This window comes from Nilaparvata lugens, chromosome 4 (genome assembly GCF_014356525.2).
Source record: "Nilaparvata lugens isolate BPH chromosome 4, ASM1435652v1, whole genome shotgun sequence".
Lineage (NCBI taxonomy): Eukaryota > Metazoa > Arthropoda > Insecta > Hemiptera > Delphacidae > Nilaparvata > Nilaparvata lugens.
In genome coordinates, this window is record NC_052507.1 from 61,750,657 (window position 1) to 61,822,745 (window position 72,089).

At 33.6% G+C, this 72,089-nt stretch overlaps 1 protein-coding gene across 2 annotated transcripts; it reads left to right on the top strand.

The window, feature by feature from the left end:
• Nucleotides 1-11,518: 11,518 nt before the first annotated feature.
• Nucleotides 11,519-34,504, top strand: LOC120350895. 2 transcript variants are annotated; one of them, XM_039426113.1, is made up of 5 exons: nt 11,519-11,656; nt 28,229-28,358; nt 30,211-30,382; nt 32,663-32,762; nt 34,410-34,504. In XM_039426113.1, the coding sequence occupies exons 3-5, from the start codon at nt 30,220-30,222 to the stop codon at nt 34,471-34,473; spliced, it is 327 nt and encodes a 108-aa protein (XP_039282047.1). In that variant the 5' UTR covers nt 11,519-11,656; nt 28,229-28,358; nt 30,211-30,219; the 3' UTR covers nt 34,474-34,504. The 2 variants fall into 2 exon arrangements, with proteins under 2 accessions (XP_039282047.1, XP_039282046.1); XM_039426112.1 differs by lacking the exon at nt 11,519-11,656 and adding an exon at nt 24,595-24,778.
• Nucleotides 34,505-72,089: the final 37,585 nt, after the last annotated feature.

Genomic DNA, 72,089 nt, shown 5'->3' on the forward strand with positions numbered 1-72,089 from the left:
TGGTCTCACATCAATGGACCAGAAAACCCCGCTGATTGTCTTTCTCGCGGCTTATTACCAAAAAATATAATTGAAAATCAACTTTGGCTCAATGGTCCTGAATGGTTGAATGGAGATTATGATCGTTGGTCGAAAAATCCTATTGACTTGACAATTGGAAACGCAGTAGAACAACATAGTCTAGTTGTGACTAAGGAAACAATCTACCTGCTAAGAGAATTGATAGAGCAATGCTCCTTGTATAATAAAATATTGAGAAGTACAGTTTATATTTTGAGATTCATAAAGAAACTTCCACTCAATTCGCTGATACAAGCTTCCGATTTATCTGCCGCCGAGTTGTTTCTAGTTGGAGAAGTACGAAGAGAAAACTTCACTCCCGAAATGTCATCACTTAATAAAAATAAGAGCTGTCATACGGAAGTTCAAATGCTCAATCCATTTTTAGATGGAAAATTGATACGTGTGAGAGGGAGATTAATTCATTCAGAAATATCTTATGAGAGAAAACATTCATTACTATTACCAAAGAGAGATAATTTTACTAATCGCTTAATAGTACATTATCATGAAAGAAATCTACATACTGGACCTTCACTTGTCCTAGCGCTAATAAGACAACGATTTTGGATATTGGGAGGTGGGAATGTTGTGCAAAATGTGATAAGATCCTGTAATATTTGCTTCAAATGCAATCCAAAACCAACATTCCCGATGATGGGAAATCCTCCAGCAGGAAAAGTAAATCAATGTCGAGCATTTTATCACATGGGAGTAGATTATGCAGGCCCATTTTGGGTGTCTTGGTCTAGACAAAGGGGAGTCCGACCACAGAAGGCTTACCTGTGTCTGTTTGTTTGTCTAACTATCAAAGCCGTACATCCAGAATTAGCATCCAACTTATCAACTAAATCATTCCTATCCGCATTCAAAATGTTCTTATCTTGTTGTGGACCCTGTAAATATGTATATTTAGATTGCAGTACCAATTTTTTTGGAGCAAAAACTGAATTGAAAGAAGTATATCAACTAATACAATCGAACGATTATGTACAAACATTTGGCTCAGAATTGGCTAGTAATGAAATAGAATGGAAATTCAATCCGCCCTCTGCTCCACATTTTTGTGGTTTGTGGGAGGCTAATGTGAAATCGGTAAAATCACATCTTTATAGAGTAATTGGATCACAGATTCTAAGCTATGAAGAATTGTCTACAGTGCTGAGTCAAATTGATGCAATATTGAACTCACACCCGTTGTACTGTTTGAGTTCTGATCCGAGTGAACCCTCAGCTTTCACACCCGCGCATTTCATGATCCAACAACCGCTGCATGGATTCCCAGCAAGTGGTGTTTTGAACAGAGAAGCCAATCATCTGGGTAGATAACAATTACTTGATCGTTTGATTCAAGAGTTTTGGAGAAGGTGGAACATAGAATATCTCCATAATATGCAAAAGAGACAAAAATGGATGACTCCCACTAATCCAATAGAAGTTGGATCTATTGTTATAATAAGAACTGAGTGCAGACGGCATGATTCGTGTAGTGAAAATACGCACAAAAACTGGAGTATTCACCAGGCCAGTGACAAAAATTTGTAAATTACAATCACAATGAATTATTAATCTTTGAAAGAAGCTTGCGTATTATTCTTTATTATATATTCATCCATATCATTTGCATTGCTTATGGTTTATAAGCCAGTTATAGCCTATTATTCTACAATCGAGAATATGAGTTTATTTTTTTATTATTCTATTTTTATTTATTATCTTATTTTGCGTTTAGCCATTATTATTTGCAGTTTCCATTACCTTTATCACAATTTCCCTCCTTTAAATCTTTCTCTTCTGCGGGCCTCTTTCCCCTAAAGCCTTCAGTAAAAGCCTCAACTGAAGTAAAGATCTTTCCTCTTCCTGTCTTAGTTTTTTCTCGCGTTTTTCGCTTAATCTTCCTGTTTTTTCAAATGTGGTTCAGAAACTGTCGTTTTAGGGCGGGGGAGTATGTAGAGGCCAGCAATCAAGTATTATCAGACAGGCAGGCAAGATAAGATAGCGACTGGTCGGCTACAAGGCCAATATTCACTTTTCCCCTTTTTTAGTTAGTTGTGGAATTGCTTCCCTCAGTGGAACAGCTCAGCGCTAAATTTGTTCTTCGCCATTAATACTACAATGCTTGATACTTTATTCACATATTACTGGAAACCTGCAGGTAGTACAGTATCTCCTTATTTTGATCAACCAACAGGTGAGTCATTTATGTTTCTTAATTAATATTCGCAATATACAGTCCACTTATTTCAATGCTATTACCGCCCCACCAGAGAGATTGATTGATTGATTGATTGAGTACTTTACTTATGTAGATTACAATATATACTGTCTTATACACTTATATACAATAGCTTACAATAGAGCAAAATTATAGATGAATTTACATTATATAGACCAAGAAAATAATTATTGAACTGTATATGGTATGAAAAAGCAATTTGTAATAGAATGACTATAGATAATAATTATATTGTAATGCATCTACATAAATTGGCAGAGCTTTGGACATATCAATGTCCATCCTCCAGAAAGAATATTAGAAATATCCTCCCCACTAACTCTCTACCAAAACGTTAATTTCATCATTTAAACTAAGGATTTATTTATTAATGGAAATATTGTGAAAGTTTTAATCAATATGAATATTTAAGAGAAGAAAACAGAAAATTGGTAAAGTATAATAATCATATAGGTAGATAAGATCAAATAATTGATTAATAAAATGAAGTAGGCTGAAAGTAGATCAGGGTAATCAACTTTCAGTAATATACAGCAGTATGCAGTGGATAATTGAAATAACATGAGTCTATATAATATATATATATATATATATAATATATATATATATATATATATACAATTCATTCTATAACAGGTTTAAAGGTTTGTATTTGTGGGATGGTTGTCATGTGATCATTCTAGGGCCGGACAGTTTCAGTCATTTGTTCCAAAAGATGTTTTTTTAAAGTTAGGATGAAGCTCGCTTGGCTCTCAATGGACCTGATAGAAACAGGAAGTGCATTCCATGCACAACAGGCACTGACTAAGAAGGATTTTGTGAAAATAGTAGTTCGATGATTGGGTATCCTTAGAGTACTTTCTCCGGTTCTAGTATGTGAAGCATCTATCCTCCTACCTTCAGAGACAAATTTGAAATCATCTTTGAAATAGTTTGGATTACCGTATTTCAAGATATCTCTAACAAGCTTGACTTTTCGAAAAAGCCTTTGATTGGGAAGCTTTAATGTTGAACTAGCAATGTGGGCTGGGGTGATATGATAATGGCGTTGGAGAGAGTAGACGAAACGTAGACAATAATTTTGGCAACACTGTAGTTTATCATTCAAAGTGACTTGCATATTGTTAAGAACAGAATTACAATACTAAGAAGGATTTTGTGAAAATAGTAGTTTGATGATTGGGTATCCTTAAAGTACTTTCTCCGGTTCTAGTATGTGAAGCATCTATCCTCCTACCTTCAGAGAGAGAGAGAGAGAGAGATAGGGAATTTCTCAATTCACTCTAATCTGTCAGTAAAGCATTAGATTATTAAGCAATAGATGTAGAGAGAGAGAGAGAGTGAGGGAATTTTTCCCTCTAAGGGAAATTATTTCATCCCTCATCCAATAGTCGATGGTCGATAATCAATATCCACCCTCCTCATCGATACTGGGGAAGGAGAAGGGAAAATCTATTCGAGAGAGAGATATATCTCTCTCTCTCCTTCTTCATCCCCCTCGTCCTCACTGGGAGAGGGGGAGAGAGAGAGAGGGAGATTAGATTAGATTAGATTAGATTGGAGAGAGAGAGAGATAGGGAGAGAGGGTGAGAGAGGTGGGGGAAGGGAAGAATCTATTTTAGAACACCCCCTCCCTTCCTGGGAGGGGGGAGGGGCCTGGGGGAGGTGGGATGGGTTGGGGGGGTGATGGGGGAGGGGATTTCGAGCGAAAAAACGTCTTTGAACTGTCAGATTACACCTACTTAAAATGTTTAGCCCACTTATAAAAAAACCCCTTTCATTATGAGCATTGTCTCTATTCATCCATGAAATTTCATCTGTATGATGAATAATTTTATAGTAGGAAATGAATCAAGGGATTCTAAAAATTCAAAATTGATAAGAATCAAACTGGCCAGAAGTATGATATTCTGAACAATACCATACCTATGGACTATATCACAGCAAGCCACAATCTTGTCCTGAGAAAATCAGTGCTCTATTCAACTATTTCTTGAGAAGTCGACAAGTTAAATTCCAATGTCATACTGAACAGTAAGTTATCTTGTAGTTGAATTGTTCATTGAACCAACTGAAAATTACATATTGACATTGATCCAATTATCAGCATGTATTGAAGTTCAGTCAATTGATTGGCGCATTGTATTCATATTATACAGTATAGGTAGGGTACCGTAGTTGAATAATAACTCCTACTATAAGTCATGAAAGTTCAAGTAACAACTATGGAGCTTTAAACACTCTAAGCTTTAAAGGATGGTTTGTCTTATAAATAAAACTTTATGGAAATGCCTTATCCAGTTATCAAGAGTTGTTTACTACAGATAAATCATTTTAATCACGGAATAAAAATATAAGATCATATATTATGTACTGTAATTATATATAGTTTCACTAAATTTTTCTTCAAGTATTTCATGTAGAAAATTCATGCTAATCGTTCAGAGTGCATTAACATGCACTAACATCATTAACATCAGACGTGCATTAACGTGCATTAACATCAGACATTTTGTATCTTGTTTCATCAATTTGTCATAAGTGCTATTTGAGCTTTGCCTGTTTCACTCACCTAAGTCATAATTATGAATAGATTACCATATTGGTTTTTCAAATACCTATATACCAGCGGGATGTAGCTGTGTTCGGAAGAATGAAAGGCTTTATTACACAATAGCCTATAGGTCAACAGGCTGGGTCTCACCACCAGTGAGACACCAACCAGTGGTGGCCGTGTGTAAACGTAAAGCAAGCTGGAACACCAGGAGCGGCTGCCAAAATCTAGTGGCTATTTGAAAGGTTTGTTCAGGACAGGCTTGGTCAAACGATCTTTAAACCCAATTCAAAAATCAATCCAACAGAAATATTGATATGGTGAGATTTTTGTTATAAGGTCAGTGGAAATGATAAGAAAACAGGTTTGCCAATTCTCTTTTCAAAATGCCTTGTTCAGATACCATACGGTAAATGTGTATAAAATATGTGTAGAATACGTATTCTAGGTTGTCTGTGATTCAAGTTATTCCTGTAGGCTAATAGGCCTATTATTATTAACTGTTGATTCATGATAATTTATTATGATCAGTCTTTCCTAAAAGGAATACGTTCTATTCATAGAGAAAACTTTTTTTTATTATTCAATAAAGTTAAGAATTTCATGAATTATAAGTTTATAATATTTTTCATCATAGCCGATAAACGATTTGGCGGTTGAAGCCAGTGCAGTAAAGAGCTATAAAGGGCCCTACACACCTACGGATTTGGCTCGCAGATTTGGCCTGTCTTGGCTCGGCTCGGGAGAAATCTGTGAGTGTGTAGGCGATTTTATTGCGAGCTGAGCCAAAAAATGAGCCGAGCCAAGCCGAGCCAAGCCGAGCCAAATCCGTCCAGGGCTACTGGCGCGGCTCGGCTCGGCTCGGCTCGGGTTGAAATCCGTGAGTGTGTAGGCTCTCCCGGCCGGGCGCGTGCAGTTACCAAAAATCTAAATTGCCTAACAATCAAGATAGCAAAATTTTGATTTCAGATTCGGATTCTGCGCCCTCGAATTAGTAAAATGGTTTGCGGTTAAATTTTAAATGTTATTAAGTAATTAAGTAATAATTAATAATGCTATTAATTAAATAATAAAGTAATTAATAGAATTAGTTAAATAGTCGAAAATGAAAAGTCTGTGAGCTCTCTAACTTTATTAATGAAGAATTCTATTTCTATGAAGAATTTGGTTGAACTTATAGCAAGAGAGTACTAGTACTGTAAAATAATAATACCAGTGTTTCCACAAAAAAATTATTAACTGTAGAATAAACATATTTCAATTTTTTATTCAATAAAAATGAACTTATTTTTATATTATTCTCGTCTTCTTGTGTGACTTTTCCAATCTACAGTACTGAAAACTCATTTTTGCTTTATTTCGTGTATTATGTGAGTGGATGTCTTCATTAAGAGTAATGTAAGGCATTTTTTTCAAAGAGTATACAGCTAATTCAAAAATGTACAGATTAATAATAGTTTTTATCTCCAGTTTAACGAATAAAGGCTTGCAATGATCCAAATACTTTGCACTGCTCATAATCCTTACAACCTTTTTTTGTAACTTGAGTATTTCGTCAACCCTAGCAGAGTTACCCCATAAAAGTAAGCAGTATTTGATAACCGACTGAAAAAAGGCGAAATAAGCCATTCTTACACAGTTTGTTGTAACACAATTTCTCAGACGTCCTATAAGATACACCACTCTTGAAAGCCTCGTTTTCAGATAATCGATATGTTTCCCCCATGTCAGCTGATGATCAACATGAACACCCAAGAACTTTACATTATTAACTACACCGTGTTCAATGAGTTCATTATCATAAGGTCTCAAACTAAAGATAACATTTTCAGTTTTCCTTTCATTTAAAAGATAACCATTAGCCCTGAACCACACTTCTGCATCCGCCAATGAAATGTTTACAAGATTTGAGAGTTCTGCAAAATTATCTGAGGTATTCAAGAACGTTGTGTCGTCAGCATATAAAACTGTTTTACTCAATACATTGTGAGGCAAGTCATTTATACTTATCAGAAACAGCAGAGGGCCAAGAACAGAACCCTGAGGTACCCCATATTTTAAATTTACAAGTTCAGACCACTCACCCTTAATACAGACTGCCTGCTTTCTATCTTTCAAATATGAACCAAATAGTGAAAGTGATTCACCTCTGAATCCATAATAATCAAGTTTTTCCAACAAGTCAGAATGGTCAACACAATCAAATGCTTTACTCAGGTCACAAAATGTGACCTGAGTATAGCACCTGTTCTCAAAGGCCTGAATAACATCAGAGACTAGACTCTCCACTGCATCTACTGTTGCCTTACCCTTTCTAAAGCCACACTGGTCTCCAGATAATACCTTCTTTCGTTCTAAAAATTCATTTACTTGCTCACAAATCAGAATCTCTATAATCTTGGATATAACTGGTACTAAGGAAACGGGTCGGTAGCTCTCTGGTTTACCTTTATCTCCTTTTTTGAATATAGGGCACACCTTAGATATTTTAAGAATATCTGGAAAAATACCCTCTAGCAGTATTCTATTAATACACTGAGTGAGAGGAGTCACAATGAAAGGTATTATTGATTTTAAAAAACTGTTAGACATGTTGTAATAATCGTCACTATATGAATTACTTAAATGCTTTGCAGCTCTCAAGACATCTTCTTCAACAATAGTTTTCCACTTGAAAGATTCATTTGACCTATTATTTGCTTTATGAAGACAGTTCTTTGCTGACTTATTTGGCTTTACAATGTCACTTTTTACTTTGTCTACAGATTCGACACAGTACATATTAAAAGAATTTGGTGATACCATAGGCTTTATTCCACCCGACAGGTTACAACTACTTTTAATTAGATCCCAAGCAGCCTTACATTTATTTTTGCTACTATTTATTAATGTACTGTTATAGGAAGCTCTGGCATTAGACATTTCTCTTGTATACTCTTTCTTCAGTGCTATCAGCTGGGCTTTAACTACATCACTACCGGTGCTCTTATAAAGAAAGTCGAGAGACAGAATTTTATCTTTAGTCTTAGCAAGGTTTGGGGTGTACCACTTTCCTTTTGTTTTAACTACTCTATTTCTAGTATTGCACTGTTTTGAAACCAAGTAACAATTAAGAATGCTGGTCAAGGAATTAAAAAAAATATTAAACATTGTCGATGCATCCAATGAATCATTGAGAGCCAGCAGGCTCCAGTCAGTGTTTCTCAGAGTTTCAATGAGAAGAGGAACGTTTTTAGAAGGTAACATGAGTTTGGTAGTACCACTTGAATTATCGGAAGCGTCAGAATCAACTATACATGATATTTTGGGTGTTATCAGACTCACCAACAATCCATCATGGTCAGAAAACGGAAAATCCTTAACCACAGAACACTTAACTTGACAGCGTTGACAATTTACAAAAACATTGTCTAGGCAGCTATCACCTCTGGTCGGCTGTGAATTGATACAAACACAGTTACTCTGTCGAAGGATGTTGAGGAACTCCAACGCGGTAGGCTTTGTTGTTGTAACATCCAAGTCCGCGTTGAAATCACCTCCAGCTACAATGATATAACCCTCCCATTTAGATAGGTGAGTTAGAAGACTCTCAAGAGCGCTTAGAAATACAAATGGATCATAACCTGGCGAATGATAGATACAGATTATTATAATCTTAAATCTATCAACTATGATAGCTGATGCTTCTAGGTTGAATTCAGAAATAAAGCTATCTATATTCAAAGCTCTTGCTTCAATGCCATTTGCTACAAAAATAGCGGTGCCTCCTCTAATGTGGTTGGTTCTACAAAAATAAGAAGAGCAATAGTATCCCTCAGGGTGTGAGTATTCTATTTCATCGTTACACAACCAATGTTCTGTCAGACATAGAAACAGAATAGGAGCCCCTGAACCACTTTTTAAATCTGAAACAAGACTTTCCAAAATAACTGATTTTTTATTCAGCCCTTGTACATTCAAGAACAAAAATCCAATACCTGCCTTCTCAAAGTCGGTGTTATTCAAGCTATATACATCTATATTTACAGGTTCCACCTCACTACAAATCAGACCTTGATGAGGAGATGATATATTCACAAAATAACCATCATCTCCTTGACTACAACTATCCACCAGCCTTAGGGTGTCTGGCCTAAAAAAGAATTTGTGAAAGCCCCTAATGGAATGGATTTCTGCTCATCAGCTACCCTATTTACTACTTCCATTATTTTACTACAGACATATTTCTTTCCCCAAGTGTTCAAATGTAAACCATGTGAGGTGTGAAGTCTTCTACCAATGTCACTAATATTAATAAATGAAACATTTCTGAAGTGTTTACATAGATTGAAGTTTTCCTCATTAGCTTTCTTAATTTCTTGATTGATAGCAGACCAATTTGGAAGGTCATGCCTGTGAGGCACTGAGAACACAATCACATTTTTTGCCCGTCGATTTTGCAGATCGTGTAGCTTGCTGCGAAGTGCTGAGTGAAGCTCCTTCCTCTCATTGCAGGCGATATCGTTTCCACCAGCCAAGAAGACGCTCACATCGTTGTCGCTCAGCTCACCCGACTCCTTTGCCACATCCCTGAATTTAGCTCCCGGCTTCACCATGGCAGAGAACTGATGTTTTCTAGCATTGAAGTGCTTATATACGTCCCTACCCTGGCTGCTCGCAAACAATCGTACATTTAAAGACCTTGAGCTAGTAGGCCTAGTCCTGGAATCAGTTCTCTCAGCCGGCAGCAAGGGCTGTGATTCTTTCTCCTCCAATACAGAGAATCTATTTTCAGTCTGTGTAAATGAACTGAAAGCACTAGTTCTAAGTCTTGATGTATGCTTGGGCATGACAAACTCAGATCTCGAATTTGGAGACTTGCAATCTTCTAATTTTTTAATAGAATTTAGTTCTGACTGCAATTTTTTAATTTTTTCTGTAGCAAGTTGAGAGTCGCATTGCAAAATATTAATAATAGCATCTCTCGAGCTAATATCCTCCTTCATCTGTTCTGAATTCTCCTTCGATAATTTTAATTTGTATTTGAGGTCATCAATCTCAGCATTCGCCCTCTCTTCATTGTATATAGAGTCATCGAGATTATTTTTCCTACTATTCTTTTCTTGAAAGAGTTTTAAATGAAGTGACTTGTTTTCTGCTGCTGAGTCAGCCAATATTCTCTTCAAATCGTCGTTGACTTTAATCGAAGCATCATATTTGTTAAGAAGGGAGGTAATTTCCGGTATTAAATCAATTACTGCATCCTCTGAGTACGTTTTTGAGATGTATTCAAGAACAGTATGAATTTTCACAGCAACATCCATGACTGACACAGCAATCAATGAATTGTCATAGTATTCTAAATACTATATTACACAAGATGTAAAAAGGTCTATACAATACTTGTTGGTTGAGGCTTTACAGTATTGATTATAAAGGTTCAATTCTCTATCTACTGCTGCGCTTTGTGAATTAAGAGTTGGTGTGTGTCTGTGTGAGAAAGAGAGAGTAATTGATTGATTGATTTTATTGATAGTGTGCTAGGTCTCGACAGACTCATTGCACAAAAACAGCATTACAATAATATATCCAGATAATTGAACAAAGTAAATGATAGTATCATGAACAAAATAATATTAATGCAATAAGGGAAAAAAAATTAGTAGATAATTGAAAAATGACAGATTAATTGTTATAATTATAAGATAGCAGAAAGCTCTTTCCAGGAGGAAGAGAGAATAGAGAAAAATAAGAGAAGAGATGAAGAAGAAAAGTAGAACATATATATATATATATAAATTAAAACAGGAGGCAAAAGACATAAATGGATTGAAAACACTTTAAAACTCACATTAGAAATGGGGGACATTTTCGGAGACTGAGTCTCCTTTCTCAACCGAGCAGACTGCAGTTTTCCGCCATTTCAAATTTTTTTCCCCCATTTCTAATGTGAGTTTTCAAGTGTTTTCAATCTATTTATGTCTTGTGTCTCCTGTTTTGATTTAAATTACAAACTTCAAAGTGTCTTCTGTTATATATATATATATATATATATATATATATATATATATATATATATATATATATTATATATATATTCTCATGGTCGTGACCACTGAGACGACTGCTTCTAACCCATCATGGCCCACCAAATAATCCCATAATGCTCCTTCAATTAGTGCGCCTCCGTTCTGTGCTCTATGGTCTACATAACATCTCTACCGCGTCTTTGTGGTCACGACCGTTAGAATGTTTAAATCTTCACCACTTCACTCCCTGTTCGATTGACAAAGGGGGCTCAGCCTCCTAATATATATATATATATATATATATATAGGTTACATCGTGAGAATCTACAGCAGTCAGCAGTTACTATACAACTCCTTGGAACTCTCCTGGAACTGTTGGAGCCAGCTTTCTCATGCATTGAGCGTCAGTCCTGCTTACAACATCGAAGCAAGAGGTACTCACTTTATCAAAATTCACTTGTTTGAATTGTTCTATTCCAAATTCTGTGTTTCGTCAAAATAAAGATTTCTTTTTAAAAAGAAATCTCGTGGAATGCATTATTTATTAGCTGGCGCGGTCGGTAGGACGATCGTGATTAATGAACATAATCTTCAGTTTTTGAACTGTTAATGATTGTTCGTATTATAAGGACCTCGCGTTTGCCACATCCGAAAAGTGTGGTGAATTATCAAGCTGCGAAACACCAACATTGTGAAGTGCAGTGGATATCAAACTTTGATATCATCATCACCAAATCTTCTTCATCAAACAGGCATCATCAAACATGCTCATGAGACGAGCATAGCATTCGTTTGAGTGTAAGTCTTAATTTTAAGTTTCAATATTGTAGTTTGGTTATTCTCGAAACATTTAAATTTTTCAGAATGCCTAATAAATCAATCAGTAGATACAGCACCCTCTGCTGCTACCCCTGTTTTAAAAAAAAAATTCCTGGATATGATACCAGAATTCTATGGAGAGCCATTATTATTAAACAGATTTGTATTGATTTGCGATAAAGTAGTTGCCAAGTTTTTTGTACAATCGAATCCCGATGATTTTCAAAATGAATATCTATTTCCCACTATTACTTCTAGACTCAAAGGTAGAGCTTTAGAACTTGTAACCAGTGGAAACACTTATATATGCTTGGCCTGAAGTGAGAAGAGTACTTCTCGACGACTATCTTGACAAACGTGATTGTTTCACATCGAATATTGAAATGACAGGATTGAAACAAGAAAGTAGTGAAAGCCCTTTTTTCTTCATGAGAGAATTCAAAAGATTCTCAACTTACAACTTGCATATTTCCTTACAAAGATGGCAGCAAACTCAACTATTCTATGCAAATATGCAAAGCAGCTTGCCCTTGGGGTATTTTTGAGAGGCCTGAATGAACCTATAGGATCACTGAAGGGAACAAAAAACCATTCAAGTCTAAGTGAAGCTTCGAGTATGATCACAAATGAAATGCAATACAGAAACAGAAATAGTAATTATAATTCCAATCTCAATAAGAGACCAATCTCACAACCATTCCAACAACTTCCTCTGACTAAACAAATCCAACACTTTCCTCAGACTAGACCAATAGCCCAGTCAATAAAGGTTTTTTCAATCCAAAAATTAAATAAAAGCTGAATCTCCCACCATCGATAGAACCCTCCCAGAGGGTCATTCTCCCAAAAGTCCCGAGGAATACCCTTGGAGCTTTCCCCCCCTATCAGCCCTCAAAGTTGAAAAATGCAGGTAATCACGGAAAATCAATTATCTCTGACCCATTGATCGGAAACAGTTCTATTATATGCCATTCGATTCGTTACATTATGGACTACAATATTAGTTATATTCATTCTTTCAATAAAATTAGCAGTTTTCTTGATAAAATAATATATTTGTAAAAATTTAGGAGGTTTGCGATTTGATTTTTTTGTCTTCTTCGATTAACTCCAAAGCAAGTAGTTTTAAAGATAAATGAGCCGGATAATAAATGTAGCCACTGTCATTGCAAATCCAATGATGTATATTGTTATGTATTTGCGATTTGATTTGAAGCCGTGGAAGGGGAAACAGTCGACGCGGAATGGCGTGGCTGACTCTCTTAGCCATAGTAGACAGCAAACTTGAAATCAATTATCTCTGTAACCATTAATAAAAAAAAATCTATCATATTATGTCAATCGATTCCTTACATTATGGACTAGAATATTAGTCGGATTCATTTCCTTAATAAATCGAACAGTTTCCTTGATAAAATAATATAATGTAAAAATTTAGGGGTTTTTCGATTTGATTTTTGTTTTCTCCAATTAACTTCGAAGCAAGTAATTTTAAAGAACAATGTGACGAATAATTATTGTAGCCACATTCATTGCGAATCCATTGATGTATATTGTTATGTATTTGCAATTCAAGTTGATGCTGTGGAAGGGGAAACAGCCGACGTGGCTGACTCCCTTCACCATAGTAAACAGAATAATACTGCTGTCTACATTGCATCTCATTTACACTATGGCGCTCGAAAGAATTAATTCTGTCTATTGTTTTGACAGGCGCTGTATATAGATTTTCACTTTTCAATACTCTAAAAAATATTACAATTTTCTTGATTTAACCATGCTTGTGATAAAAATCAGGATTTTGTTGTTTGCTCACAGAATTTATTATATTAATTTGAAGTGTGCCTTCTCCATACGAGTCAGAGGTAACACAATTTGATAACAACTCTAGTTTCAGATATTGATGTTTTTCAACGAAGTTTCATGATATATTATGTGTCCAACTCCTTCATCTTATCCTTATTTTGCGAAAAACGAAGATTCAAAATTTCTTTCCATAGCTTTTCTTGTGTTTTATCTTGTTTCATCACTCTTTATAATTTAAACACTTGATAATGGAGTGAATATCATCAGATCACATGAACAAAGAAATAAAAGGGTGGGCCTACCTGAGATACTATATGATAACACTGTACTCCTGAAAAGTTGAAAAAAAAACAAATATTACCAAATATTACCAATATTATCACATGAGAACGAATTACTCTGAAGCCTTCTATTTTCACTAAACATGAAGAGGCAATACCAAGCCAGAATCGCAGTTAGGTTCTAATCATTATTATCAGAGCTTTCAAATTGATGCTATGTAACTATGGATGTTATCCCCATCTCACAATTTCCCTATTTATCCTTATCCTGATTCAGAATAAAGGAGTTTATCTCTATAATCACTAAAATCAATGTACAGTACCTATAATAAATAGTAAAAATAAAAAAAAATTCTTGTAATAATGCAACTTTTTCTAGGTATGAATTTCAAGGCTCATAAAATGACTTTTACTCAATCACAGGCAGAAATTCCAATTATTATCATAATAGTAATTTAATGAAAATTGTTTGTATTGTACATTGTTCGACATAAGATAAGCTACATCTTCAAGTTACCTAATCAATGTATTTAGGATTATCATGTTTATGAATGAAAGCGAGACTGTGATAGAAGATTAGTCAAACTGAAATATGAACATTATATACAATGCATATTTCTGATCAACTATAATTACAAATGATAGTATCAAGCTGAAATGGATTGAGCAACACTAAATTTCAAAGTTACTATCCACTGTTCAAATCGCACTGTGATTTCCTTCTACCTTCAAATGGATTGAATTGCCTCACTCTTCAATGTAACAATTATCGTAAGAAAACCAGTGGAATGTGAACGTCATCCAAATAGCATTTGAATTTCAATTTTCAGATCATGAAATTCATGAAAAACTAATTCCTGAGAGAATAGTGATGAATTGCAAACAGTGCAAGTAACATCGATACAATGAAAATCAACATCTATTAATTCAATACTGGACTTATCAAATTGATATTACCATTAATTCATATTATTTATAAAGCTTATAAAATGTAAGACCAACATTTTAAATGTTCTCTACTGCAGCAAAACATCGATAGAGAATAAAGAAGAGCCCATTATAAGCAGAATATACTTGTGTACTAGAATTCACTTGAACTAACTCATCACTTCAACCCTTCAATGATCACAATGAACTAGAATGGTTTGAAAACCATGAAATTGATAATCAGGTAAATTTTTCAAATAGCTTCACCCAACTAAATCTGTGAATGCAAAGTCATAAGAAATCATGTTCAATAGATTTGATTTGAATGCTTCAAATAGAAAATGATCTATTCTTTTGGTGCCCTAATCAAAATCAATTTCAATCAACATTAATCGACATGAAGTAAAGCTTCTGCCAACCTTGTGTAATGAATGACGAGATGCGAGTGGAGGTGAAAAATTGATATGTTAACAAAAATAATAGATGATGAATCATCTTTCAATTAATCTTATACGGTAGGGTACTTTGTGGTTAAATGTGGAACACTTTCATGATTTTCCTACCTTTTATTCATGCTTACTCTTCCTTAATTTGTATGTTTGCATGGCTTTCATCTTTAGAATCTACTGAATATTCATATTGGACTGTCTAAATAATGTAGATTCAACTAGTAAGAACGGAAGATAAGCTACTTTACAGAGAGACTCATAGAAAGTTTCAACTCAACAAGCCCAATGTATAAATTTTTTTCATGCCTCAGCCGTCATATATATTTGGCTCAACTGGAGGTATATTACCAACCTGGCTTGGAGAATATTAACTGTAGAAAACAGCAAACACTGCATGCTATGATTTTTCAGGAAATTGCCACTGTTAACACTATTGTAATCTATGATTTATCTCAGTTTTTGACATTCATAACTTATGATAAATTTTACCATAGAATTATGATCGATCATACACACATATTTTAAATATGTATTATATTATGTAATAGTATGAATATTTTATCGGTTGCAAACAATATCTTTGTCAGAGAATGCATGATTTGGCACATATATAACAACAAAATGATTTTAGAGGATTTAGAGAATTAAAATGTGAAAAATTAGTTTCATCGCATGTCAAAACAATAGACAAAATTTATTGTTTCAAGCGCCATAGTGTGAATAAGATGCAACTTAGAAAGCAGTACTGTAGGCCTACTACTATATTTTACTGTTTAATATGGTGAAGAGAGTCAGCCACGCCGTACCCCGTCCGTGCCGTTTCCCCTTCCACAGCATCAAATCGAATCGCAAATAAATAACAATATACATCAATGGATTTGCAATGAATGTTGCTACATTAATTATTTGTCTAATTCCCTTTAGATTATTTGCTTCGAAGTTAATCGGAGAAAACAAAAATCAAATCGAAAAACCCCTAAATTTTTACATATACAGTATATTATTATACTGTTTTATCAAGGAAACTGTTTGATTTATTGAGAAATGAATACGACTAATATTTCAGTCTATAATGTAACGAATCGAATGACATATGATAGATTTTTTCCTGATTTATGGTTACAGAGATAATTGATTTCCAGTTTGCTGTTTACTATGGCCACGGAATAAGCATAAGTAGTGCTTCTTTCCTCTGTGCTATGGCTAAGAGACTCAGCCGCGCCGTTCCGCGTCGACTGTTTCCCCTTCCACAGCGTCAAATCGAATCTCAAATACATAACAATATACATCATTGGATTTGCAATGACAGTGGCTACATTAATTAATTGGCTCATTTTCCTTTAAAACTACTTGTTTTGAAGTTAATCGAAGAAAAGGAAAAAAAACAAATAACAAACCCCCTAAATTTTTACATATATATCATTCTATCAAGAAAGCTGTTAATTTTATTGAAAAAAGGAATATATGTCTGATATTGTGGTCCATAATGTAACGAATCGAATGGCATATAATAGAACTGTTTCCGATCAATGGTTACAGAGATAATTGATTTCCCGTGTTTACCTGCATTTTTCATGTTTTAAGGGGCTGGGGCGGAAAGCTTCAAGGGGATTTCTCGGGACTTTTGCGAGAATGATCCTTTGGGAGGGTTCTATCGATGGTGGGAAATTCAGCTTTTATTTAATTTTCGGATCAAAACTGCTTTTTTTGGACCTTCATTGACTGGGCTACAATGCAAAACTTTCCTCAGACTAGACCAATGCAAAACTTTCCCCAAAACAAGACTTATCCGAACTTCCAAAACCAATCACAACAAAGACCAATGATTACACATCAAAATAGTAATCAACAATTTCGCAACTTCAGTTCAATGAACCAACAGGGACAAATGTTTCAAAGGCAATTTTTCGGTCAACAACACAGACCACAAATGCAATCTCAACCAACTCCAATCAGTATTTCAACCAGAAACACTGAACTTGAACCCCCGAAAAAGAACCCCAGATTCAATCAACTGACAACCGAATTCGCTAAAAAACAATGACGAATTACTCAATACTAACGAAAACGAACTCTTGACTGACAATTTCTCAAATGAACCGTTCAATTACCCCGAAATGACTGAAAATCTCATGAACAATTTTGAAAACTTGGAATTGAATGATGATAACAATACCTAATCAAATGACTTCTGACCAAACAGAACAAAATCATTTTTTAGGAGAAACGAGCCTCAGAACAAATTTTCAATTATGAACTTGCAAACAAAAGATAACGAACTCTCTTACTTTCTAGACCCACAAACGAAGTTTCGAGTACTGATTGATCCCGGAAGTACGCAATCCTTTATAAAAAAAGTAATTGCACATGAAGGTTTTGAAGATTCCTTCATGAAGGTTTTGAAGATTCCTTGAAACCAATACCATTTGAAGTTACTACAGCCCATGGTAAATCAAAAGAAAAATTCAGTGCTAAAATAAAATTCTTAGGAAGAAAATTTGATTTTTTTGTATTTGATTTTCATAAAGATTTTGATCACTTGTTAGGAATGGATGCTATAAAGCAATTGAGAGTAAGATTGGATTACATTAGTAACGAACTTCACTATGGAAACAACAAACAAATGCCAATACTGTATTACAATACAACTTTGCAACACAATGAACACAAGTCAATAAACCTCGTCAACTGTGGACTTACTTGATTGAAGGAAGGTTGTCATATGATCGTTCTAGAGCAGGACAGTTTCAGTCATTTGTTCCAAAAAATGTTTTTTTAAAGTCAGGATGAAGCTCGCTCGGCTCTCGATGGACCTGATAGAAACAGGAAGTGCATTCCATGCATGACAGGCACTGACTAAGAAGGATTTTGTGAAAATAGTAGTTCGATGATTGGGTATCCTTAAAGTACTTCCTTTGGTTCTAGTATGTGAAGCATCTATCCTCCTACCTTCAGAGACAAATTTGAAATAATCTTTAAAAAAGTTCAGATTACCATATTTCAAGATATCTCTAACAAGCTTGACTATTCGAAAAAGCCTTTGATCAGGAAGCTTTAATGTTGAACTAGCAATGTGGGCTGGGGTGATATGATCATGGCATTGGAGAGAGTAGATGAAATGTAGACAATAATTTTGGCAATGCTGTAGTTTATCATTCAGAGTGACTTGCATATCGTTAAGAACAGAATTACAATACATCAAATGTGGGAAGATGAGAGATTGAACCAATAATAATTTAATGTTTCTAGGGAGAATATCATGCATTTTCTTTAATGCATGCATGGCTGAGAATACCTTTTTACAAATTTTGTTCACTTGTTCTGACCAGTCAAGAGTATCATTCATAATAATGCTTAAATTTTTAACTGAGCTACAGTAAGGGATGTTATTACCGTCTACACTGATTTTGTGAATCGATTCAAGGTCAATATTGTTTATAAGACGAGAATATCCAATTATAATGGGTTGTGTTTTGATGGGATTAAGCTTAAGGCCATTTTTCATTGTCCATTCCACTATAGAATTGATATCCTCATTCATTATTCCAACTGTTTCATTCACATACAAAGTGAAGAGGAGAGGGCCTAAAATTGAACCTTGTGGTACTCCATGTATAACGTTTTTCCAAGTAGACTTTTTGTCACCAACAGATACACATTTTTGACTATCTAATAGATAGGATTTAAACCAAACTAACGAGTTGTGACTGAAACCAAGAATAGCCAACTTATTCAGAAGGACTGTATGATCAACAGTATTGAATGCTTTAGAAAAATCAAATAGGGTGAGGATGGTGCATTTTCTTTGGTCCATAGCTAACCTTATATCATCAGTGACACGAAGCAGAGCTGTCTCAGTTGAATGGAATTTTCTAAAGCCTGATTGAAAGTTATGAAGCTTACTATTGTTGTCTAGAAATTTTACAACTTGAGCATGAATGAGTCTTTCTAGCACTTTGGACAATGCAGGTAAAATACTGATTGGTCGAAAATCCTCAACTTTATTGGGTGATGGAACTTTATTTAGAGGGCGAACCAGAGCAAACTTTCAGTTTTCAGGGAAAATGCCTTCTTCAAGTGACTTGTTGAAAATGTATGTAATGGTTGATAAACAGCAAATAACATCTTCTTGATAAATTTAATAGGAATTTTGTCTACACCCATAGCATTACTATGAATACATTGAATTGCTCTGAAAGTGTGTTCTTCTGAGATTGGATGGAAATGAAATTGATCAGTAATTGGTAAATCTAAGTTTGTAACCTGCTATTCAAGATCATCGATATGATCAGCAATGACAACTTTGTCGCATTGGTTAGAGTGTGAAAAGGAATGGTCATTTTTATTGTCAATTTGTGGATTCGATTTCTGTTTGCCAAGCCCAAATTCTTTTATTCCCTGCCAAAGTGATTTAGAGTCTTGTCTATTGTTTGTCATAAACGAATTCAAGTACCCAATCTTTGAGTTCTGTAATTCCTGTTTAACTCTATTTCTAAGACTCCTATACTCTATCAAACTGTCCAAGTCATATGTCTTTTTACACTTTCTATGTGCTTTGTCTCTATGTCCCATCATCTTAAGTATGTCTTCAGTCATCCACGGTACTCGTCATTTTCTATTAATCCTCCTTGTCACATAAGGTGCATGTTTGTCATACGTCCAATTCTCGAAAGTCTTGACCATGTCATCAACTGAGGGTAATGCTTCAATTTGATGTCATGGAGTCTGGGCCACATTAGTCAGGAAGGCGGCTTCATCAAAGTTTTTGAAGTCTCTATGAGTGATAATTTTCTGTTCTGGCTTAGGTATCTTATGGGAAAGTACACAGTAGATCAAATCATGTCCAGAAATAGCTGGGACTGGAATTTGGCCTGCTTGAACAACCTCGTTAGGATCACTAACAATGAGAAGGTCAATGAGTGTGTCAGATTCATTAGTATGATGAGTTGGATCGAGATGTAAAATAGTCATGTTTGGGCATTGGAGAATAGTAGTCAGCTGAAAGTAGTCAAAGTTACGATTTGTCATGTTCAAGTCAGTGTTCACATCCCCCATAACTAGTATACGGCTATAACAAGGCATAAGAGAAAGCAAGGCATTTTCGAAATCTGTAAAATGACCTATTTTTGGTGGGCGATAACAGATACCAACGAGTAATTTATCAGTAATAGATAATGATGATTCAAGTAACATAAACTCTGGTCTGGAATAATACTCTTGTTTAGATGTGATTAAAACTTTTGTTTCGATACCATCTTTCACATAAATGGCTACACCCCCACAAGCTTTATTTAATCTATCATTCCGGAAAAGATTATATCCAGGTAATGCAACAAAATTTGATGAAATAGTAGGCTTCAAAAATGATTCGGAAATTCCAATTATATTGAAGTCCTGAAAATGAAGATTGCTCTGAGTTCATCAATGTGGCAGCTGAGGGATTGGACGTTAAGGTGAGCAGCCTTGAAAAGGTTTTTGAAAGAGTGGAGCTTATTTGCTAGAAAAATACCTGCATCATTATCACTATTATTGAAATAATCATACCTACTTGAGGGCAAGCGAGCTGACGTGTCAGTGAGAGGCATCATGGAAGCAGCAGACCAACCGTGAACCGACCTTAGAACGACACATGACGGGGAAAATGGGGATGAAACTGATAAAACTCAACCTAAATGAAAAAGTCTCTTGATTCGAGTGCATCCTGTATGCCTTGACAGTTCGGCTCCCTTCACTATTTAACAACACTAGTTCAAAAAATTCACTAAACACATCAATAAGATGTAGATGTTGTGATCTGTGGAGTTACAGTGATGATCAATCCTAATGGTGAATAAGATGAAGATTGAGGAAGAACTGGTAGTGGGAGAATTAGTCCAAGTTGTGATAGAGTGGCTAGGTATCCAGTAGTTGAAGAATCGAGTCCGAGTGGGGGTGGAGCGAGAAGGTATCCAGTAGTGGAAGATCGAGTCAAAGTGGAGACAGAGAGAGATGGAATCCAGTGGTGGGAAATCAAGTCCAATTGGTGATAGAGAGAGATTGAATTCAGTAGTGGAAGATCGTGTTCAAGGTGGAGATGGAGTGGAATGGGATCCATTGAAAACTGCAAAAGAGAAGAAAAAGCCAGCAGAAAAACGAAAAATCTTTGAAGAAAGTTATCAATTGAGGAAAAATACATAATACAACTGATAATGAATAATATTTGCATAAAATGGAAGAGGAATAGTATGATTTAATGTGAGAAAGAACCGAATATCAAATATGGATATTAGTGGAAAGTGATCAGATAGAAGGAGAAAATATAGAAAGAGAAATAGAGATAGAAAGAGGAATAAACATTTGAACATGCTGGATAGCTTGTGGAAAAATCACAGGGAAAATAATGATAATAATAGGGAAGAAGAGAAGAGAAAGAAGGAATGTGCACAGTTGAGAAGGAATTATGAAACTGAACTATAGAATAAGAAATAGAACATTGTATTGTGATCTTGAATTAATCAAGGGAAGAAGAAGAAGAAGAAAAGGAAATGAAAGAGAAGGAGGAGAAGAAGAGGAAGAATAGAAAAGAATAATAATCATCATTGCAAAAATCACAACAGTTATAATAAATGTAATAATTACAACAATATTCTGGTAATCATAATAGCTATAAGATTAAGAAGAGAAATGAGAAAGGAAAATAAGAAGTAAAGGAGACGCTTGAGAAAGAGCTAGATTGTTTTAGATGAGTTTCAAATAGGATTTAACGGTGAAGTTTGAAAAATATTATATAGTATTAGAAGTATAATTCACTATTGGAAGTTGCAATAACTATAAAAGTAGTAAATTGAGTACTGTAATATTTCAGTGATGAATGTCTGAGATAATTTTTAATGAAATACAGCCCCTTCATAAGCATATGAACAGACTACCCACCCCTCCGTTCTATCATTAACTCTTCACACATTAGCTTCTATTGTTCGAGCTGTGGCAATAGTAGAAGATATCATTATGTACACCTAATATAGAAGAGATCACTATCTATACCTATAGATTACCTATAATGTATGTTAATCATCCAATTTATATGAAGTTCAGCATTTTGATAATTAATAATTATGGAAATAATTTTGGTAAGAGATGTAATTATATTGGTAGGAATAGAGATAATGATTTTCTTAGTACCCTCTGGAGTAAAGTAGTTGATGCATTGAACATAGTTTTGGGAATTAATATCAAGATAAATTATTAATCAGTATTAACAAATAATGTGGATCTCTTCAATTTGAAATAATTGCCTTATATATGATCATAAATAGCAGTGGAAAGATTCATTTATAGAACAGAAAGCCAGCTCATGGAAAATGCCAAGGTATATCTACTGTGAAATCTATTAATACGAATTTCCTATTATTGTAGTGAAGGGCACCTTAGTCATTGAATCCTGAAATGATTTGATTTACCTTTATTTTTCAAAGGTCAGTCATCCTCTCGACTGTGTGGACTGTGATGACCAGACATTCCTGTGCCCATGATGGTCGGCCACAGCATTGAGGATCTTGAGACTCTCCGCAGTCAGATCCTTGCAAATGGTAACGCTGGAACCCTCCAGCTTCCTCTTAGCGTCGAAGATCATCTTCCTGGTCTGGTAGCTGTGGAGACGAACTATGATGGGTCGGTCCTTAGGTTTTGCTTGCCCTTGTTGAGGTGGTTGATGCCTTCCAACACGATGCGAGCAGTCAACATCTGCCAGAGTCATGGGCACGTTCAGCTTCTTGTTGAAGACATCAAGCACCAGCAAGTCTGTGTCTTCTTTGTCGCTCTCCGGTATCACAAAAATATGTATTGAATGTCGGTGCCCATATTGTTCAAGGTCGTTTACCTTCAGGTGACAAGACACCTCCAGCTCACCAATTCTATTGTGCAGCTGTTTGTTCTCCTCCTTCAATGCCTGAAATTCCTCGAAAATAGACTTCACAGCCATTGAGACGGCATTATGGACAGATTCTTCAATTTGCTGTCAAATAACGTGGAGGGTCTCTTCGGACAATGCTCCAGAAATAGCTGGCTTCAGAGCATTGACCTCATTCTTCGGCGTGCCTCTGTTTGGTCAAACCATAGTGTACCGCTAGGAGGATTTACACTTTTATAGGTGAGAAGGTGAACTGAAGAATTGGGAATGTTTTTTCAAGATAGAAGAGAAGAGTGTGAGTTAATCAAAAATATAATTTCACTATCGAATTTAGCTCGAGAAACTGAATAACTTGATGTATAATTTCTAGTGAATTGAACTGTATAGCCCTATGAGATATCTATTAGAAGACGGAGCCAAACTAACACACGTTTACTCACTCGACATAACCAAGAGAGAGAGAGAGAGAGAGAGTGAGTGGGAGAGAGAAAGTGAGAGAGGAAGCAATATAACTAAATAAGGTTGAGATAAAAGACAATGTCACACAGGAGGATTGTCCAATGGTGGTCACACACACACTTCTACAGTCACACAAAGTTCCAGCTGGCAGAATATTTCAAAATTGTGCCAAAATTGAAACCAGTTTACTCCCTAGCTATTCTGCCAGCTTATTTACATAAGTGACAAAAGCTGATAGCGACAACCAGAGACTGTTTTCCAGGCAGAGAAATTAGTCACAGACTCGTCCTGCTAAAACAAGACACTTCTCTTTCAGCACAAGAACAACAAAAGTAGCCACTGCCAAAACAAGACTGATTTTCAGTGCTAGGATGAATGTGTCTGACTTTGACAGTGATGTATACTGACATCACCCCCATTCTTCACTGCCATTACAAGGTGGACCTCACTATAGTGATTTTGCTCCAAGTCATTCAAGGACACAGGCCAAGACAGGCCAAATTCGCGAGCCAAGTCCATAGGTGTGTAGGGCCCTTTAGGTATAGAGAATCTGTGTTTATGACAGGAAAGATTAGCAAACAAGTTGATGGCTACAATGTAAATTTCAGGAATTAAGAATAGTTTTCGAATATTGGAGTGAACATCTACTCTCAACTCGAGCAATTTGAATTTTCAAATTTTTGTGTACATATAGTTTACTTTATATGAGAGGTAGTCTCATAACAAGAATAGTGTACAATATCCTTGAGCGTGCCTAATTGTAGCCAGATTCGATGAGTGTGCCCAATTGCAGCCAGATTCCATGGTGAACTTTGGTGTCACATTGTAAAAATTTCATATCGAAATCCTTAGCATAATCAATCATTCAACTCCAATTTATTTTGTCCACTCAAGTAAATTGATTCAACTATCAAAATATTAACCATTATATTTTTATATGATTTTGTCATTGCCATCTCGATCATACTGTTAGTTGTTCCAAGGAGGATAATAAACTGTTCCAATACTCTGTTACAGAATGTAGTATCTGTTCCATTTCCAAATATTACTATGAAAGTTTTGAATAAATTAGCCTATTATTCTACAAGCACTACAGACTTTCACCTCCCAGTCTTATATTTAGTTAGGACCTTATTATGTGATGAAAATGTAATATTTTATTTAGTATACTGTTAAGTGTTTTTTTGAATGAGTGATAATTGAGTTTCTTATCTAAAATATTGAAAAGTGAATATTGAATTATCTTCTTGCAATAATTGCTGTAATAGCCAGTCTTGAGCTGTTCTTGAAGGTAAAGCTAGTTTTCTTTTAATTTTCTATAATAGAATGTTTATGTTTTATAGTTTATGCAGTCTGTTGAGATTTGACATACTTATTTTCATACTTATTCTTTCTTGAATGTATTTTTCAAAGGTAGGCTAGTTTATAATACAAATACAGTAAAGCTAAAGTTTATCTGATAAGCTCAATTTTCTATGTTGTGTGATTCAATTAGGCCTATTTAAATTGTGGCAGCAATTCAATTTTGTCGAATTTGGACAGCAAGGATTACAATTTTCAACTGAAGCTTTCAGTTGGGTACCTATTGAATTCACGTATAGAGATTTGGTGAAAGACTCCAATGTTGGTCATAAAATGTAACTTTTATTCAGAAGACAAAATATTCCAATAGAGAAGTAAAAGTGAAGAATAGGAATGATGTATTTTTTTATAATAATATACAAAAACCATTTAAAGTAAATGAAAGGTTAGTCAAATTTGAAGGTTAGGAGTGCAAGGATGCTAATCTATTTAAAACTCTTATATTTATTTATTGGATAGAGCAAACAATACAATAGTCGGTGGAGAAAAAACAGGCAATTTTTCCAAATCCAATCAAATTTCATTCACCAATTAGCCAACAACAGTTTTACATGAAAATGAATAAATAATTTGTAGTTAAATAATTGGTGTTGCTAGAAAAAGAGATCTTGTGCTCTAGCATCTATTGCCTAAAACTTCTCCAATTTCCTAATTTTGTCCAATTGTCCAAATATTATGTAGGTTAGGTATATCCATTTCAATTTATACACTAAATCATCAATCTGAATATACAAATCAGAATAGAACTAACAATTGATATAAAATTCAAGTCAAGTTGCACTTCATGCAACAAATATTATTACTATTTTTACACGAGTAACTTGAGCATGAAGAGTAACATGAACTACATTCTAGTCTACTTGGAACTGTGCTTTAGTAAACTAGGCCTATATCCTGCTTAACCCTCCGTGTGTATGCTACCTTTTTCTCGGTCAGAGTGTATGCAGTGTCCAACAGACACAGATTTCCTATTTTCTAATTTTTAAGATATATCTCAAGATTGAAGTAATTGAGAGAGATAAGAAAAAGTATTAGAATGATGAATAGATCATATATTATAATAGAAAAACCAAATATGATGACAAAATATGAAATATGATACTGAAAATATAATTGATAGAGTCATTTGCAAATCAATAACAATTATGCAAGCACATGATACATATTTTAAGTGAACATTCAAGGCAGATTGGTTTTTCACATTCTATGCACCTGTATGCAGTATTTCGATTCTTCTTGTAAGAGCAATTGCTGCACTTTTTTTTCCTCTCTATTCTATCTGGAGGAACTTCTCCAGGATCCCACTTCTGGGGTTGTTCTCCATGTGCAACTTCAGAGATGAGTGATCGCAGCTCAGATCCCAATGTTGGTTGTTGTAGGCGGTCTTCTAAATGTGGTTTTATGAGGCTGGTGGCAATTTCCTCAATGGAGTCGAATCTGTCAGTGTCTTTGGCCCTCCTGAAGCACAGATACAGGATGTGACTGTTTGTAGCAGCAATATTCAATATTCTGAAGAATATGGCCACAGGCCATTAAAGAGTTTGCCAGCTTGATGAATAACTGGCACACTTCTGGTCTAAACTGTAAATGCCACCCTTTGATCTATTATAAAAAGTGTTTATTTCAGTTTTGTTCCCTTCATGATCCCACCCCTTTCCATGATGCATTGATGAGAGAAAAATCACTGGCCTGTTACAATGTTTAGGAGGGACATAGCCAAGCAATGTAAAATCTTCTGAGAAACCATATAGACATGACCCAGGTACCCGTTTCTGATCTGGAAGGAATTCCTTGGGTATCTCCCGCTTGGATTTCCTGAGAGTCCCTACAAGAGTTAGACCTCTCTCTCCTTCAAAGATTGAGCCAACTCAATGGAAGTAAACCAATTGTCCATGGTGATATTGCGGTTACTCCCAATAATAGGTTGTATCAGATGAAGCACAGTCTGTGTTTGTTTCTGGAGTGTTTTCTTTGCTGAGTCAATTCCTCTCCATCTGTTCCTTTTCTGGCATAAATATATCCATCATAGAAGTATCTGGTCTTAGCATCACAGAGAGTCACAATTTTCATCCCATATTTTTCTGGTTCATTGGGCATGTACATGATAAACCCAAAATTACCCCTGTACCCAACCAACTGCTCATCAATAACTGCATACTCTCCAATGCAATACAAACTTTTTGAATCTGCTGAGAACAACTCAAAAAAATCATCAATTGGAGCAGTTTTCTTAATTTTTTTCCGTTCCTCAGTTGTACCTGGATCATCAAACCGCACATATTCCAGAAGTGTTTCAAACCTCCTTGAGGACATTATTGCATGATATATGAGCCTTCCAAATATATTATTTCCTTAAATTCTCATTGCTCGATTTGTAAATCATAATGAACATCAGGTAACCAATGAAAGCTTTCATCTGATTTTTGGTTGTTTCTTTGAGCTTGCTAAAACTTTGCTGTATTGTAAGCTAAAAAACCTTTTTAGAGTGGTGGGCTGATGATTTCTAATTTGAATGAATGTATAAGCTTTTGCAATTTTCCCTTCCTTTTCTCTTTGAAAAAACCTTGTGATTTTCCTCTTTGTTGTACTTCCTACTTTTTAAATACAAAATTTCTTTTTTTCAAATTATTCTTATGATGTTTTAGGCTCCAATTAATTAAATCATACTAATTAAATTATACTAGTGATACGGTATATATAATACTAATATCTATATTCATTGAAAATTAAATATGTCTATGATTGAAAAACATACTTGTGTGTGATTGTGTGTGTGAATGTGTTTTTTTTCAACTCCTACTCACGTACGAAAGCTTCTTGCTTTTTTGTGAGTAGTAAAACATTATTGTTTGCAATAAATTTTATTCCATGAAGCTTCAAATTTGATCATCTCCATCATCCAGTTGAAGCTATATCATCCAACGTCATACATCATAGGTACGTCAGTATCATCCAACTGATAATCAGCATCACGGTGGTTTGGTTTTTTGTTAAATATAAATTTTTTTGTTGTTCATTATATCCACTGATTATTATTTGCAGCTAGTTTTATAATTGTATGGATTTATCAAATTTGATTGTAATGAAAAATGAAAACAATAAATTTGAATTTGAATTATTGTATAAGTTAAGTGTAGGCCCATAAGCCAGTATATATTGTAATCTACATAAATAAAGTAATCAATCAATCAAGCTTCATTTTATGTTATCAGGAAACTTTTGACATTTTCTTTTCCCTTTTAATATTGAATCCCTAATTTCAATCAACTCATTTTTTTAATAGTCATACGGTACTAAAGTTACGAGAAATTTTCTAATTCAATTGCTATCTTTAATTAAAAAAATCATGACCTAATTTCAGTTATTGTTTCTATTACAGCGAAGAAGCGAGTCCAAACAGCAGTGAAATAACAAGAGCATGCATAGATGAGGAAATATCATCAGATAATCTTTACTTCCATTGAGAGAGATGGTCAATTTCTAGTCAGAATGGGAGGAGAAAATCGTTTGTGAGTAACTCCAGCAATATATAATATTTTATATAATAAATATTTCTTGAATAGAAATAAAAAATAAAAATCTAAGTACACTTTTTCAAAATTTTTTATATACCTACGACATGTTTTGGCCATGATGCCATTATCATGTAATTGAATAGAAAATAGCATTAAATAAATACTATCACAAGCTACTTATTCCTGATCACTTATGCTAGTACATTGATATGATTTTCCAGACTAGGACTGTAAATTTTAAATTTATATTTGCATGATTTTATCAAAAATAGGGTTATTGATGTCCAATTGAATTAAATTTATTATTTTATCTCTTATTAAATTGCCGGCGCATAAATGTGAAATTCGTCTTTAACATTCAGTGCAGGTTTCAGGGCCCCAGTTTTACACTTATATTTCCATGATTAAACAGAGATAAAATAATAAATTCAGTTCAATTGGACATCAATAATCCTTTTTTTATAAAATCATGCAAATTAAACTGGATGGCTCGTTAGAGTAAGTGATAATGAACCGGTCTAATTATCAAGAGAACCCGAGTTCTAATCTCGACCGGGGGCAAAAGTTTTTGACCACAGCACAATCACATAGATATGGTCTTTCAGAGGAGACGATAATCCGACGGTCTTGACTAACTAAAAAGTAGTCACCTCTCATCATCATCCCTCTCACTCATTACCCACGCACAAGCCTATGAGCTTATGTGGGCATCATCCTCAGTATTATTATTATTATCATTATTAAATATAAATTCAAAATTAACAGTTTGAAAAATCATATGAATGTACTAGCTATGATCAGAAATGAGAAGCTTGTAATAGTATCTATTCAATGTTATTTTTTATTCATTTCATTTTATTCAATTACATGATAATGGTATCAAGGTCGAAACATTTCGTAAATAAACAATTTAAAAAAAGGATACTTGGAGTTTTATTTTTTATTTCTATTTAAGAATAGCCCCAACGAAAAAATATTATATAGGTATGTCTTGATTTATTCATTCAATTAGTTATTTATCCATTTAGTGTATTATCCGATAAGTAGCCTACACCAAAGTCAAAGACGATGTGGTTTACAATCTAGGTACGGTACATTATGCTCATGCCTTGTTATACAAAGTGTTTCAGAGGAGTATTTTAAACTTTTAATTCAAAAAAGGAACGCATCTACCGATACAATTTCCAATGAATAGAAAAGGAACTCTTATCAAATTTATAACTTTTTTCTTTTAGAGACATTATGATGACATGAATCGATTATTTCCAACGCGAAATTTGTTTGGATATTCAACAGAACTAGTAAAATATTTTCAACTTCAATGTTTATTAGAATTCGCAAGGTTTTGGAAGGAATATAACTGAATATTTAATAATAACCTTGTATCTTGAAAGGATAGAACTTGTGTAAAGTTCAATGCTGAGAAAATTTGATGACCATTATTCTTTAAAATTAACTCAAACTGTGGAAATCGTGATTACATGAAGACATAACATTGAATTGTCAAATACTGTAACTGTATGTTTGGATCTCTTCAACTAATAGGAAAGATAACCCCTATAGTGAGTATAGTTATGAAATTTTCTGTTAATTTGTATTGAACATAGGGAGTCTAAGAGTGCAGGGCCCCCACGCGCGCATTTTACTGCATCATTTTTGGAACGTCAACTGAGAGACATCGTAGATTTCTTTCAGCTTCTTTCCTAGAATAATCTTACTATAAGTTAAACAGAACTGAGCTCCACTCAAAAATAACGTTTTTGCGGAATGAATGTCCTTCATTTCGCAAACCATTTATGACTGATCATTTTACCCAGTACTAATAAAATTGTTTTGATTTTTTTAGATAAAGCATATGAGGACAGTGGGGAGCGCTAATATTGGCCAATGTGTCAATAATATCTTGAGAAGATTAATGATTGATGAGCTGGCCATGAAATTCTCATACACTGGCCGTGCATCAAACGGGAACACAAAAACTCCATTTCATGGGAGTGAGATATCAAAATGCATACTGAGTAAGTAGGCTACCGTATTCCTTTATAGTCGAATATATGACATTTTTGGTTATGTAAATATGGATGTTACTTATTTTTATTGTATGTTAATTTATATGTTAGCAAGGTTAGCGTTTTAGGCCATATTTACACTGCACTGTAGTAGATGTATTTTTAAACCATATTTGTGCCGTATTTGTTTTTCAAACCATACCTGTAGGTACCTATGTACGAATAAAAACAAACAGAAATTCAAGTACCCATTTTAAAATTAGCATATTTTTCTTATAAATAAAAATATTGGAATATTATTTCTATATTATAGGTACTATTCCTATTTTTCTTAGATTTCTATTTTTATGTATTACTCAAGAGTAGCCCTAAAGAAAAAAGACTATAGGTATGTTTTTTCCCAGTACGGTAATGCGTTCACAATAGCTTGCTCAAAGTTGCAACCATATTAGTCCAGTCAATATAGACATGAAAAAGGGGGCCTGCTGGCAGTTTATATTCTATTTCTGATTTTTAATAACTATATTTTTTGATACATCAATGAAATTTAAACTTGAACTTTCAGCAGTAAAAACTTAAAAACATTTTGGGACATTATCCATCACCTATCAATATTTGGCAATAAAATAGTTTTGGGCAAAGCCTGCTATTGTTTCCCAATTATATTTATATTATTTGAGATTGTATCCACAAATGGATAAATAAATTCAGAACCAACCAATATTTTCATGATAATATTTTTCTTATGAATAAAAATATTAGAATATTATTTCTATATTATACTATTCCTATTTTTCTTAGATTTCAATTTTTATGTATTATTCAAGAGTAGTCTTGTGCTATAAAGATACAGAGTGGCCCAAAAACCTTGTATTTTTGATTATTTATCCATTTTTCAGTTATTTCCTACAAATCCAGTACCTAATCGGACAGAGAAATTCGTTCTCGCCTTTTTCAGATGATGAAATTCTGAAAAAAATGAGACCACTCGGAACTCTTTATCTTTAATAAGAGAACCGTACTGAGTTACAATTTTTCAAAAATGAGTAAAATTTTAAGGAAAAAATCAACTTTGTTGAATTTTAGTTTTTGATTATCAATATCTTCCGATTGTTACCATTCAAATCTATATGAGATAGAGCACTCTACCTGATCTCAGATTGTGGAGCACAAAATCACGACCAGAGAAAATTCGAATTTCTCATTTAAATGGGAACAATTGGATGATATTGATGATCAAAAACTGAAATTCATCAAAATTAATTTCTTCTCAAAATTTTACTCCTTCTTGAAAAATTCAACTTAGTACTCATTGGAGAGTTGAGAATAATATCATTTATCCAGAATTTCATAATCTTAAAAAAAGGCTACAGCGAGTTCTTCTGTCCGATTACTGGATATGTTGGAAATAGCTGAGAACTGAACAAATAACTGAAAATACGAGTTTTTGGGCCACTCTGTATCTAGTAAAGGAAATTTTGCATGAAAAAATTGGATCTGGATTTTTCTTCTGTATCCGCACAATATATTAAGAAATCAGAACTACAATTTAAATTGCAAGCACTATATATATATAGTGACTGGACTATTCTGGTAATCACAAAACTAAGATTAAAGGTGGCATTCTAGCCGCGGTTAACACTTCTGCCAGTTCACTCATTCGTCAAACTTCTTGTAACATATCCAACATTGAAACTGTACCTTAGAACAAGAACCAATAATTCTAAAATTTGAAATTTTGAGACAAGAGCATTTAAGAAATTAAATCAAAATTATCTATAGCATTGAAATGCTATTTTTTGTCATAAAATTATCTATTAGGCTATAACTAGTTCTACAATTAAGAGCATAACAATAATTCTTATGGTCTATTGTAAGGCTGAACCTATGCTGCTTCTTGCTCATTGATGCGGGGGATCAAGGTTTTGCTAAAATATTTTCATTTTCATACCATACGAGAATGTTATTTTATTAGAATTTTTTTGTGGCAATTTTGCAGTATTTTTGCATCAATAGGATTCTGTGTTTCTCTTGAATAAATTCTGACTTATGATTATATGGGTTGAAGTTTGAAAAAAACCCATTTGTTTACATTTTAAGAGAATTAAAGATGTTGGTAATCTCCAAGAGGTATATTTCATCATGAGTTCAATAATATTGATGCAATTTTTAATTTGCCACCTATTATGTAAAAGAAGGTGATCTAGTAGCCCATTGTTTGCTATACTATCACTATGACTGTATATATCAATGTATTGCTATATTATTTCTTATCCAATTTTGTTACAGTTGCTGTTCAAACGTTTTTTGGTGACATTGCAATTGAAGTGAAATATGGATCGTTGGCTTCGAAATGGTTTCAACAAGCCAGAACAAGGTTGTTGAGAAGGTGAGTGAACAATTTTTTATTGTTTGAAATTACAACGTAAATTATTTAGGGGATCATTTCTAACCATGATTTTTTGTTATTGATGAAAAAGTATGGAATAATCATGAATTAGTGGTCCCAATACATCTGGAAAAATTCCAAATCAGTTACTTGAATCAAAGAAGAATCCATCATTTCGTCCACTTCACCGCTTGCTCCCAATACTCTTTTCCAATTTCTTCTACATGTTTGCTTTTTTGTATCCAATATCTAATCACTGCTATCCAAAGACGGAACCTCCTTCAAACACAGTTTTTCAACAACCTTTGAAATTCAACGATACATATGCACATATACAGAGTGAGTCATATGTATGGAAACCCTTCAATAATTTGGAGACTGTTGTAGATATAATACTGTAACTTCCAGTTTAAGTTATTGATAGAATACTCTACCTTTTAATGTACAACTGAGTTCCAACCCCTCATAAGGGGTTTACTTGGGGCTTGTAACTGGAATATTTAAAATGTAAACACCCATTGTGTGGTTAATCATTGTAAAGGTATTATTAAAACAAGAAAGGTGGCATCAATAAGAATGTTCTATGATACTTGTATCCACAATGGCGGCTGATTAAAGTTTTAGTTTTTAAAGAGATGAGGGGTTGTAACTCAAATATTTAAATGTAAACACCCATTGTGTGGTATATAATTTTAAAGGCCTTTTTAAAACAAGAATGATGACATCAATGAAAATGTTCTATGATACTTTTATCAGAAATGGGGGCTGATTTAGTTCTAGTTTTTATAGAAATGATTGATAAAAGTAATAAAACTTGAAACAACACTTTTTCAATGAATAACGAAACACATTGAAAACTGATTATTTATTTAGTAATCTGTTACATTTAATTTCAAAAGATGCTCGAAATGCTCCCCTTCTCTCGTTTGACAGTGTGCCAAACTGTCAAAAATGTAAATGAGATGTCCTTTTGGAGGCCTAAGTCAACCCCTTATGAGGGGTTGAGGTTCATTTATGTATGTCAAAAGGTAGAGTATTTGACCAATAACTTATCCTGAAAGTTACAGTATGTATAACAGACTCCAATTTATAAAAGTTTTTTGCATGATATTTTTGAAATGGCATGGATATCACTCCAAGAACCATATGGTACCTTGCCCTTAAGTTTTTTCGAGGACACGTAGACAAAGCTAGAAGACAAAAATAACTATATCTCAGTAATTTATTATAGGAATTTACAAAATCAGGCATAATTCTCTTGAGAATTGGAAGCTCTGAATTTTACTCATCATACACATTTCCATTGAACCATGATTCAGACAGTAAACTTAAATTTAAAACTTTAATGTAGACATGATACCATTCTAAATTTCTAAGGAAAATGTTCATCCATTAAATAAATATGGTGATTATTTTGAAAAAAACAAATGCCGGATTACATGAAAACTATGGAGGATTCAGAATATACCTTGAAGAATAGAATACCGTGGTTGTGGTAGTACTGATGTATGTATTTTTGGGACACTCTGTATGATTTGATAAGCTACATAATCAGCATTCTGAGAATAGATTACCGAGAAATTTCATATTTTACTCATAATAACCTATTAAGTTATCCCACTAAACTGTACATTTCATATTTTACAGGACCAAGAGCAGAGAGACTACGCCTCATGAAGCTCAAATCGAGGACGATAGCAGTTCAAAGTAAAAATATATAATAAGTTATAAATTAAAAGTTCAATTCTTGTAATATTTAATAAAAATCATTGCATTTTATTGAAAATAATGTTTCCTTATTTACATTTTTCGCTCATAATGATATACTCTGGAATTAAGCTTTAAAGAAAATAAACTAATATAGATATTAATATATAATATTTAATATTTTAATAGATATTCAAAGTAATAATATTGATGTGTTACTCAGATGTATATGAACTGTATTCCATTTGAGGTGTTGCAAGCATAGAGGGCTGTTTGAACTGGAGCAGATTTGATTTAATTAATTCATCAAATGGCGAGTGACTCATGCACTGCTCCCTCTCAGGACAGTCTGCAAGCTGTTATTGGTTAGCAGAGGTCGATCTCGACTCAATTAATACAGCTACAGAGACAGTTTATAGACTGCCCTGACAGGAGAGAATGAATAAGTAATTTGCCATTCAGAGGAGAATTTTAAGGAATATTTCAATTTGAATAATATTGAAAATATAAAATATATATTAATAATCTGATTCATGGCCAGTGAAATCCAATATCAATGCTTAATCATAATTCAAATTTCATCCAGAATTTGAAATAAATCTGTAATTCTTATTATTCATGATTCAATTATTCTTCCAAACTAATGCTCCAATCTTACTATTGCCTTAATACTCTATTTCTATACTCAGTGGACATCCATACATTCTATATATAGAAGAAATCTATACAAAATATATATATTATATAGTCTATATATATATATATATATATATATATATATATATATATATATATATATATATATATATAATCTATATATTACATAGATTTCATCTATATATAGAATGTATGGATGTCCACTGAGTAAAGAAATAGATTATTAAGGCAATAGTAAGATTGGAGCATTAGTTTGGAAGAATAATTGAATCATGAATAATAAGAATTACAGATTCATTTCAAATTCTGGATGAAATTTGAATTATGATTAAGCATTGATATTGGATTGCACTGGCCTTGAATCAGATTCATGATTCGAAGCTGAAACAAGCTCACTTCAAGAAGGCAGTATGCCTTGAATCAGGATTGATTCACTCCAAACATACAGCTTGAATCAGACTCTGATTGATCTAGAATCACAATAGAATCGAGCTTGCATTTCGTGAAAGGTGTGCCAGGTGGCCTTGAATGGGGGGATTGCATCCAGCATGCGTTTCAAGCCTGAGTCAAGACTGCATCTCAATCCTGATTCGACCGTGCATCTCGGGCCTGAATCGAGCTCGCAACGCGACCTTGATTTTAGCTCGCAGCACCAGCCTGATTAGAGCCTGCATTTCGAGCTCGAAACTGGCTTGAACGATGTATAAACGGACTCTTGAATTCAACTCATTTCGAGCAAAACGCATGCGAATGAAATCTTGAATCAAGCCCTCACGTTTGACAAAAAGAGCTTGTTTTGATTTCGATTCAAGTTGATTTTGCTGATTGGGATACATACCCCTATCCGATGCAAGGCGCAACTGAGTTAAGATTCTTGTTCTAGCAAAAAGTGATTTAATGTTAAGTTGCTCTCCTAAGTGAAAGAAGGATTCATTTTCTTATAAAGAGGACAAGTTGCCAACACTAAAGCTGATTGTACATCTGACAGTATTAAAAATTCTGAATATTTCTCAGAGATATCTGATAATGAGATTTCGAGTAAATTTTGAAGAGATAATATATTTGCTATTTCAACTTGGTATACAGGCTTTTCAATGTGACTCCCCACTTGAACCAACCAGTTCCCCGATAAATTAGCTCTACCTTCTCCACTTTCCGCCAACCTAGCCAAGGTATTAATACAAATATTGGGGTATCCATGGTTGGACATCGAGAGTACTCTTTTCACAAAATGCAAGCTTCTACAAAACACGAAATGCCCTAATTTGAATCTATTCATTTCCAAACGTACCCCCCAACTTGGTGAACATTGGCTCAGGAAGAAAAGCTTTTTCAAGAAATGTAATTGAGCTTTTTCTAATAATTCAACGTTTTGGAATCCCCATACTTCAGAGCCATACATCAATGCAGGCAGAACAACTGAATCGTACAGTTTCATTTTACTCTCCCAGACGTAGTTTGTATTTTTTGAAGAGTGGTCTACAGTGCTCTGTTATGTTTATTCCAAGAATAGTTCTAAGTGAACTCTTTTGTAGTATTAGTATTTTGTTGAGGTGTATTTGTGATGCTGAGCCCCAGGCCACTATGCCATATCTCATGTGTGAAGCGAACAGGGCATGATATGCAGTTAGTGCTGTCTTTTCACCTGTTATACTTGTCAGGCATCGAATTACATAGATTGCAGATGATAACTTCTTACTTAGTTGTTCAATGTGGGGCTGCCATGTTAGGTTCTGGTCGATGATGATTCGCAAGAATCTTGTATGTGAGGTTTGGCTATTTGGGGAAACTTCCAGGATATTGTTTGTAGGTTGGAATTCAATGTGTACTGTTTTCTGTTTATTTATAGTGAGGTCCAGTCTATTGTATTTTTGGGTGGCTTCTTTCTGTGCTTCGACTGTTACATTTGGCTCCTGATTTTGATTTTGTGTACTGTTTTCTGTTTATTTATAGTGAGGTCCAGTCAATTGCATTTTTGGGTGGCTTCTTTCAGTGCTTCGACTGTTACATTTGGCTCCTGATTTTGATGTGGTACAAGTATAGTAGTATCATCCGCAAACAGTATGCACTTGTTTCTGCTATCTATTTCATATGGGAGGTCGTTTATATATATAAGGAATGAGAGAGATCCGAGTATAGACCCTTGGGGCACACCTCTGTTTACTGCACTGGGTGAGGATTTATACTGGATAATGCTGTTTTCTTTGTGATGGTCTAACTCGACATATTGAGTTCTGTTTGAGAGGTAGTCCTCCAACCATTGGAGAGCTCTTCCAGTTACATTACGATGACTCAGTTTCTGTTTCAAATTTTATAAGTTTAAAAATTTCTATCTACTCATTGACTTACGTTGAGTATTCATTTTCTATTTAAATTTCATAAAGTTGGAACCTACAAAATTTGGAAATCTCAAACTCACAACAGACTTCTATTATCCACTATGGCTAATTGTATCTTAGTCGACTTGAAATTTTTTGATCAAGATCTTGATACACTAGAAATAATGCGGAGTTCACTATTGATCTAATATTGCAGCTATTATAACTCAATATCAGGGCACCGAGCTTCGCACGTTATTTATTATTTATTGATAAACAAGACACAATTCTTCAAAATGATTGGGGAAGGATTAATATGCACAGCCCAAAACTGTTTCTTCCCCGAATTTTGATTCATACACTATAAATATAGTCCAAAAAGTAGGTTATGTTCCATACACTTGAATTCAGGTCCAATTTCCAGTCCAAACATTTGAAAACAGGAAAGTTCCAATTTAGATTGTTTACAAACCAAATTGGATAAAAAGTAACACTCACTAATTACTTAAAACTGTAAAATAATTATTAACTTTGAAAATTCTGATATACTTATATTTAGAATGATATACCATGTTATATTCAGTTATTTCACCTTTCAAACCCTTAAGGTTTCTCTATCTTTCAGGTTGTGTATATATTTCACAGCTGGCGGCTATACATCAGTCTATAAATTTCGGGGATGAGATAATTTGAGTACATTTTTCATAAACTGCATATTCTGAAAATTCATACCAAGCACATTTGTTTGATACCTTTTTCATAAGATTTGTTCCACTAGATATAAATATAGCCATGATATGAATAAATACTGCATGTGCGGGAGCTGGAGGTTTGATTGATTGATTGATTTAGTACTTTATTTATGTAGATTACAATATATATGGGCTTATACACTTATATACAATAGCTTACAATACAGCAAAATTATAGATGAATTTACATAATATAGACTGAGAAAATAATTATTGAACTGTATATGATATGAAAAAGTAATTTGTAATATAATAACTATAGATCTGATAATTATATTGTTATGCATCTACATAAATTGGCAGAGCTTTGGACATATCAATGTCCATTCTTTGGAGAGAATACTAAAAATATCCTCCCTACTTACTCACTACCAAAATGTTAATTTGATAAATTGAACTGAGGATTTATTCGATTATTGGAATATTGTAAAAGTTTTAATCAATATAAATATTTTAGAGAAAAAAAACAGAAAATCGATAGAGTAAAATAATTATATAGGTAGATAAGATCAAATTATTAATTAATAAAATGGAGTAGGCTGAAAGTAGATCAGGGTAATCAACTTTCAGTAATATACAGCAAAATGCAGTGAATAATCAGAATAACATGAGTTTATATAGTATATATATATATATAACTTACTTGAACAGACCAACACGAGTTGTACAAATTTATACAAACGACCCACTTTGTGTTATATATATCTGATTATATATATATATATATATATAGTAGTGTATATACTAGTGTATATAGTAGTGTGTATAGTATGTGTATATACTACTATATATATATATATATATATATATATATATATATATATATATATATATTTACGTTTTTGTGCCTGTTGTAGGTCCAGTAAAATTTCAACTCTTATGTAGTTCCCCGGGACCCCCCATTTTAAATTTGATCAGATAGTCACAAAATGAAACTATTATGTTATACCTGAAGAACTTGACTTGCTGAATGGTTATATTCCACTCAATTTATGATATATTCATCCATAATTAATCTAGATCCTTGTAAAGTTATTCACCTCATGATGGTCCTTTCTAACCTCCAAAGTGCTTATATAATTCTGCTATATAAAATCTACTCCTATGTTGGGTCTTGAGTGATTTGGCGCCAACATTAGAGTTGCATGCAAATTTTATTCCTCAAGAAGGTCCTTCAATATTATAATTGCTGCGTGAAATGTGCTCCTATGTTTGGTCCGCTGAGCTGTGTTGCCAATTCTCATATAGTAAATAAATTTCACTCCTCATGAAGGTCCATCAAACATTGCCATACTTCGTCTTTGTAATAATGATTCGAGATTTGTTTGAATCAACCAGCGACCGGCTCCGTGAACTTGTATTGCACATAACTCAAAACATTTTGTAGAGCATTGTCAATAAACTAAGATTTTCATGTTGTCAGAATATGTAAAGGAAAAAAATTGTACAAGCACCGTTTTTTTATGCATTTAATGTTGATTAATAGAGTTGATTTATTTATTTATTTGAGGTTGCATAATAAGTCAAGCATGCTCAATAAATGTAGAAATCTAGGAGATTACCCTGAAAACCCCAATGAGCTGTATCAGTTGAAAGGGAATTACCGAATTAAGAGCCATTTGCACAGTCAAAGCTTAAACTGAATTTAATCAGCTGGTGGCTTAAACTCAAAATGTAACACATTATAACAAACGAGACTTGATATGGATTTAATCCAGTTTAAGATGGAATTTTCGTTTAAACTGTCACTGTGCAAATGGCCCTTAGAGAGACAATAACAACTATAGAACAAGTACAGTTTTCACGAAATGAAATTTTTCAAGTTCAAGATGACAGACAAAAAGCATTACATTAGGGAATTTTTGGGGATACAAGGCATGTGTTCAGGAGCTGCAAGCTTCAGTGGGTGGCAAGGTCGGTGGATGCTAATGGTGTGAGCGACCATAAAGGTTTTAAACATCCCTTCTCTTGAGAATATAAAAAATGAGCTGTTAATATAAAAGAATTTGACTTTTGGGTATCTATCAATTATTGGAAATTAAAAAAAATGTTTTCGACTTTGTCATCAGAATTAACCACACTAATCTTAAGGTATGAACATCTGAATAAAATTGGGGAATGGCCGTGGAATTCATACTTATTTGCTGGAATAATATCAAGGTTTTGATTGTTAAAACTGAATGAAGACTTTTGGGCAGCATGCCAGGTCTTTGAATGAATTTTAATCACAATACCATCTTTACCGAACACTGCCTATTGTTATATTGATTTTAGAATTATTTCGTGTATCAATAAATTCAGTTTATTGCAGTGACATACACAAGAAAGTACAATAATGAAGGACTACTGGAATCATTAAAACATCGAATGCTACAAACTGTTATTACATTTACATTATAATGAGAAATGTACTCCAACATCTTCCATGTATGACAATTATTCCTTATAGAATATTAGTGAGTCTAACTCCAATCTCTAGAATATTATCAAATTATCTGATATTAATTGATTTGTATACGAAGTATTCATCCATAGAAGTGTAGGTTCATTCCTTAACACAAGGTGGATCTTTTGTTTAAATCTCTACAATTCGTGTTGGTCCGTTCAATGGTAAGAATATACTCAAGTATGTAATTTATATAATGTATATATTTATTAATTTATATATGTAATGTATGTATTTATGTAATAGAAATCTTAATTACTGCATCACTGTATATTATCTAAATTGTACCTGATTGGATAAAGATATGAAGAAACATTTGAAAAATATGATTCCAAGCTCAGAAATGCTAAAAATGCATTCATTTTTCCATAGAATAAAATGAGAACTCAAAGTTCAGCTGAATGTCTGGTAGGGAATACGGATATTACTCTATTTTTATTCTTAACCAGCATCACATTTGAAAATGCTTATAACTTTTTTTTGTAGAATTTTCCCATGACTCCTTCACCTTCCTAAGCCGAAAAAACATAATTATTATGAGAGTTGTGACGCTAGGCAGAAATTTTCAAAAGTCGCGCTTCGTTCAGCTGTCGCCCGCCAAGGAACTGAATTGGATAACTTTTCCCGCGTAACAACGCTATTGGGTAGTTGAACTTGAACCGGCAAGTTCAAACGATATGCATTCATTTTATCTCTCTATAAAAGTGGAAGCTGTAGATAACACCAAGTTACTTGGAATACAATGTACTGGCCACGTGCATCTCGATCTTTTAATGATCAGAGTCGGATGATCAGTGTGACATCATTGGTACTCTAAATATCTATTCTTCCTATATTTCCAATGTTAATTTAGCAGCTTTGTAAGTCTTTTTCTCAAAAAGTAAATAACTTTCAAGTCCCATCGACATCTCCTACGACTCATACAATATTTATCTTTAATTTTTTTTAGAAATTCAATACTTTTGGACGACTGGATCTTTCAGAATGATTGATTTTGTAAGAGCCTACATCGAATACCTGTTGCTCTCTTATTGAAAATTAACATGCTTTTCCTGGCTCTTTTGTAATTCAATTACTCAATGCTAATGAATTCGATAAATCGATCATTGAATAAGGTATTAAGAACATGAAACATTGATTGTACTATTATTTCTTTCACAATCCTTTATCTTGTCTGTGTACTGTATATCATATGTAGAATCAATAGAACTTCTTGCCTAATCCCTTAGGAGGAACTCTTTTTTCAGGAAAATTATGGCTTTCACATACTTGATGAGGAAATAGTTTTCTGGTTGAATCTTTCTAATTGAAAACTATAACAAAAAATATAAGGGCGAATATTATATTAAAGCATGGATTGCGCGTGAGGAATTCTCAATAATTGTATTGAATACTTGATCTCGTATTCTGAAACACATATTTCTAATTTAATTATTTGTAAGAGGAATTCTCAATTGGTACTTATTGTAGAACTCTCATTCTTTATTTATTTGTGAAAGGGAAAATCAACTCTTCATGATTCAATAATAATGAATTTAATGAAAATGAATCATACATTGAAAAGTATGCGTATGAATATGAATTCATACTATAAGTATCCTACAATATATTCCTTCTAATAAACTTGATAATTCTATAAGGCAAGTGATCGGTTGAATTCCTGTTTGAAAGAATAGAAAGGATGACAATCTCTTTAATCAACTCGGAGGGCATTTCAATTCTAGAAATTGAACTCTCATAAACTTAAAACAGGATAATGTGCGTGGTAAATTCCAATTATTTTCAATCTCCACATTATTTTCCTATACCGGAAAGATAATATAGTTGGGCATATTTTAAGATATTTTTTCAAATAGCAAATTATTCAGTTTATAATGCATTTATGAATGTGAGTGTTATACTATCACCCCATACTTCCTTTTGTTCCATATATTGGGGCTTTCTACCACATAGAGTGTGAGTGATGTATATGTGATAAAAATTATGTTACTAGATTGTGCCTTGGTCACTGAGTGTAAATAATTTTGAAACCAATAAAGTTCTTTATCGAAAATTAAATTGGAATTTAATTGTTGATCAATCCAATTGATTGGTAATAACAAACGAAATCATCAAATATCATAATATAATATCATAAGGGAGGAAAGTGGTGCGCTTATCATCTTCATCCGTTGATCATCCACATTCTCCTTTCAAATCACTGATGGAATACCCTGCACTAACAACGTTATTCTCTGCAACCGCTCTTGATTTTACTTTTATCTAATTAATATTAGCTTTTCCTTTATATGTCTTCTGCATTGAGATTGGTATTAGAATCAATTTTGAAAGGATAGATATTGGTTGAGTTTGCAGAAGAATATCACAATGAACAAAGGAAACAGCTCGAATGTGTACAACGTAATAAATAACGAGAAAGCTCGAAATAACTATAAAGTATTCAAGCCAAGCCTAATTATTATGCTGATAAAAACAGTGATTGAAGAAGTATAAGTCTATATTATCACTCAAAGTATTACTAGGAGAAATAGGCTACATTCAGTACCTTTTTTCAACTTTATAATTGTTGGGGTATTAAAACTTTGAATAGAAAACCTCCAGTAGAAAACCTTTGAAGCCATTCATCTTTTCAAATGTTGACAAATAAAATCTATTCATTCATTCTACGAGTATCCCTTCTCGTAGTAACAAATGAGAGTTCTCTATCTCCAAACCGGTATGCCCTTACATTATCGAGAATTCTGGAAGATCTAGGAGTTCAAAGGTGATGAATTTCTAAAAAAATTGAAGATAAATATTGTATAAATCGTAGGAGATGTCGATGGGACTTGAAAGTTATATACTTTTTAGAAAAAGACTTACAAAGCTGCTCAAGAAAAAAGATAAATATTGTATGTGACCGTAACACACAACTATCACCTGGTTAAAGTATGTGTATATGTGTATATCATTTTTTTCCTGAATTAAGAGTGCACTCCTAAAGGATTAAAGATGTTGAACCGGCAAGATGTTCTACTGATTCTATGTAATATACAGACAAGATATGAAGGATGTTGAGAGAAATAATATTATACTCTAATTAATGTTTCCACGTTTTTAATTCCTTATTCAATGATCGCTTTATCAAATTGATCAGCATTGAGTAATTGAATTACAAAAGAGCCAGGGAAAGCATGTTAATTTTCAATAAGAGAGCAACAGTTATTCGATGAGCAGGCTCTTACAAAATCGATCATTCTGAAAGATCCAGCCGTCCAAAAGTATTGAATTTCTAAAAAAATTGAAGATAAATTCTTGTATTAATCGTAGGGGATGTCGATGGTACTGGAAAGTTATGTACTTTTTGAGAAAAAGACTTACAAAGTTGCTCAATTTAACATTGAAAAGATAGGAAGAATATACTTTTAGAGCACCAATGACGTCACACCGACCAGCTGGTTTGGATTTGTCAACGCGCATCTTTTCGTGGCCAGTACCTTGTATTCTGTATACCTTGTATTTTGTATACCAGTACCTTGTAGGTACATTGGATAACACCTACTTTTTTCCCAACTTTTCTTTTTCTTCTGCTTCTCCTTCTTTGTCATCTTGTTCTTCTTTTTCTCCAAATTAGAGAATTCTTAATATTTGTCCTTTCATATTGAGTGATAGCTCATTTTACTCAGCTCTTCAAGGCGGTTTCAATGCATATTTCGGTTGCCTGACAAAACCTCACTAGTACCTCTAACCTCACCAGATAGGCTATGTATATTTTAATGAATTGCACTGTTGACTTATTTATTACACTGTTGAAGTATTTTTGGAGCAATCCCATTCCAAAAAGTTGAGTTTATAATCATTTCATTAAAATACACATGTCTGGTGAGGTTGGTCGTGGCGAAGGCATGCGTTAGGGTTAGGTAAGGTTCAATCAGGTAACCGATATGCATTGAACCCACCTTGAAGAGCTGAGTAAAATGAACAAATATTTAATGAATGTTTATTTCCCCCCAAAAAAAAAAACTACAAGATCAATTACACAACATATTAGATAAATTACAATAAATTACATACAAAACCTAGTTAGTTACAAAAAAATTTTATAATGTGTCCTCTATTCTACTTGTTTAGTTTTTTCTGTGTGGAAATTGACCTACTCCACTATGGCATACCATGTTCTAGAGTAAAATGAGCTATCACTCGAATTGATAAGATAAATGATATTGAAAATTATTCTCAAATTTGGGACCCCACATCTTTTTGGACAAAAAAAATTAATAAGCTCAATGGCTACCATACATAACTTGTAGGTTCCGAATATAATAAAAGAGAAAATTCCGATCTACCTGTACAGACAATAGGGATGTCATAATTCCAAGTTCCAACACAAACGGCAAGTTGCACAAAAGAAAATGTAATTTAATTAACATAAGATGACGTCATCATACAGAGCTGAACAGGGAAGTGGCTGCAGTGGCTCCATTAAAGACGTCATCTCATGGTTTGATTTTCTTTTATACAACTGGCTGATAGAATTTAAATTTTTGGTTCTCCGTTCCTTGCGATGTCTGTAAGGATTCTTCCAATAGGCATGATTGCAGTATTTTCTTTCGATTGAATTTATTGATAATACATAATTTTCCAAGCTGATAGGCTGAGTGCAATTGATTTGTTGATGCACTTCATAGATTCAATTTATGATTTTTAAGTGACATTGGAATTTTTTTCATTGATTTTTATTGTTAGCTTCATTAGTAATTTTGGAAGCTATTCTTCCAATAAGCTAGATTTCTTGTTTCAGGATTTGTTTCAATGTATAATTCATAGCTTTTTAAGTTTGATTAATTGTTTCCATCTATTTCAATAAATTAAACTAATCTTTCTCGAAGAAAGAGATCATCACACTAAATGACACATTATTTTAATTTAGTCTTTGGAAAAAACAACAGCTGAAATACTTTTTTGATACGTATCATCGTTTTTCAATAAAGCATTCAAAGCTGCAATTTTCAAAAAAAGTTGTTTTAAGTTTTTAAAGTAAGAAGGTTAGAACCAAAGAAGAGGTAGAGTTTGTAATCTAATAATATTGTATGTGCTAGAACCCACTACAATGTGCATTTTCCACAATTGTTTCACATGTATTTTCATGTGATTTTCTAGAAAGTGAATATAAGATACTGTAGCTATTCTCTATCTATGAAAATTGTTTATATTGAATATAACAGGAATTATTATAAAATAAATGAAATAATAAACAAGAATAAATTGTAGAAATAAAAAAAATACTGAAATTCAAAAACCATTTTTAATTTCAAATTATTATGGGGGTTATTCATCCACTCATCCATGTGTAATAAGTTAATTTATTATAGGTAATAAATTTAATTAATGCAGAAAGTATTTGTTCAATTCTCTCATTACTCACAAAGATGTAGGAAACTAGAATACAAACAAAAAATAAATATGAAATCCACTTTCAAAAATGAGCAAGCCTTTTTTTGTTCACATTCTTGAAAGAATAAGAATAAGAATCTATATTATCATAGACATTGTTAACAATGCATTGATAAATGTCAAAAATAGGTACTAGATATTACATAATACAATTAATATATACAAATAATATTAGCCTACAAATATTTGGTCCAGTCAATTACATGAAATTCTTGGATGTTATATAAACTTTCAGCTTTCAGTACAGTTTTCAATTTCCTTTTGAAGAATGTAAGAGGCAGTGCCTTAATTTCTAGTGGTAATGAATTGTACAGTTTAACAGATGTGTACAGAAGATTTTTTTGTGAAGTTGTGAACCTGAACTATTGAACTCTGATATTATTCCTATTTCTGGTTTCATATCCATGACAGTCACTATTTAATTAAAAAAATCCAGATTACTTAACTAACACTAAATAATACATACAAAGAATAGACAGTTAATATTCCCAATTTTGTGAAAAAAGGTTTACAGTGGGTCCTCATATCAACATTACAAATCAATCTAATTGCTTTCTTTTGGAGTATAAATATTTTTGAGACATGAGTACTAGAGCCCCATAATAGTATACCATAGGACAGTAAACTTTGTATTTGAGAGAAATACACATTTAATAATATATTAATATCTACAGTTAACTTTAACCTTCTCAGCAAGTACAGTACCTTTGCTATTTTTTCACTAATTAATTCTGCATATGTGGTTGCCAATTAAGTTTGGGATCAAGAACAATACCTAGAAATTTTAAAGGTTCAGTCCCTACTTCATTGTTTGAATTTCTATTATAGGTGAACATAATAATTACTAGCACAACAATCATTAAGGAGTAGAGAGCTATCAACTAGACAATTTTGTACACCTGCTTCGGATTTACAACTAACTTTGAGACCAAAATCATCAGCAAAGAGAAATCCTGCTTTATCAGTGCCTTCTATATTACAAATTATGTTGTTAATATATATATATTAGGGAGTATTGATCCAAGTATGGGCCCCATAATGAACCTTTCTGCCCTTAGAGAATTGACAATCTTTGTAAACAAACTGGTTGCGGTCCTTTAATAGATTGATTTTGAATTGCAGCCATAATAAGAAAATTTTTCAAAAAGTATGTTATGCTTAACAGTATCGAAAGCTTTAGACAATATGTCATATGACCTAAAACTAACAGATAGACCCTTCTCCAAATCATCAACAACACTATTAATTTACTAAACTTGTTACTGCATTGCTAGTATTTCTACATGGCCTGAAACCAAATTGTTTTTTAGTAAAAATACCAAAGTTTTCAAAATTATTTGAGATCTGGTCTTGCATTATGGCCTCAAATACTTTGGATATCACAGGTACAATTGTTATTGGCCTGAAATAAGGCCTGATTATATTGGCCTGAAATATTGGCCTGAAGTTTTTCTTATCACCTTTTTTATGTAGCCTACAGGTATTACCTTAACGTTTTTCAATACACTTGGATAAATGCCCTTGTATACTAAACAATAATTTATAAGGTAACTCAAAACTTCACTTATATAAGGGGCAGATATTTTTAAGACCTTAGAATTAATACCATATATCTAAAAAAACTTGAATTACTAAGACTACTTATTTTCTGGTACACATAATCTGCAGTAACAGGTTGGAAAAAAATGGTACATTGGGCCTATTGCACTTATTGATGTAGTGAGAGCTGAGATGTTCACTAACTGGCACATTTTCACTAATTTCCTCAACTTTTTCAATGAAAAAGTTGTTAAATGAATCAGCGTTGTTATCATCATGTGAATCAATAGCTTCATTGTTGACATTTGTAAGAATTTTAACTACCTTCCATGCAGCTTGAGTTTTATTTTTTGAGTGCTCTATTTTGTTGTTGAAATAATTTATTTTTGCATTCTTAATAGCAATTCTATACTCTTTCTTACAGCTTTTATATTTATCTCTGAACTGATTAGTCTTAAAAAATTTCAGTAAGCTATAATATTCATCACAACTATGTTTGAGCTTTATTAAATCAGCAGTATACCATCCATCATCCAGCTTAGGCTTACTAACTTTGAAACCTCTAAGAGGATAAGCAGCATTAACAGCTGACATATACAAATCAAAAAACTTCTTAAACTTATCATTCGCATCATTAGGCTAAGCAAATACACCACACTCCAGTGTATGATACTAATTAATTAACCTAACAATAAATAAGTGTTCTGATCATTAATTAACTAACCTATCTAGCTTTTTGTTTACACTAGAAAAACTTTGAGAGTCATTTTTCACATTTATTAAATATTTAAATAGTAGGGCATGATGATCTGACAGTAGATGTGTATTGATAACTCGGGTCACATGTCTGCTATCATGAATATCACAGTCACAACATTATCAATACAGTGACCTTCATTCAGTGTGCCTGGTCTAGTGATTTCATTTTTGTAGAAATATGGATACCAAAACATTCAAACAAATTGCAAAGATCTCTATTAAAATTATCATTTACATTAAAGTTGACATTGAAATCAGCACATAATATTAAATTATAGTTACATTTATAAATGGCACATAATATATCATTAAGACAGGATAGAGAGTTGTTAAAAAAACTAACATCATTATTATAGGGTCTGTACAATGACAAAACAATTATTTTTTCATTTGGAAGTTTAATTGCAACAGCTTCACAAATCATTTCTATAGAAAGTTCCTTTACTATGCTTAATTCTTCTAATTTCAATCCATTAATTAAAAAAATTGCTTCTCCACTATGTGTGGAATTTTTCCTTCCATAGAAGGACCCAAGTTCATAGTCAGGTATTGTGAGACAGCTACAGTCATCGTTTGTTAACCAGTGTTCAGCAACAGTAATTATCCTAGCATTAGGCTATAGTTTTATAACATAATAAGAGGGAAATATATTCTTATTTGTTTGATATACCCTGGACATTCAAAGATATGGTGTTTAGAAAAGTTTCATTAGCTGTTTATTCATCATTAGTCCTAGGCCCAGGATTGGTATTGTTTGCATATCACTATCACATAACCTAGCTACATTTGGACTGTTGTATAAATTAGAATTGGAACCGTTTTGGGCGTATAAGCCTGTGGTACTTTTCTGTAAGTTGAGTAATTCTCATTGATTGAATAAATAAATAAATATCCATTCCTATCTTTAGACCTATTAAAAGAGTTATTTATGAAAAATTGCATGGCTGAAGAGGAATGATTTTAGGACTAACTTGACTTTTATGATCTAAATATTTATTTATACAATTGAGAATTTCATTGCCAATGAGCTTCTTACCAATTCTATCCAGGTATATATTTATTGTATATATCCTAATAGAATAAGATTCTTGTGCAGAATTAGTTGAGCTTGTAAGTAGTGATAGAAATGAAGGAATTACATTTACGATTTTATTTTTTGTTACATTTATTTATTTCCAATCACTCAATTACATACACTCTGTGAGTAGTGATGCGGTTTACTTTTAATTTCTACTTTTGATGTGTTTTATTCTTGATTTCGTTTCAAAATGTTAATAACCTTAAAGCATTACTAAATCTCATAAGGAAATAATTGTAAAAGAAGCAAGCTAAATAGTACAAGTAATTATAATAATTCAAGTACAAGTTATAATTCTATAACTGACTTACCTTTCAAAGTTGAATTCAAAAATTTATCACTGCTTGAATAATCTTTTTGGACATTTTGACACAATCACAACAACACAAAACACAATATCACTTTCACTCTGCACTGTCTGCAGACAACAGACAGCTGACAGACAAGGACTAGACAAGAATATTCCATTCACAACAGAAACGGCGCCAACTTCAATACATAACCTCAAATCAAGTTCAGTCTGAATAAATGGCGCGAACACTCAGACCCACGGGAGTGAACTATAATACTCCATTACGCAAACGCCATCACATGATAGGTCTGTGGAGCTACTAAAGATGCTTGGACCATCTTACGCGAACGTACCAACATGAGTTGTAAAGATTTATGCAAAAGACCAACCAAGCAGTGATCAAATTTTGAATTGCTTTAAAGGTAAGTCAGTTATAGAATTATAACTTGTACTTGAATTATTATAATTACTTGTACTATTTAGCTTGCTTCTTGTTCAATTATTTCCTTATGAGATTTAGTAATGCTTTAAGGTTATCAACATTTTGAAACGAAATCAAGAATAAGACACATCAAAAGTAGAAATTAAAAGTAAACCGCATCACTACTCACAGAGTGTACCTATGTAATTGAGTGATTCGAAATAAATAAATGTAACAAAAAATTAAATCGTAAATGTAATTCCTTCATTTCTATCACTACTTACAAGCTCAACTAAATCTGCACAAGAATCTTATTCTATTAGGATATATACTGTAAATATATACCTGAATAGAATAATTGGTAAGAAGCTCATTGGCAATGAAATTCTCAATTGTGTAAATAAATATTTAGATCATAAAAGTCAAGTTAGTCCTAAAATCATTCCTCTTCAGCCAGGTAATTTGATATAAATAACTCTGTTAATAGGTCGAAAGTTAGAAATTGATATGCAAACGATATCAATCCTGGGCCTGGGACTAATGATAAATTAACAGCCAATGAAGCTTTTCTAAACACTACATTTTTGAATGTCCAGGATATATCAAACAAATTAAAATATATTTCCCTCTTCTTTTATAACTATAATGCTAAGATAATTATTACTGTTTGTGAACACTGGTTAACAAACGATGACTGTAGCTATCTTACAATACCTGGCTATGAACTTGGGTCCTTCTATGGAAGAAAAAATTCCATTCATGGTGGAGCAGCAATTTTTCTAATTAATGGATTGGAATTCAAAGAATTAAGCATAGTAAAGGAACTTTCTATAGAAATAGTTTGTGAAGCTGCTGCAATTGAACTTCCAAATGAGAAAATAATTGTTTTGTCATTGTACAGACCCTATAATAATGATGTTAGTTTTCTTAACAACTCTCTATCCTGTCTTAATGATATATTATGTGCCATTTATAAATGTAACTATAATTTAATATTATGTGCTGATTTCAATGTCAACTTTAATGTGAATGATAATTTTAATAGAGATCTTTGCAATTTGTTTGAATGTTTTGGTATCCATATTTCTACAAAAATGAAATCACTAGACCAGGCACACTGAATGATGGCCACTGTATTGATAATGTTGTGACTGATATTCATGATAGCAGACATGTGACCCGAGTTATCAATACACATCTACTGTCAGATCATCATGCCCTACTATTTAAATCTATAATAAATGTGAAAATGACTCTCAAAGTTTTTCTAGTGTAAACAAAAAGCTAGTTAGGTTAGTTAATGATCAGAACACTTATTTATTTGTTAGGCTAATATTAGTATCATACACTGGAGTGTGGTGTATTTGCTTAATGATGCTAATGATAAGTTTAAGAAGTTTTTTGATTTGTATATGTCAGCTGTTAATGCTGCTTATCCTCTTAGAGGTTTCAAAGTTAGTAAGCCTAAGCTGGATGATGGATGGTATACTGCTGATTTAATAAAGCTCAAACATAGTTGTGATGAATATTATAGCTCACTGAATTTTTTAAGACTAATCAGTTTAGAGATAAATATAAAAGCTGTAAGAAAGAGTATAGAATTGCTATTAAGAATGCAAAAATGAATTATTTCAACAACAAAATAGAGCACTCAAAAAATAAAACTCAAGCTGCATGGAAGGTAGTTAAAATTCTTACAAATGTCAACAATGAAGCTATTGATTTTTTTTTTTTTTTGAGATTACGTCCTAAAGACTCCAGTCATGGAGAGTATAAGACAAGACATGTTATTACATAATAATTCTAACACTAAGTAGTTCAACCTAGTTTAGGTTTGAAAGGAATTCTTGTACACTATAAAAAGCTCTATCAACTAAATATTTTTTCATTTGTTTTTTGAAAATCTTCAAATCATCATTACTTTTCAAGATTTGAGGTAGCTTGTTATAAAATTTCCTACCAATGTAATCTGGTTTTTGTTCAAATAACCTACTATTGTGACCCATTATATGATAATCTGCTCTGTTTCGCGTATTATACTCATGAACATCTGAATTCTGGATCACACCACTCATTTTCACATTTTTTTTTTTATCCCATTGCAATCTAGTCTAAAAAGACTAATGAGCAATTTTTTCCTAATATAATAACGGGTTAAATATTAATAAGATAGGAAGTTCACACCAGGACTACTACTTCTAGCAACTAACTTGGAATTAACATTAGATAATAATAGTAATATATATAAATAAAGTATCATGTATTATATATTTCACATGCATTTTCACATGCATTACAACTTCATATACATACAAAGATGGCACAGTTAATAGACCAAGCTTTTTAATTAAAGGCCTACAAGAGTCTAACCCATTCACTTTCTCTATACATCTGAGTGCCTTCTTTTGAATCTTAAACACTCTGTCCATATTTTGTTGAGATGAATTACCCCATACTAAAATAGCATACCTAATATGAGATAGTATAAGTCCATGGTAAGCAGTTAACAGTAGTTTTTTATCATTCAGCCTAGCAAGCTGCCTCACATGATGATAACAACGCTGATTCATTTAACAACTTTTTCATTGAAAAAGTTGAGGAAATTAGTGAAAATGTGCCAGTTAGTGAACATCTCACCTCTCACTACATCAATAAGTGCAATAGGCCTAATGTACCATTTTTTCCAACCTGTTACTGCAGATTATGTGTACCAGAAAATAAGTAGTCTTAACAACATAATTTGTAATATAGAAGGCACTGATGAAGCAGGATTTCTCTTTGCTGATGATTTTGGTCTCAAAGTTAGTTGTAAATCCGAAGCAGGTGTAAAAAATTGTCTAGTTGATAGTAGCTCTCTACTCCTTAATGATTGTTGTGCTAGTAATTATTATGTTCACCTATAATAGAAATTCAAACAATGAAGTAGGGACTGAACCTTTAAAATTTCTAGGTATTGTTCTTGATCCCAAACTTAATTGGCAACCACATATGCAGAGTTAATTAGTGAAAAAAATAGCAAAGGTACTCTACTTGCTGAGAAGGTTAAAGTTAACTGTAGATATTAATATATTATTAAATGTGTATTTCTCTCAAATACAAAGTTTACTGTCCTATGGTATACTATTATGGGGCTCTAGTACTCATGTCTCAAAAATATTTATACTCCAAAAGAAAGCAATTAGATTGATTTGTAATGTTGATATGAGGGCCCACTGTAAACCTTTTTTCACAAATTTGGGAGTATTAACTGTCTATTCTTTGTATGTATTATTTAGTGTTAGTTAAGTACATAGTAATCTGGATTTTTTAAAATTAAATAGTGACTGTCATGGATATGAAACCAGAAATAGGAATAATATCAGAGTTCAATAGTTCAGGTTCACAACTTCACAAAAAAATCTTCTGTACACATCTGTTAAACTGTACAATTCATTACCACTAGAAATTAAGGCACTGCCTCTTACATGCTTCAAAAGGAAATTGAAAACTGTACTGAAAGCTGAAAGTTTTTAAGATAACATCCAAGAATTTCATGTAATTGACTGGACCAAATATTTGTAGGCTAATATTATTTGTATATATTGATTGTATTATGTAATATCTAGTACCTATTTTTGACATTTATCAATGCATTGTTAACAATGTCTATGATAATATAGATTCTTATTCTTATTCTTTCAAGAATGTGAACAAAAAAAGGCTTGCTCATTTTTGAAAGTGGATTTCATATTTATTTTTTGTTTGTATTCTAGTTTCCTACAACTTCGTGAGTAATGAGAGAATTGAACAAATACTTTCTGGATTAATTAAATTTATTACTTATAATAAATTAATTAACTTATTACACATGGATGAGTGGATGAATAACCCCCATAATAATTTGAAATTAAAAATGGTTTTTTAATTTCAGTATTTTTTTTATTTCTACAATTTATTCCTGTTTATTATTTCATTTATTTTATAATAGTTCCTGTTATATTCAATATAAACAATTTTCATAGATAGAGAATAGCTGCTACAGTATCTTATATTCACTTTCTAGAAAACCACATGAAAATACATGTGGAACAATTGTGGAAAATGCACATTGTAGTGGGTTCTAGCACATACAATATTATTAGATTACAAACTCTACCTCTTCTTTGGTTCTAACCTTCTTATTGTTGAAAACTTTTTTTGAAAATTGCAACTTTGAATGCTTTATTGAAAAACGATGATACGTATCAACAAAGTATTTTAGCTGTTGTTTTTCTTCCAAAGACTACATTAAAATAATGTGTCATCTAGTGTGATGATCTTTTTCTTCGAGAAATATTAGTTTAATTGAAATAGATGGAAACAGTTAATTAATCAAACTTGAAAAGCTAATTATACATTGAAACAAATCCTGAAACAAGAAATCTAGCTTATTGAAGAATAGCTTCCAAAATTACTAATGAAGCTAACAATGAAAATCAATGAAAAAAATTCCAATGTCACTTCAAAAATCATAAATTGAATCTATGAAGTGCATCAACAAATCAACTGCATTCAGCCTATCAGCTTGGAAAATTATGTATTATCATAAATTCAATCGAAAGAAAATACTGTAACCATGCCAATTGGAAGAATCCTTACAGACATCGCGAGGAACGGAGAACCAAAAATTGAAATTCTATCAGCCAGTTGCATAAAAGAAAATCAAACCATAAGATGACGTCTTCAATGGAGACACTACAGCCACTTCCCTCTTCAGCTCTGTATGATGACGTCATCTTATGTTTATTAAATTACATTTTCTTTTGTACAACTTGCCGTTTGTGTTGGAACTTGGAATTATGACATCCCTATTGTCTGTACAGGTAGATCGGAATTTTCTCTTTTATTATATTCGGAACCTACAAGTTATGTATGGTAGCCATTGAGCTTATTAATTTTTTTGTCCAAAAAGATGTGGGGTCCCAAATTTGAGAATAATTTTCAATATCATTTATCTTATCAATTCGAGTGATAGCTCATTTTACTCCAGAACATGGTATGCCATAGTGGAGTAGGTCAATTTCCACACAGAAAAAACTAAACAAGTAGAATAGAGGACACATTATAAAATTTTTTTGTAACTAACTAGGTTTTGTATGTAATTTATCATAAGTTGCGTAATTGATCTTGTAGTTTTGTTTTTTTTTTGGGAAATAAACATTCATTTAATTATTTGTTCATTTTACTCAGCTCTTCAAGGTGGGTTCAATGCATATCGGTTACCTGATTGAACCTTACCTAACCCTAACGCATGCCTTCGCCACGACCAACCTCACCAGACATGTGTATTTTAATGAAATGATTATAAACTCAACTTTTTGGAATGGGATTGCTCCAAAAATACTTCAACAGTGTAATAAATAAGTCAACAGTGCAATTCATTAAAATATACATAGCCTATCTGGTGAGGTTAGAGGTACTAGTGAGGTTTTGTCAGGCAACCGAAATATGCATTGAAACCGCCTTGAAGAGCTGAGTAAAATGAGCTATCACTCAATATGAAAGGACAAATATTAAGAATTCTCTAATTTGGAGAAAAAGAAGAACAAGATGACAAAGAAGGAGAAGCAGAAGAAAAAGAAAAGTTGGGAAAAAGTAGGTGTTATCCAATGTACCTACAAGGTACTGGTATACAAAATACAAGGTACGGTATACAGAATACAAGGTACTGGCCACGAAAAGATGCGCGTTGACAAATCCAAACCAGCTGGTCGGTGTGACGTCATTGGTGCTCTAAAAGTATATTCTTCCTATCTTTTCAATGTTAAATTGAGCAACTTTGTAAGTCTTTTTCTCAAAAAGTACATAACTTTCCAGTACCATCGACATCCCCTACGATTAATACAAGAATTTATCTTCAATTTTTTTTAGAAATTCAATACTTTTGGACGGCTGGTGACAGAATCCAAGGGCAGGGCAGTGGACTGTGGATGATAGTTGGTATAAATACCTACAAATAAATCTTTGAATTCTGTACATAAAAATACTGATAGCTTGAAGTGTGGTAAGTACGCCAATAAAAGACTAAATGAATCAACAATATAAGATTTAATAATAATAAGATGATAATAGTAGGCAGATGGCCACATACAAAAACAATTGTGTCAAGTATCTTGGGATCAATAAAATAATGATAGGCAGGTGGCCACATACAAACATTGAATCAAATATTTTGAGATCAATAAAATAATAATAGGCAGATGGCCACATACAAAGGCAATTGTAAGTAGGTTAAGTCTTTGAATCCTTAAATAATAATAGGCAGATGGCCGCATACAAAAAAACAATTAGTCAAATCTTGGGAAAATTACAACATGTGAAATAATGTAGAGAACTACAAAATTTAAAAGAAATTAGGTCAATGACATTAATGACCATTGAAGTATGACAATAAATGCAAAGGTAGTAATAATGATACCTGAAATGAATATAAATTGAGGGCAATAATGAAAGTTATTACTAAGGTAATGATTAAAAAATGACAATAAGCTGTAAAAAATGCTCAGCAAATAACATACATAAAAAATATATGTGGCATAGGCCTTCAGTGATTTGAATGTCAATATAGACTTCGACCAAATAATTAATAGGCGTCACTGGCCTTAGAATAACACTTAAGAGCTAAGGGTAGCTAATAAATACAATGAGGACAGTCCGGTTTGAATATAGGCGACATGGGCCTTCAATGAATTGAATGTCAAGACAGACATCAATTAGAACGAGTAATAGGCGACAGTGGCCTTCAATGAATCACTTGTAAAGCCAAGGGTAGCTGTCAAATCCAAAGAATAATTGCTACTATTGAATACAATTATATAGGCGTCAGTGGCCTCAGAAAATCACTTGTGAAGTCAAGGGTAACTGTTAAATACAAAGAATAATTGCTACAATTGAATACAATTATATATGCGTCAGTGGCCTCAGAAAATCACTTGTGAAGTCAAGGGTAACTGTTAAATACAAAGAATAATTGCTACAATTGAATACAATTATATATGCGTCAGTGGCCTCAGAAAATCACTTGTGAAGTCAAGGGTAACTGTTAAATACAATGAATTAATAGGCGTCGGTGGCCTTAGTGAATTGCATGTCAAGATAGACATTAATCAAATAATAAGTAGGTGTCAGTGGCCTCAATGAGTTGAATGTCAAGATAGACATTAATAAAATAATAAGTAGGCGTCAGTGGCCTCAATGAGTTGAATGTCAAGATAGACATTAATAAAATAATAAGTAGGCATCAGTGGCCTCAATGAGTTGAATGTCAAGATAGACATTAATAAAATAATAATGATGCATACGTAAATGCAAATTGAAAAGAACGATTTACATAACCTGAATAAAATTTTGAAGAGGAGATGCGGCCAGGCAGACAGGCAACGACTCCGCAATACCAACAGGAACAGGACATCAGCAAGCGATGAAGTGATCAGGCCATGCGATGACAAGCATGGAAACGTCCACTACAGCAGGCGAATCCCCCAATGGAAAAGTAGGCTGGAGCGAGTAGAATTCCAAACGAATAATCCGATCTTCAAATTGTGGAATTTTTGGATTGATTTCCAAACAGTAGAGATGATGCACTTGAAAGTTTGAGGTTCACGAGGTGAAGCCAATTGTAGAAAAATGGCAACTGAAGCTTACACAAGGTTGTACTTTTAGACAAAGTTTATCCAGTTTTAACAGAGTAATTGAGTGAAGAACTCGATGAATAATTGAATCACATTGAAGAATGGAACAAACGAATTAATCTGAAGAATAATTCACACTTTAAAAAGGTTCTGTAAATCAAATGAATAGCGATGAAACGCTCACACGAGGTTGCAATTTTAGACAAAGTTTATCCAATTTTAACAGAGTAACTGAGTGAAGAACTCGATGAATAATTGAATCACACTCAAGAATAGAACAAACGAATTAATTTGAAGAATAATTCACACTTTAAAAACGTTTTGTAAGTCCGATGAACTCAGATGAAAGGTTTAGACCGAAGGCGTAAATGCACCATCAACTATCCACCATTGAAGAAGACACGGAGACGCTGCAAGCCTGCAAGCTACAATGAAAAAAGGCAAGCTGCCGGATGTGTTAGAAACGTAGGCAAAGCGCTCGCAAACAAATGGTGAAAAAGTAACAAATATCTAAAAGGTAAGATGCCTAAAGACAAGATTAAATTCTAAAAAATCGAATAGCACAAATATTAAAATTGCAACGGCAAAAAATCCGACGAAAAAGGTACGAATAGAAGTATAGAAAACCAGCTGATTAGAGCAGTGGTAAAGAACCGCGACTGAGACGTCACTGGTCAGCGCAGACGCACAAAAGACACAGCGCGCAGACAGACAGACATGATGACGACATGATGTCTATGTAGTAGCGGAACGAATAACAAGTGAAACCGTTCCAATAGATGCTTTGTCAGATTTTACATAAACTGGGCCCCTTGTGTCATACAGGGGTATGGCACAATAAGAAAAAGTAAGAAATATGTAAAATCTGGCAAGGCAATTGGAAATTGAAAACTGGGCCCCATGTGAGAACCAGGGGAAAAGAACAATGAAACCTAAAAACACAACATGAACCATAAGAGCAAGGGGATTAACTAGAATCCTCATCAATGGGAAGAGGTGCTAAACTCGAAATAGCCCTCTTGAAGGTGCCGGAGGGAGTGAGAACAGTGACAACTCGAACCTTGTCGTCCTTACCGGAAGAACTTCAGTAATGCGCGCCAGCTTCCAAGTGGACTGCGCGGAACCAGGATCCTTCAAGATGACAACCGTACCGACCTTCAAATTTTCACAACTGTTTAACCATTTGCCTTTTTTTCTGAAGAGTGGTTAAATAAGAAGTACAAGATTTGGGGCCGCCTACACGACTGGAAATAGGACTGGCGTAATCCAAACCACAATTATGAAAGTGAACATTAGCCTGAACGCGGGCCGCTGGTAAACTACCCATGATTTGCTCAGAACGAAGAGCCGAAAGGCGAAAACACAATATGCAATGCTGCAATACACTTTTGATGGTGCGACGGGTGGAGGGAAACCAAAATCGTTGTCTTACACTGGCCATGGTGGCCTGCACACCAGCATGACTTAGACGACGATGGTGAGCAACAATCAATGCACGAGTGAATTTGTGATTGCTAGGCAACAATATTTGATGTTTGTAATCAAAGGAAGCATTTGCATTTTGCAAACGTCCACCAACTCTGAGCAGAGAATCTGAGTGAATGAATGGTGACAAGGCTTTAATAGAACTATTAGGCAATAGCTCCTGATTTTGACGCAATGCTTTAAGTTCAGCAGAGAAAGCTTCTTCTTGAATAGATTTGAAGATACAATTTTCAGCTTCTGAAATTTCAGAGATAGTTAATTGACCAAAGCGCGGAGTGACTGAATTTTGTTTTTTACAATTATGAATGAACCGTAGAACATATGCTGTTGTACGACCGATTTTGTGATAGGTGGAGCAACTATTGATTATACCTGAAATAACATCATTATGAGAAGAATTGGTAGCTAATACCTGAACTGATTGAGAACTGATTTCCTGAACTGACTGAGAACTGATTTCCTGAACTGATTTCTCTAACTGATGAGAGACATCATTTGAAGTTAGGACATTCGATGTGACCCTACGGGGAGCGGCCACAGGTGAAGCGGGGAGGCACGAACGAGGTGCTGCAATAGGACGAATAGCTTTACAAGAACCAAATATCACCCAACCTAGACTGGTTTTCTGAAGAATGGGAGCGTTTTGAGCCAGATACAATTTACCAGGCTGAAGTATAGATGCGAATATGCCAGCACCAAGTAATAAATCTACAGGTTTAGATTGATCAAACGATGGATCCGCTAATTTAAGTTCAACGGGAATTGAAATTTTAGAAAGATCGATGTTCACCCTAGGAACATTAGATGATATGCTATCAACTACAATACAATTTTCTTCAACCGACCACGAACTATCAGATGAAGACAAGCAAACAGAATGAGAAACAGATGATTTGGTCTTATTCTCACCTACACTATGAATCAAAGTGTCAGAATACAAAGTAACAAGTGACAATTTTTCAGCCAACCTAGTTGACATCAAATTACAATCAGAGCAAGAATCTAAAAGCGCGGTTGCTTTAATAAATTCCCCACTAGAAGTTTGAACCAAAACCTCGGCAGTAGGTAACAAAGCGACAGTTGATTGCTGTTGCAAACACAGAGACGAAGTGGAGCTCATTGTGACATGAGAGTTCTTCTGAGGCTGTTCTGCATGAGAAACAGCTTGCTTAGTTGTTTCCGCATTCTGAACCATGACGGAATTCAAAACAGCATTCTTACCCTTGGAGGGAGCAAAAGATTGAGAATGAATAAGGTTTGAAGTTACCTTATCCTTAGAAGTAGGCTGAGTGTCCCGTGATTGAGGATACGACCTGTGAAGAACAGTGTGGTGACTCTTGCCACAAAGTGTACATGATTTGTCCGAACAAACATGATTGGGTGTGAAAGGCTTGAGGCAATTATAACATAACCTTTTGTCACGGACAGCATTCCAACGATCAGTAACCTGTAACTTCAATAATTCATTACAACGATTTGGAAAATGACCAACAGAATTACAAAAACTACAAGGTGACATAGAAGAGGTAGTAACCTGCATCCTAGCTTGAACATTTGATTGACTTTGACTGAACTTCGGCTTGCTATGAGCACCAACCGAGTTGGATGTACTTTGCTGTACATTTCCTTGATGATGGTTAGCTGAGCTTGAAGCAACAGCTTCCATGATTTTGCATTGTGATTCCAAAAAATTCCAGAATTTATCAATGGTGGGAATGTCGTGTATACCAACACTCTTTTCCCATTCTCGAACAGTAGCAGTATCCAACTGCAACAACATTTTGTGCATATACAACAAGTCCTTGATTTGGACTCCAAGTTGAAGCGCTTCGAGCGCGGTAATGTGGGACTTGCAAAAGTCAATGAATGCCCGTAATGATTGCGGACAGTTACGCTTTATGGTAGGCGGAGATTCAATTGCCGTGACGTGCCTGGCAGCAATTAATCTCTTGTTGTCATACCTCTCCCTTAAGAGGTTCCATGCAAGCTGAAAACCATTTTCGTCAGCTTCAATGTGTACCACTCTAGCAAGAGCTTCACCACTGAGTGATTGGCGAAGATAGAAAAATTTCAATGAATCATTAATGTTATCTTGATTACCAATAATATTAGTAAAAGCACTTGAGAATGCTTGCCATTTTGAAAGCTCCCCATTGAAGCGTGGAAGCGGAATCTGAGGCAACTGAAAATTTGCCAAAGGTGCGTTTTGAGATGTTGGCCGCTGGGAAGCACCAGCAGTGGCCTCATTGATGCGTTGTCTGCTTTCAAAGGCAGTTAATGCAGCGTTTGCCTTAGAGGTAATGGAGATAAACTTATTGAGTATCTCAAAATGAGTTGAAGTGTCCTGTGCTTGCAACTCTGAATTCGATAATTGTTGATGTATCTTATCATACTTAATTCTAAGTGAACCTAGTTTGTTTTTTACAGTCAATAGTTGATAATAAGTGGCTTCAGTGTCCACAACATAATCGTTATAGCTGGTTATGAACCAATCTATTTCCTGGTGCAAATTGTCTCTTGTATTGAAAAGAGCAGAAGGCTCAGGAAGTGAATCTTCCTCATGATCAGACATGCTTGAAAATTAACAGAAAAACCTGAGTGAATGACACAATAGTGCACTGTAGCAATGTGATTGCTGCGCCAATAAGCAACCTTGGGCGCTGGTCCAGCACGCAGAGAGGCACGCCTGTGGGTTTGAGGCAAGTTGTATCAAGCTTGCTGTGCGGCGAGTCAAGTAGCGAGCTCGCAAGGCGGTGTAGTTTGCCGTGTGTTGCTTTCTCAATGCGCAATAGCCGTCTGTGACCAGTTCAGTGCGGTTCAGTCTCTCAGGGTACAAGATAGTTGATAGCTGGTGCATACACGTCGCAGCGTGCTTTGAGTTGCAGCCAGTACTGAAAATTTGAAACAAGTGTGTGAATGCTTAATATTAAACAATATAAACATACAAAGGTACAATGAAATAAAATATACTCTAGAGTGGGACCTAATCATTGGCGTCAAGCTAGACTATTAGGCACATGGTCACTGAAACCCCAAGGTTCAATGGACCAAGAAATGGGTAATAAAAATTAACAATTATCCTAAGTGAAGACTGGCTCAAAAATGAACGGCTTGGAGGACCAATTTTTACAATTGGTCCAATTAACAATTATCCTAGATAAAAACTGGATCAAGAAATCCGGCCCGGAGGACCAATTTTTATGACAGAATCCAAGGGCAGGGCAGTGGACTGTGAATGATAGTTGGTATAAATACCTACAAATAAATCTTTGAATTCTGTACATAAAAATACTGATAGCTTGAAGTGTGGTAAGTACGCCAATAAAAGACTAAATGAATCAACAATATAAGATTTAATAATAATAAGATGATAATAGTAGGCAGATGGCCACATACAAAAACAATTGTGTCAAGTATCTTGGGATCAATAAAATAATGATAGGCAGGTGGCCACATACAAACATTGAATCAAATATTTTGAGATCAATAAAATAATAATAGGCAGATGGCCACATACAAAGGCAATTGTAAGTAGGTTAAGTCTTTGAATCCTTAAATAATAATAGGCAGATGGCCGCATACAAAAAACAATTAGTCAAATCTTGGGAAAATTACAACATGTGAAATAATGTAGAGAACTACAAAATTTAAAAGAAATTAGGTCAATGACATTAATGACCATTGAAGTATGACAATAAATGCAAAGGTAGTAATAATGATACCTGAAATGAATATAAATTGAGGGCAATAATGAAAGTTATTACTAAGGTACAATAATAATGATTAAAAAATGACAATAAGCTGTAAAAAATGCTCAGCAAATAACATACATAAAAAATATATGTGGCATAGGCCTTCAGTGATTTGAATGTCAATATAGACTTCGACCAAATAATTAATAGGCGTCACTGGCCTTAGAATAACACTTAAGAGCTAAGGGTAGCTAATAAATACAATGAGGACAGTCCGGGTTGAATATAGGCGACATGGGCCTTCAATGAATTGAATGTCAAGACAGACATCAATTAGAACGAGTAATAGGCGACAGTGGCCTTCAATGAATCACTTGTAAAGCCAAGGGTAGCTGTCAAATCCAAAGAATAATTGCTACTATTGAATACAATTATATAGGCGTCAGTGGCCTCAGAAAATCACTTGTGAAGTCAAGGGTAACTGTTAAATACAAAGAATAATTCTACAATTGAATACAATTATATATGCGTCAGTGGCCTCAGAAAATAACTTGTGAAGTCAATGGTAACTGTTAAATACAATGAATAATTGCTACAATTGAATACAATTATATATGCGTCAGTGGCCTCAGAAAATCACTTGTGAAGTCAAGGGTAACTGTTAAATACAATGAATTAATAGGCGTCGGTGGCCTTAGTGAATTGCATGTCAAGATAGACATTAATCAAATAATAAGTAGGCGTCAGTGGCCTCAATGAGTTGAATGTCAAGATAGACATTAATAAAATAATAAGTAGGCGTCAGTGGCCTCAATGAGTTGAATGTCAAGATAGACATTAATAAAATAATAAGTAGGCGTCAGTGGCCTCAATGAGTTGAATGTCAAGATAGACATTAATAAAATAATAATGATGCATACGTAAATGCAAATTGAAAAGAACGATTTACATAACCTGAATAAAATTTTGAAGAGGAGATGCGGCCAGGCAGACAGGCAACGACTCCGCAATACCAACAGGAACAGGACATCAGCAAGCGATGAAGTGATCAGGCCATGCGATGACAAGCATGGAAACGTCCACTACAGCAGGCGAATCCCCCAATGGAAAAGTAGGCTGGAGCGAGTAGAATTCCAAACGAATAATCCGATCTTCAAATTGTGGAATTTTTGGATTGATTTCCAAACAGTAGAGATGATGCACTTGAAAGTTTGAGGTTCACGAGGTGAAGCCAATTGTAGAAAAATGGCAACTGAAGCTTACACGAGGTTGTACTTTTAGACAAAGTTTATCCAGTTTTAACAGAGTAATTGAGTGAAGAACTCGATGAATAATTGAATCACACTGAAGAATGGAACAAACGAATTAATCTGAAGAATAATTCACACTTTAAAAAGGTTCTGTAAATCAAATGAATAGCGATGAAACGCTCACACGAGGTTGCAATTTTAGACAAAGTTTATCCAATTTTAACAGAGTAACTGAGTGAAGAACTCGATGAATAATTGAATCACACTGAAGAATAGAACAAACAAATTAATTTGAAGAATAATTCACACTTTAAAAACGTTTTGTAAGTCCGATGAACTCAGATGAAAGGTTTAGACCGAAGGCGTAAATGCACCATCGACTATCCACCATTGAAGAAGACACGGAGACGCTGCAAGCCTGCAAGCTACAATGAAAAAAGGCAAGCTGCCGGATGTGTTAGAAACGTAGGCAAAGCGCTCGCAAACGAATGGTGAAAAAGTAACAAATATCTAAAAGGTAAGATGCCTAAAGACAAGATTAAATTCTAAAAAATCGAATAGCACAAATATTAAAATTGCAACGGCAAAAAATCCGACGAAAAAGGTACGAATAGAAGTATAGAAAACCAGCTGATTAGAGCAGTGGTAAAGAACCGCGACTGAGACGTCACTGGTCAGCGCAGACGCACAAAAGACACAGCGCGCAGACAGACAGACATGATGACGACATGATGTCTACGTAGTAGCGGAACGAATAACAAGTGAAACCGTTCCAATAGATGCTTTGTCAGATTTTACAGCTGGATCTTTCAGAATGATCGATTTTGTAAGAGCCTGCTCATCGAATAACTGTTGCTCTCTTATTGAAAATTAACATGCTTTCCCTGGCTCTTTTGTAATTCAATTACTCAATGCTGATCAATTTGATAAAGCGATCATTGAATAAGGAATTAAAAACGTGGAAACATTAATTAGAGTATAATATTATTTCTCTCAACATCCTTCATATCTTAGCCTATTTCTCTTAGTAATACTTTGAGTGATAATATAGACCTATACTTCTTCAATCACTGTTTTTATCAGCATAATAATTAGGCTTGGCTTGAATACTTTATTAGTCCAGGCGCTGGCTTACATTGAGCATACATGAGAGAGGCAGAGAATTTGACTTCGGATTATTGTTAGGGGGTCTTTAGTGTATATGAAACTCGATGTCGTCACGTCCCAGGGTGGTCGACAGATTGGGGGGGAGGGGGGTAAGTTGTAAAAAACGCGCGCTTATAAAATCGCCTGTCCTGCAGTTACTATTCATAGTACAGCTTTGACTTTTTTCTCAATATCATGTACTTATAACTGGCTTTCAATGTGGTCCTCTACATTTTTGCGATAAACCGCATAGTTTTTCCGCAAAAAAATAAAATATCTAGAAAAATGTATTTTTTTATTATGGACTTTTTGTTATTTCTTGAATATTTAAGTCGTTAGCCGACTTAGAGGAAAAAGTTCCCAATAAACGTTGTAGGCCGTTTCTTCCTGAATTCAATGATATATATAGTTTGGGGGTTACGATCATAGATGCGGCAGTGGGAGGGGGATAAGTAGCACTGTAACGCTGCGAAGCGGTCCTCCCCCATGATTAATGCGCGTAGTGGCCTGTCTATCGCATCGCTCCTACTATTCTATGCATTCAAACTATGTATTTCAGAAACTCTATCTTATGTATTTTCGGTCGCTGAACACTTCAACTCTCAAGCCTCAATAATTGATAATTCTCATCATAATATACAAATTATGGTCAAAATTACAAACTTCATCTCATTCTGCAAGGAAACTAAGAAATGACTGAAATAAACGAAACTTGGGTTTCAAGGAATATATTAAGATAGAAAATGATCATATTTATATGTGTTCATGTTTTATAAATAAATTAATTTAAATGATGCAAATGATTAAAATAAATTTAAATGATTAAAATAATGTATTTTAAATTAATTTATTGTGATGCGCTTCAGGCTACATTATTAATTACACACTGGCCACGCTTACTTGATATAGTGGTCAGTTAATTTCCAAGAAATGTTTGTGGAATTTCTTAGTTCTTTATGGTGGAAATGGAATTCATCATCCATTCATTATCATAATAATTATGTTTAATGTGAAAATGTTAAACTTTCGTGAATCTTCAGTTTGTCGTGAACTTTCGAGAAAGTATATCCATATAATAATAGATATGTGCCAAATCAAAATAAGATGAAAATTTAAATATTAATTCAAATTATTTCTAACAGTATTATTATAATGGTATTTCACTAACTTTTGATTGATTCATCCATTATGGTATCCCCGTTCAGACTGTTTTTAAATGGTAACAAGTTATTCAGTATCAAAATTTGGGAATAGAATAGTTTTGGGCCATGCCTGTTAATCTTTCCCAAACATATTTATATGATTTATAATTTAATCCACAAATGAATGAATGGATGTATACCTGCACATAGCTAACGTATAGATTATTCCTTTATAGATAATTGCATGTTACAATTATAAATCTCTGCCACAGATTTAAAAATCAAGTCTCGATGGTTTGGAGAGCACATTATTGGAGTGATTCTTTTAATCTGCTGCTTCTAGTATATTCACTACCTTTTTTGAATTTAGACTATAGACATAAAAAACTATGTCCACCTGTATCACTCCATCTTCATTGAGAATTTTCATAACTCTTCTCATCACAAAGTTTCCATAATCTTGCAGCGTATTGAAAGTTTTGAAAAGTGAAGTGGGAGTTGAATTCAGGAGAGCCATGTCATCATTATGCGAATTTGTCAACGATATTTAAGGATTTAGTCAAATCCACAACTAGTTTCACTACTGTAATTATTTCATGGGCCAAGTGAGATTAAGCGTTTTTTTGTCAAATATCCATCAGATGTTGACAGAGATTGCGGTTATTGTAGAAATTCATGCTGCACTAAAATTTCAATGCTGAATTATATTTAAACAGCTACCTAGTAAAAATACAGAGATCAGATCTTTTTGTTCTAGAATGAACAAAGACTAGGATTTTTTGTTTGATTGCATCGTGGAGAATGACAGAACTCTGTTTCTTTTTATATGTGAGAATACACTTTTACTCGTACAATTTGCCACAACTAGGTTCAGATAAAAATCGTTGAAGACCGAATGACTATTTCTTTATACATTCAAAAGAGAATCACACACTTCTTCACTTGCCTCCATACCATTGATAACATTATGCAGATTCTGTTGTCCATCAGAGTCTTGAAGAAAAATGTAATGTTCTCGTTTATCTCGTACAGTTTCTATGTGCAATACCAGAGCACGAATACAATTCAAGATAATTTAAACTATGTTACAATAATCAGTAATAAATTTCAAGTAGTCATTGATTTTGCATTGTAATTCTAAAAAAACTCCACAAATAGCTCCTGACTTCTTTCGAATATACTTTGACAATCTCTCATATTTGAACCGTTCATGAGTCCTTCTTTGTAGTTGTTTCATTGAATTGATTGCTTGCTCTCACACCTTAATTAGACTAATCTCCCCTCAATGGATTTCCAACAGTATTCTCTCCAAATATTTCAGATTCAACAAAGATAACTCCCATTCCACTTCCATTCAAGTACCACCCCAAGACAATCAGTCAAACTCAGCCAGATGAAACGTATCTATTCGTAGATTATTTAAGCTACAGAAATCAGTTGATGAAGCTGCGTTTACACCAAAGTTATTAACATAATGTGGATAACTTAATCTTTATAAGATTGAACGGAACTTGACAAACACATATGTTCATCATGTGTATGATAAATTATGTTCAATCAAATAGAATCTATAAAGATTAAGTTATTAACATCTCGTTAATAAATTTGGTGGAAACGAAGCTTTAGAGTTGTATTTCCTCTGTATTCGAATATTCAGTCATATCACATGGGAGTAATTGGCATCATATCTATTTAAAAAGTATAATATATTTTGTCCAATAGTTTTTTCCACTGAAACCTTAAGGTCAACATTTAAAGTCCAAAAATTGAAAACCAGAAAGTCCATTAGAGCATTAATGTTATTATATGAAATTCTAAATAATAATATATTCATGGCAGATTTAATCAATTTGTTAAATTTTCATGTTCTATGCAAAAGACCAAGACTTAATATGCTATTTCAAATACCGTTTGTCAGAACCGCTCACCATTTCAATTCCTACCTAAATAGAACAATGAGATTGTACAATAGACTAAACCCATGCCTTGATCCCTTCTATGACCGCTACTAATTCAAGAGATCTTGTGGAAGATTATGCTGCTCAATTAATGAATAAATTATTATTTTTGAGCTCTACTAACTCTTCTTTCTTCAAATGTTTCTTCTTTCTATATGTATCTTTCATCCTATACCCCTTTACTAACTTTCTGGAATCTAACCAAAAAATCGTTCTCTTCTAATCTTATTAGTTATATACTGAATCGTGATTTTATAAAGTGCGATATTATTTTTTTTGTTTTCTTTTTTGTATGTTAATTGTAATGTTAAACTATCATCTATGTCATTAAGGCTCGTACTGGAGTTTGTCTGTGAGCCTATGTTTTCTTGGAATAAATAAATGAATAAATAAGATATTCGTGCTTCAATTGTAAATTTATATTGAGAAAATATTTAACTCCTGTTACACGGTGCTCTATATGGGGTAGCCTATATTATTTGTTAAACTTACTCCATTTCTTGACTTTCGAAATCCCAAAGTGATCATTGAACTAAATCGAATAATTATTCTCTCTTTATGAGATATTAGTTTTTTATCGACTGAGAAACACAAATAGGATTCCAAACAAGAAACAAGATGGTTTATCATTACAATGTAATCATAAATAATGATAATGAGATGAAGTTTGTAATTTGACCATAATTTGTATATTATGATGAGAAATATAAATTATTGAGGCTTGAGAGTTAAAAAATCGTGTTCAGCGACCGAAAATACATAAGATAGCGTTTCTGAAATACATAGTTTGAATGCATAGAATAGTAGGAGCGATGCGATAGACGGCCACTACGCGCATTAATCATGGGGGAGGACCGCTTCGCAGCGTAACAGTGCTACTTATCCCCCTCCCACCGCCGCATCTATGATCGTAACCCCCAAACTATAAATATCATTGAATTCAGGAAGAAACGGCCTACAACGTTTATTGGGAACTTTTTCCTCTAAGTCGGCTAACGACTTAAATATTCAAGAAATAACAAAAAGTCCATAATAAAAAGTACATTTTTCTAGATATTTTATTTTTTTGCGGAAAAACTTTGCGGTTTATCGCAAAAATGTAGAGGACCACATTGGAAGCCAGTTATAAGTACATAATATTGAGAAAAAAGTCAAAGCTGTACTATGAATAGTAACTGCAGGACAGGCGATTTTATAAGCGCGCGTTTTTTACAACTTACCCCCCTCCCACCCAATCTGTCGACCACCCTGGGACGTGACGACATCGAGTTTCATATACACTAAAGACCCCCTAACAATAATCCGAAGTCAAATTCTCTGCCTCTCTCATGTATGCTCAATGTAAGCCAGCGCCTGGACTATATAGTTATTTCGAGCTTTCTCGTTATTTATTACGTTGTACACATTCGAGCTGTTTCCTTTGTTCATTGTGATATTCTTCTGCAAACTCAACCAATATCTATCCTTTCAAAATTGATTCTAATACCAATCTCAATGCAGAATACATATAAAGGAAAAGCTAATATTAATTAGATAAAAGTAAAATCAAGAGCGGTTGCAGAGAATAAAGGTTGTTAGTGCAGGGCATTCCATCAGTGATTTGAAAGGAGAATGTGGATGATCAACGGATGAAGATGATAAGCGCACCACTTTCCCCCCTTATGATATTTGATGATTTCGTTTGTTATTACCAATCAATTGGATTGATCAACAATTAAATTCCAATTTAATTTTCGATAAAGAACTTTATTGGTTTCAAAATTATTTACACTCAGTGACCAAGGCACAATCTAGTAACATAATTTTTATCACATATACATCACTCACACTCTATGTGGTAGAAAGCCCCAATATATGGAACAAAAGGAAGTATGGGGTGATAGTATAACACTCACATTCATAAATGCATTATAAACTGAATAATTTGCTATTTGAAAAAATATCTTAAAATATGCCCAACTATATTATCTTTCCGGTATAGGAAAATAATGTGGAGATTGAAAATAATTGGAATTTACCACGCACATTATCCTGTTTTAAGTTTATGAGAGTTCAATTTCTAGAATTGAAATGCCCTCCGAGTTGATTAAAGAGATTGTCATCCTTTCTATTCTTTCAAACAGGAATTCAACCGATCACTTGCCTTATAGAATTATCAAGTTTATTAGAAGGAATATATTGTAGGATACTTATAGTATGAATTCATATTCATACGCATACTTTTCAATGTATGATTCATTTTCATTAAATTCATTATTATTGAATCATGAAGAGTTGATTTTCCCTTTGACAAATAAATAAAGAATGAGAGTTCTACAATAAGTACCAATTGAGAATTCCTCTTACAAATAATTAAATTAGAAATATGTGTTTCAGAATACGAGATCAAGTATTCAATACAATTATTGAGAATTCCTCACACACAATCCATGCTTTAATATAATATTCGCCCTTATATTTTTTGTTATAGTTTTCAATTAGAAAGATTCAACCAGAAAACTATTTCCTCATCAAGTATGTGAAAGCCATAATTTTCCTGAAAAAAGAGTTCCTCCTAAGGGATTAGGCAAGAAGTTCTATTGATTCTACATATGATATACAGTACACAGACAAGATAAAGGATTGTGAAAGAAATAATAGTACAATCAATGTTTCATGTTCTTAATACCTTATTCAATGATCGATTTATTGAATTCATTAGCATTGAGTAATTGAATTACAAAAGAGCCAGGAAAAGCATGTTAATTTTCAATAAGAGAGCAACAGGTATTCGATGTAGGCTCTTACAAAATCAATCATTCTGAAAGATCCAGTCGTCCAAGAGTATTGAGTTTCTAAAAAAAATTAAAGATAAATATTGTATGAGTCGTAGGAGATGTCGATGGGACTTGAAAGTTATTTACTTTTTGAGAAAAAGACTTACAAAGCTGCTAAATTTAACATTGGAAATATAGGAGGAATAGATATTTAGAGTACCAATGATGTCACACTGATCATCCGACTCTGATCATTAAAAGATCGAGATGCACGTGGCCAGTACCTTGTATTCCAAGTAACTTGGTGTTATCTACAGCTTCCACTTTTATAGAGAGATAAAATGAATGCATATCGTTTGAACTTGCCAGTTCAAGTTCAACTACCCAATAGCGTTGTTACGCGGGAAAAGTTATCCAATTCAGTTCCTTGGCGGGCGACAGCTGAACGAAGCGCGACTTTTGAAAATTTCTGCCTAGCGTCACAACTCTCATAATAATTATGTTTTTTCGGCTTAGGAAGGTGAAGGAGTCATGGGAAAATTCTACAAAAAGTCGTGAACGTTTTTTTCATATATTTGAGATTCTTCTAAATTTTCAAATCAATCTGTCCAAATTTAACAAAGTTATAAGCATTTTCAAATGTGATGCTGGTTAAGAATAAAAATAGAGTAATATCCGTATTCCCTACCAGACATTCAGCTGAACTTTGAGTTCTCATTTTATTCTATGGAAAAATGAATGCATTTTTAGCATTTCTGAGCTTGGAATCATATTTTTCAAATGTTTCTTCATATCTTTATCCAATCAGGTACAATTTATATAATATACAGTGATGCAGTAATTAAGA

Coding starts and splice junctions, on each gene's coding strand:
- LOC120350895 (XM_039426113.1), top strand. CDS start 30,220: ATGAGGACAGTGGGGAGCGCTAATATTGGCCAATGTGTCAATAATATC. Junction 30,383..32,662: donor GATATCAAAATGCATACTGA/GTAAGTAGGCTA, acceptor ATTTTGTTACAG/TTGCTGTTCAAACGTTTTTT. Junction 32,763..34,409: donor AGAACAAGGTTGTTGAGAAG/GTGAGTGAACAA, acceptor CATATTTTACAG/GACCAAGAGCAGAGAGACTA.